Below are 53,464 nucleotides of genomic sequence, written 5' to 3'. Positions count from 1 at the left end.
CCCTCCAAAAGACAAATCCTCCTTCCCTACTGACGCTGAGGCGTGGCCGGGCAGTACCGAGCAGAGGATCAGGGGGACGTAAGACACCAAAGCAGGAATTAATGAGCATTATAGTATTAGGTAAGAATAAGTCCCACCTTAAATCCTCCAGGATTCCTAAACAACTCTAGCAACACCTGTTACATATGATGATGGGGGGAAGCAGAGGAGGGTGTATGACGAAGCATGACAAAAAGGTTTGATTTTAATTTAGGGAATATTTAAATAAACACAGTTTCCTACATTTGTCTGACAACAAACTACTACTCAAGCATTTTTCATCTGAGCGGTAGACACAAAAGGCTTCTTACATATAGTTTACCATCAAAGCTTTACTGAATATTGAGTTTAATAGACCCATAGGAGCAGCTGAAACTACTAAAAATGCAGATAATGAGTTACACATCTCCGATATCAGAAAGGGTTTTTGATTAAAATGTTCAATTCTGGTAGAAATGTAACAAAAACTACCAAGATTCAAACTACAGTGCCATCAATCAAAAATCAACATATGTTTATGTCGACTGTTGAACACATAGTTGACACATTGAGTGAGGTGGTGGCCCTTAAAGGTAGGGTAGGTAAGAATAGAGAAACCAGCTCGAGTGCGCTAGAATTTGAAAGTACACAACCGAAAAAAATCTGCCCCTTCCTTCAGACTTCCTTCCAGAGCCCCTCCTCCAACACACACGAACGCGCACATGACCAATGAGGGCACGAGATAAGTTTGTGCACGAGATGGAAGGCTGACAGGCAGGTAGGCCATCCAGTTATTTTAGCCGGGCCGGCTCAGATGATTGGTCGTGCTTTTTACAGCACCACGGCTTCCACAGATGACATTTTTTTATGTATTTATTGTCAAAGCATTTAATGTATTCATTGCTATCGGGATGTTAAGAGCATTCCATGGAATATAACAAAAAATGTTTCTGAAGTGAATTACCTACCCCACCTTTAAGCTTCTCTATTATTATTATTTTTTAAACTAGATTTACAAACAGTAAAAAGCGCAGTTTCTATAGATAAAAAAATAAATAATCCACACATAACAACACAACATGTTAGGGATAAAACATTTATTTTATTTTCCCTTCTTAATATTTTAAACAAACGTAATAAGGGTTATCTAACCTGGCAATTTTTCCTCTGGCTGTTCAATAATCTACTGAATGACCCAGACTACCAGCCCTCAGTTTCCTAACCGTGATAACAACAACCAGAGCAGGAAACGCATCATCCAGTGCGACCAGTGATTTGCCGGGCTATTTTTTAAAGGCTTAAATGAGCGTTTGCCAGCTAGCTGTGATCTGTGGTAAGCTGATCTTCAAACAGCAAACATGATACTGTCTGAGGGAGGTTCATTTTACCGGAGGGAACAACAACTCCATCTGATAGCTCACGATACCTGGAAGGATCTTCTAATTACACAAATAATCTCCAGACAGCTTTCACTTCACACCTGCTAGTGCGAAGGAGATTGATCTGACGCATTTATGAATTCACGCAGAGGGGATTTTCCCAGGAAACGCTATAATGTCACGAAAGCTGGCACCGTGACACATCGCCACATAAGTGAAGGAAATCAAGTCACATGACATAAGATAGGGGACTTTAAAGAATATACTTCTTAGTTGCTGAAGTTGACCTCTTTATATATGCCTGACTTATCCTAATTATTACCTGATCTACTATCAAAGCTATCAAAATGTCTAAAGAAATCCTGGATGGATTGACACATACAAATTGAGGTACAATGCATTGGTTTCGTTCACGGCATATTTGCTGTGAAGCTAGAGACTCACACTAACCTGTTCACAGAAAATTAAAACATTGTTTGAGCCTTGTTAAGAAGAACAAGGATATACTGAAGTCTATTTAATTAGGCATATTAGTAGTTAAAAATATAGACCAGTTTCAGGGCAGAGATCATTTAAACAGAAGTAATTGATTACTACAGTCATTCTTTTTGTAATAGAAAGAAAATGTATCTGCTTCAACAACTTTGAAAATCAATTGATAATTGAGGTCATTTTTAAGCCAAGACACCTTTTTTTATGCATTGATATTCTTTTCAATTTTAGTAATTTAATGTGTCTGGATTTTGGCTTTTCTTTTTCAGAAAACAAGAAATTTGAATATGATAACTTGTGCTGTGGACAAAACAATGAATTGAGACAAAAATAATCTCCTATCTAAATAATACATCCCAAAGGATCACTGAACGTTTTTGCAAGGTACAAAAAGTAATCCTACAGCTTTTGAGATATTCCCATTGGTAGAATATCTGTCCGTTTTACATATATTTAGATTCAAATATATCCATGAAATTCCGCCAGACCTCTATTTAGTTTCAACGTTTTAAATAAATCCCCCCTGCAGTATTTGCTACACTTACTTTACATCACCTGTGTCTATTGAACCAAGATATCTCCCTCCCTCTCTCCCCTCCTCTCACCCCACAGTGACGGACGGGGAAGCGATTTCTGTCGTTTGTTTGGCGAGTTCCCCGGCGTGGGCTAAGAGCTAAAGCTAACACTCAGAGTGCTGAGGACGAGAGAGGAGGGGGGGGGGGGGGGGGGGATAGACCTGTCTGAGAGGATACTGCTTTAGAGTTGCAAATGAGCTTGTAATTAGCCCTTACACATTTTCCTGGAGGGACTTAGTTTGTGTGTGTGTGTGTGTGTGTGTGTGTGGGTCTCATTGTTTGTTTTTCAACCCATTTTCCTTAGAATAGGGGTCGACGGTGATAAGCAGATAATACTAATTACTTCTCCTCCCAATTGCTTGTTAATTGTGCTTGGTGTGGATTTATACAGCAAGGTAATGCCCACCCATTCCACACACACACACACTCACACTCACACACACTCACACACACACAAATGCATGCCCCCCGCTTTGCCTGTTGGCAAAATCAACAGGTCATTCTTTTAAGAAGGGAGCTTCTGTTTAAGCCCCTAATTAATTATGCCAAGTGGGGTTCCACCATCTTTAGGTCCAGCCAATGAGGTAGAGAGTGTGTGTGTGTGTGTGTGTGTGTGTGTGTGTGTGTGTGTGTGTGTGTGTGTGTGTGTGTGTGTGTGTGTGTGTGTGTGTGTGTGCAATCATTTGTAGTTGCAAAGAAATGCAACATATTCTCCGGTTTGTTTCAAAATTAAACACAGTGTCCAAAGAAATACAATTCCACAAACACTACAGGTTTATTTCTAACAAAGTTAAGTATTAAGTGTTATGTATTGACAACAACCTACATAGGTTGCGAGAGTGCAAATTCCTGAAGAGGCTGAATATTCAGTGTCTAGAAATCCATTGTGTACATTTCTGTAAATATCTTGTGAACATGTCGTATTGACCAGGGGCCTCATTTATAAACGGTGCGTACGCTCAAAAGTTTCTACGCAATGTTTGTGATTCATAAAAAACAAACTTGACGGGAAAATGTGCGGTCCTCCACGCACACTCTGACCCATGCGTACGCACTACGCACAAAAACGGGAGAGACGAGAAACTGCGACACCGTTGGCAGAAGGAAGAATGGAGAGAAATATGTGGAAATAATACCATAAATAAAATGTTACCTCTCATTTATCAAATATGAAGAATTCATTTTCAAACATTGATTAAAGCCAATCTTAAAATGATTAAACAAACGCCTGTTTGAGACTCCTCAGTGCACACAAAAACATAACCTTGGAGAAATCAATAAATACGGATATGTTATTGATCACCCCTCGATTATGTTCTATTGTTATGAAATGTTTTCTCATAAATGATGCGGTAAGCAGGAGGACAGAATTACGTCTAAACTGACGCCGTTTTGCATTTCTATAGGTTGTAGATACGAGCATGGTTTTATATACTATCATGTTTAATCGTGTTTTATGCCATTCGCCAAGACTTGATAAGTCGCTCGTAAAACACAGGAGGTATGGAAACTAAGAACACCATATGTGGTAAATTGTACAGCTAATATAACACAACCCATTAGTTGTATTTCCTTTAACTGGTGGATATAGAGTTGCTGCAGTGGAGACGCTGCGCACAGCTGATTGACAGCTGGAACACAAACCACTGGATCTGAAAAATAATTCAGATCCAGTCGTCATGACTCCACTCCGGAGGGATTCCCCGATCATTTCTTACAGTTTCTCATCAAGGGGGGTCTCCTGTCCCCGGCACAAACACACTGCCTGAGGAAGGCTATGTGTATTTTCTTTGTCATTAACTTTTTTCGGACCACTTATTTATTTATTTTGGTGACGATCATGCTGCTACTCTGGTTCAAACTGCATCCACCAAACAATATGATTTATCTCCACCTTCACATAAGAACCAAAATCTGACACGGTGTGAAATGTCTTTTTTAGCTGTTCTGTCGTCATTTCCTGCGATCTTCTTCATGCAGTCAGTCAAAATGAATATTAATACGGGGCGTTTCTTTGACTATTTATAGGCAAATATGGGCGTTACGTGAAGCCCGCAAAAGCTGCGCCGCATTTCGAGTTGATTGTGATTTATAAAGGGAAACCGGTACGCAGTGTTTTATAAATCGGAAAATGTCTGTGCGTATTTATTTGCTTTGTCCTACGTAAGCAACCTTCCCACGTGAATCCTACGCAAGGTTTTATAAATGAGGCCCCAGGTGTTTTCATCCGGCGGACTACTGTTTGGGTTTTGTTTTGTTGACTTAAAAGTGGTTAAGGGGTGTTCTATTCAAACGTAAAATATAAAAAGAGTAAGCATAATACGCCTAGACTTGTCTGTTTGCTTCCTCTTAAATTAAATGGCGGATATTTCAATTCAGTGGAACAATTTGAGGTCAACTTCAGGGAGGAAGTAAACATGAAAAGCCTTTTACCTGTAAGTGGATGAGGAGCAGCGTCCAATGTGGGGTAAAGGCGTCAGCTCAGGCTGGCCTTCAGATCTGGTGTGTGTGATTCACCGCCTGAATTAGGAAACAGCAAGAGACACAAACACGACACCGCATGTCAGAAACAGGGGCAGGAATGTATGCAGAGATACAGTTGAAAATCCTGAGTGTTTCCTTTTGAAATTTCCCCTTTGCCTGATACTTTAATGAATGCATCCATGACACCTGCCTAATAACAACCGATTGTTGCTACACATTTCTAAATAAAGTAGCAGTCGTGACAAAAGCATGATGAATGATTTTCGTATTTTACCAAAATATAAAGTCTACACATATAATGAAGTACATTACAGTATATTATATATACAACCCCCCATCCTTATTCAAACACTTAATCTGGTCATCCCATCACCCATCTTATCATTCATCCTGTTCCACAACGCCTTGGGAGAGCTTAAGCTGATTTTGGTTCAGTCTGCTCTCAAAGATTTAAACAGATTGGGCCCGGGGGGGATACCTTGCAGTGTGTGTGTGTGTGTGTGTGGTGGTCAGTGGCACAAAGTGTCTGAAACTCGAGAGGTCAGATGAACTGTGAGCATGATCTTCACTGAGCCAATTTCACCCCTTCTGTGCCCAACACACACACACACACACACACACACACACACACACCTCTTGTATTAGTCCCACCAGGTATTTAGGATGTAACAGGTATCAAATGATAGCCTACTGCTATGAAGTAATTCTACACGCTCCCTATCTAAACTCCTCTGAAGAGCGTATTAGGAGAACTTCCTTCATGACTGGTGCATTAAGGATTGGTCGAATACTTTACTAACTTGTGTCAATTCATATAATTGATTTATTGCTTAGTAATTTATTTAGTACATCTACATTTCAGCTGCCCAGACGTGAGCATTCTCTGCTTTTCAATTTATTATGTTATTGTAGGTTTATATACTTGGGTGTAATTTATAGTAGATTGTACTGCTTGTCAGATAACATGGACAAAATAATTGGGTTAACAGTGAGCAAAAGTACTTTACAAAGGGATATATGTATTGGAAATAGTACGAGTTATATCCCTTTACCAGAAAATGATAATATAAATACAGATTATAGTGCAACTACTATACAAACCATCCTATTTGTAACTGTTAAGGGTCTTTTCTAAAACTGTTTGACAGTTGACATTGTATCTGTCATTGGCCTAATTGCTCGTCTCATAACTGCAACTATTTTGAAGGACTTTTTAAAAGTTTTCATACTCAGGTTTTATATCCATTGAGTAAAAAACTTGATATTTACCATGTTTTTGTGTATAATCAGTAAAGTAGAAAACACTGGTGTGAGTTAAGGTCTTAAGATGATTCCTGACAGTATTTCAATGTTATCTTTCCTATATCTTAACATTTGTCAGATTTCATACAGTTTAACAGTTAGTTTCAAATAAAACTTAATTTTCTGTTATTTCAATGTGCTTTAGTAGAGGATAATTTGCTTACAAAAAGTGTAACTAAAGCATACTTTACACTGAAAAAAGGCTGCTAAATAAAATGACATACAATTTTTGTATTGGAGGGATTAATTCTAATCTCTCTCTAATATAAAGCACAAACTGGCTCAGTGTATGGCAGGCATATATCTGTATTTGAGACAGATTTGTGGACATTTAAAGCCACTTCACCTTATTTGAAACCAGATGATACTTGACCTGACTGCAACCTTCATGCAAAGCCTCATATTCACGGCGGGGGCTAATCCCTGTCTGCCTTCAGAGCCCTATTGGAGGCTAATTTATTATTAATAAGCTAATAATCTTTATTCAAGCTCTGGTTCACTGTCATAAATTAATTTCCTCTAAGCTATGATGTGCAAATTAAGTGTAACATGTTTGTATTGTAGTTGACAGATGCTTATAGCAGACCCCTAACCTGATTAATAAGAAAAATTATCCTAAGACTGATTAATGAGCCAGTGAGATCAGAAGGATTGAGGCATGCGTCGATGTCTCGGGGGCATTTTCATTACATCTTGGCCTGGCAAGAGGTCACTGAGGATAACCTAGGTGCAACCATGTCTGTTTTGATTACATGGGTATTAGCTAGTCGGGGATCGCTACAGCTTTGTGTCCCGGCGTGTCCTCTCTGTTAATTGAGGCATATAATCAGTGGCGGCCGGTCCATAGGGGCGCTAGGGGCGCCGCCCCACCTCTTCCCATATTAAAAAATAAAAATAAAAATAAAAATAAAAATAAAAAATATATTTAAAAAAATATATATTTTTTTTTTTTTTTTTTTAATGAACAAGGTAAATATTATATAATTGGTATCAGTAAAATGTATAATCTACAATAAAATCTCGTTTAAAATGGTGTTACGATGTCTAAAGTTACTGATAAGTCACATGTTTCCTGCCTGGCCTTGCCCGTGTACCTTCTCTCGTCTGGGCGCTAAGAAAGGAGCCCTCAACCAGTGCAGCAGCAGCCACTAGCAGCTGACTGTTGCTATCTGTAACATGTAAACTATGCCGCGAAAACATAATTTCAGCCAATCAGCATCGTCAAATATGATGGTCACAGGGCTCCTACGTGAGCGCCCGGTGCAGTCTGTGAGTTGTTTGGACTCGTATCCAAGGAGACAAAACAGGAAGCTGTCATACACTCTGGAAGCTACAGCTAATGAAAACTCCGTTTTTGACATAAAAATTGAATTATGGATCATCAATCATTTTTTCAAAGTGACAGACACATTGGATTAACCTATGGATTAACGTTCAGCTGCGTTTTTCTCGTTTTTGATCAGAATTGTTATTCTGCAAAAGGTGAGCATATCTCCGTGTTTTGCTACCTAAAGCTACGTCGTGTGATGTCTGTATTTGCTTCCCCTGTCGCGAGTTCTGATCGCTCAGTGATGATACTTATATTTCTAGAATATGTGGAATCTCAGTTTGTAAGCTTGTTTGTGCATATCCGATAAGTATATCGATTGATTTATACCTAGAGTGCGTTAGCATTTTTTCGCTCAGGGCTCATTTAGACGCTTCTTGTGAGACTTGTGTTTTGTTTCGGTAAACATGGTTCATATCATCAGTTAGATGCGTTTCCTCTGAGTAGGACACATGAATAGTTTATTGCATTTTAAGAAGCCCTGAGACACAGTTTCGTGAGAAAAAAAACGGGGGAAAAAAGCCCCTTAACAGGTTAAATGGGAATTAAATCAGTGTTCCCAAAGCCCCGGTGTTCTGCAGTTTGTGTGGGCCTACTGTACTGTTGCACAGGTTATGCTGTAGAAACTATGTCCAGGACAAGGTGTTTGGAAGTTTCATAGCTAACCACACTGAAGTTATGGAGGTATTGATCAGTCTTCTCATATTTTTAAGCCTCAAATTGTCCCCCTCCCCCCCTCTAACATCACCAGAAGTCATGATTTAAGGGGTCTTTTCTCAAAAAAAATTAGCGGGGGAGCATCCCCCCGGACCCCTCTAGTATTGTTTGATCACCATTTCCACAGCCCTACCTAAAATATTTTCCACCAGCCGCCACTGCATATAATACAAATTTTCATGGCCATGGGCACTGCAATTTAATAATTTATGCTGGTAAAAGTGTGCCAAAGGCTGGTAGATGTGCATCATCAGCACAAAAACAATGGTACTCTATTGAGTAGCTGGTGGTAAAAAATAATAATTAAAAAAATGGAATTTTGCACCCTGGATTCGCTCATTTGTAATATATAAATTAACACTTTTTTGGCATATTATTGACATTTTCTTGTGTTTTGCCTGCTGTCAAAAGCCTCTCACTCCACATTATTTCTCCCCTCATCATCACCTCCTGAGGCCAGCCTCCATCCGTCCTATCAAATAACCTATCCTTGCTTGTTTGCTCACTGCAGTCATCCTGGCAGTCAATGTATCCTCAGGCTAAGCCAAACAAGCTGATCAGCCAGTCACCTCTGTACACACTACCCCCCACTAAGAGGCTAATGGCCGGGATGTATAATCCTTCTCAAAACAACTACAGAGATGCTAATTGTATCTAGCTATAAATACAGGTTGACTCCTCGTCCTCATTCTTTATTTGGCTCTACTCTGGAAACCTGGAGGCGCCAACACCACTATTGCGCACCGGCTTCTCTGAGACATTTGCCCAAATGCCAGGAGAGACTCGGTTGCATAAGAGAGGCTGCAGATAGAAGCTGCAAGTGTCAATACTTGCCATCATCTCAGGAAAGGAGGCAGAGAGCGCACGGAGCTTTACGCGCGGTTGGATACGTTTTGGAACATTTCACAGCTTCTTCGGTAAACTACTGAGAGACAGCAAACCGAGATGTTCCCACTTCCGATGTTCACCCCGGACCAGGTCGCCCGGGTGTGCGAGAACTTGGAGGAGACCGGGGACATCGAGCGCCTCGGCCGGTTCCTCTGGTCCCTGCCGGCCGCCGTCCCTGGCTCCGCCGGGGAGGCGCTGAACCGACACGAGTCCGTGATGCGAGCCAGAGCGCTGGTCGCTTTCCACGGGGGAAACTTCGAGGGTCTGTACCAGATCCTGCAGAGCCACCGCTTTACTCGCGAGTCGCACGCCAAGCTGCAGGACTTGTGGCTGGACGCGCACTACCGGGAGGCGGAGAGGCTCCGGGGTCGGCCGCTGGGCCCGGTGGAGAAGTACCGGATCCGCAAGAAGTTCCCCCTGCCCCGCACCATCTGGGACGGCGAGCAGAAGACGCATTGCTTTAAGGTAAACACCACCACGCGATATTACAATTGAACTCACATGTGCACAGGTGTGACCCACGCTTTCCCTCGTCTGTGGGGCTAAAATGTAATATATCAGGTTCTGGTCGGGACCTCGGTATCACACAATATAACATGCTTTTATATGATATGGACCTGCTACTTGACCGTCAGTTGCTCTCTCTTAAAAGTTGTACGGTACCCCATGTAACCTCACACAGCTTGCCCTTTGAGCTTTTAAGATGATCATGGTAAGAGCTGCGGTTAACCTCAGCCTTCGGCCGTAATACTTTAGACATGGTTACTTGTGCTTGATCAGAGATCTGGTTAGACAATGTTTATGACAAGAACATACTGTTAAAACAAATTAACTATAGTTCCTAAATACTCCACAACTAGTGTTTGATGTGTTTTCACCTGTGCATCATTTCCACTTCTGTTATCAGCTTTTCTCTTTTCTGTAACTTTGACTGTTCAGCTTCAAACTCCCATCCCCCCAGGGTTCAACTTTATTTCATCTGAATTATTAACGACACCTTTCAAATATGAACACAACTTTTATTGACATTGAGCACAGACCTAAGGGAGTCTAAATGATCCATCTTGGCATCCAAGAGCCAATATAAAGAAAAGTATTCCATGTGTGAAGAGCAATTCATCACATGCATACTGCTGGTACTTTTTAACACCTTGTTTATACAAATTTAAAATATATTTTCTTTTACCTAAAAGTTTTATGAGACAAATGACAGGATTCAGAAGCATGCACCTTGCCTCTTGGGTGTGTGTGATCTCCCTCATGTGGCAGGGTGAAGTATTGTTTCCTAAATATAGTTCATCTTCAGTTCACAACCTCGGGAGGGATAGTCTCTTTTACTGCCAATTAAGCCCCTTAACATGATCCAATAGAGTCGCTATGAATTTATACTTATCCTCTATTGTAGATTTTAATCATTGATTGTATTTAATAATCCAGTCTAATACTATTACAGTGAGCATCATGAGAGTGAGGAGATTATTGTGGCTTATTGGGATGATATCAAAACACCATATGGTGTCTTTGCAAGGTGCAATTCCACACTAATAAAGTGTACTTTGAATCGTCTACGACAGCATAAATATTGATTGTATTTCTGTGTGTTTTGCAGGAAAGAACCCGCAGTTTGTTGAGAGAGTGGTACCTCCAAGACCCCTACCCAAACCCATCCAGGAAGCGTCACCTGGCCCAGGCCACAGGGCTCACCCCCACACAGGTCGGCAACTGGTTCAAGAACCGCCGGCAGAGAGACCGAGCAGCGTCCGCAAAGAACAGGTATGTTAAGAACTACAAGCGATAACAATAGTTGTGAATATAAAGGAGAAAAAACAAAATTGGGCTCAGAGCTACTTCAAGTTTGCAGTAGACTTTGAAAAAGCCAGTCTGTAAAAAGGCACAATGCATATGACAACAAAGCTCTTTGAACTTTGCCACATTTACTATACAAAAAACTCCAATCTGGGACCCAAATCTCATCTCTCTCTTCTTTCCCTTCACCCAGAATGCAACAGGATCACTCACACCTGCCCTCAGGTAGCTCACCCAACGGCTCCCTCCAGGACCGCCGCCATCACTCCCACTTGTTGCCTCCCTCTCCTCGACACCTGGGCAGCCCGGAGGCCAGCGACTGCAGCACGGAGAACGAGCGCAGAGGAACGGGAGCCTCCACACCGGAGATCTCCGTCAGCAGCGACAGCGAGTTCGAGTCTTGAGATGACGGACGATTTTTGTGATAGACAGACTCTTGTTCTCTGCAATCATCAGACTCTACAGACATTTGAAACACTGGAGGTGTTCTCAGTGAGAGTGGACATTGTAAAGGAAAAACAACATGCACTTAAAAGAAGCACCATGGCACACAACCTCGACTGTTATATGAAGTAGTTTACTGCCGACCATGGTCTTTAGATCATTTGATATTTCAAGTTTTTATACGGGTTTCATTGAATATTTTTGGAGAAATAATTTTCTATAAGTCATTATCTAAGCTATAAAATAATTTGTATGGAATCTAAGACACGATGAAAAATGCCTTGAGTAGGCTGTTAATGTTACTATATTTACATGCACAATAATAACCTGATCAACTTCAGATTTTGGTGTCTTGTTTCAAACATTTAACATACATCCATTATCAGAAAAACCTTAATTTAGGTTCAATCATTCAATATTTTTGATAAGAAATTGGCATTTAGGTTAAAAAATACATTTTTTTTCTGGCACAATTCATATTATTAACTTTTAAATTGCATCCTAATTCCCATTAGATGTTAGAGTGATCATGTTACAATGTGCATGTAAACATAGTGACTGACCAATTAATCACATTTTACTGCCTTAAAAAGGATCTAAGGGCATCTCTCTTTTACAATGCAAAGACAAATAATCAGATGAGTTTAGGTAGACTTTATATATGTACCTTAGAAGGAAATATGCTGCTTAAAACCAGCTGTGTTTTACCTGTTCTCTTGTCTTTTGGTGACTGGTTGAACTGGTTGCTTTTTGTAAACGCTCCTGAGCTGCTCTGATGAATTCCCACAGGAGCTGAAACAGAAAAGATGAGTCAGCGAAAAATGTAAAGCGTTAATCGGTCTTAACTCAATGTGCCTATAACATTTGAGAACAGTGAGACCAAGTCGGATATGTTTGTGTCCTAATGTCAGAACGACACTCTCAGAGGCCTACTGTGTGCTGTCTTTCTCACAACCATGATTTCTCATAACACATTATTTCAATGAAAATATGTATTTTGTAAATGTTTTATGTAAATAAATGAGCCTATTTTTATCCAAAGTTACAGTATACTGACTCACTGTATTTATTAGTTCAGTAATGTAGTAAAGCAAGTGAAGTAAATGTAGTAATATGTTTTCTTTACTTTAACCAAGGCAGATGGACATACGTGTTTCTAAACAGGTTCAGAAACACAAACATGAATTTATCAAAAAATCTGATTTTTTTAATTAAAAACCTGAGCAGATGAAGCAGAAATGTTTAATATCTTATTTGGACAGGCTAGCTTTGCAAATGTCACAAACATAAAGTTCAAATAGGTGTTGTTTTTTGTTAAACACATTTCTGCCCTTGCAAAAAATACCCACAAATATTGTTCTGGATAAATAGTCCATTGGAATTAAAGAGCAACAACAAGGAAACACAATAGGTATTTTAACAAAAGTTCAAATTGGGAAACCCTCCTTTTTCACATAGGCTTCATATATTCCTTCAAGGTAGCCACTAATTAAAACAGTAGGCTATACATGTTACCATGTACTACTCCATTATACTAACAAAAGCAGAAAGACAAAAACAAGGCAATATTCCTACTCACCATAGTTCCCACATAAGAGTTTCACAAACTTTTATCACATTATATGTTGAATAGAAAAAGCACAGGTGTATTAACAACATTAATTAGGACTTAATTATATTAACTAATGCAATGCAATGCAGCAATTAATTATGCAATTAGTTTCACCTGTGTTGGCAAGTAAAACGGTGAAAGTCACTCCATGTTAGCCCCTGTTGTGTGCAAAACAAGCTAAAACTGAAGAATTTACATATAACTTAAGCAATGTTGTATTCATTTTATAGCAACCTTACAGGTGGAAGTCCAATATTAACACACCTCTAAGCTGTTTTTTTGTCTCCTGAGGAAAATATCTGCCTCTTTAGCTGCCTAATGCTAGCATATTATAGCTGCTAGCTAGATTTGTCAGTTGATGACTTTAGCACTAGTTTATTTCTTATTTAAACATGTTTTTCACATTTTAAACGTTTGCCCTGATAGTAGGCTAAGCATAACCTTAAAGTCACTTGAATGTTTTATGATGACATACAAGCCAAACTTTAGGGGTAAAAAAACACTTACCAATGTTTTGAGGACATTTCCAGGCCCCCAAAATATTAAGAGAAGAAAGATGGCGGACAAACGGTTTAATTCTTTTCCGTTTTGTACTCTAACGAGAGTTAGCAAACAAGGGGCCAGTTAGTATGCATTTTACCCAATAGCAATGTCTCTTAAAGGTGTCATGTGCAACCTGGAAAGCAATTAAAAACAAAATTGATTGTGAGAGATTTAATACAATAAGGGAAATCTGAATTGAAATAAAAATATCAAATTTTGTCTGCACATTTAATGCATAGCCCTTTTAAGTCTCATGGTATATAAGGTAAGGTAATATAAGTATTTTAAATCTGTTCGGATAGGCAGCAACGTTGGTACATCTCAGATTGATTTATCAAAAGTTTCACCTTTTTATTAATGCATAACTTTACCAAGATTTACAAAGGTTATTCATCATGATTTTGTTTTTTGAAATGTTGTATTTTTTGTTATGTCTTATCTTTATTACATTTGTTTGATTGAGCAAATCAAATCTGCAGAGTTGACATTGAAAAGTGTAAGGAAATGTCAACTTTAAAAATAATTTGTAAATGACTTGCTCAAAAAAACACTACCTGTTTCTCTATAAAAAAGGGGAAGTGTAGGTCCACCCCCGCAGCAAATGGGGCGTCCTCAAATGTAGTAATCCCGCCCATATATACTGGAAGTTGCAGCAAATACTTCTGCTTACCTGTCACTTGCCGTCTCTTCTAAATTCATGCGTAATAATCTTGAATTTGTCATTTGTTAGTTAGACCCCTGTCCTGACAGGAGGGAGCTACATTTGGATAAGCATGGACAGCCAGGGGAGAAAAGTGGTGGTCTGTGACAATGGGACAGGGGTAAGTCAAATATATTGTGTCACACACTACCTCAACATTTTCTTAACACTGCTTACTTCTCTTTCTTCTCTTTCAGTATACTTTACACTTGTTTTCAAAGTGTTATCAGAAATCTGTGACATTGTTTTTCATGCAAACCCACACCAGCTGTGTTTTATTGTAAAGTGGCTGCTCTAAAAAACGTTTAAAAGTTTGCTTCTGGATCATATGTAAAGGTTGACATCTGAAGGGTGTGAATCTGTGTGCAGCTTGATTCCTCACGTGTCTGAACTTGTCACTCTGCCTCTAATGTGCACACACAGCCATACATGGTTGTGATGTTTTTAACTGAGCTATGATTGGATGAAAATCAGGAAGTGAGACTTCAGCTATCACAACATCCTGAGTGGTTCTTCAATACTGATGGTGGCATGTTAATTTCAACATATATTAAGACAAACGTGTGTTATCTTTACCTGAAAATGGCCGTATCCTAGTTTTTCGCCTCTGCTTGGAATGCATTGTATCCCTCCAGGCTAAGGAATGTGTCTATGGCCACAAAGACAAGTTGAGACACTACAGTATGAGGTGAAGTCATGACAGGCAGAGAAACAGCAGGTCATTTAAAAGCAATGTAGCAACACGTATTGCTCTATGCTTGCCAAATGAATTACTACACATTTTAACACACTTGCATTGACTGATGAATAATCCAGTGAATGCATTGTGATAATAAACACTAGGACAGTTTCCTGCATGCAAAATAGGCCTAGTGATGGATTACACTGAATGTATCTATGAATAGTTATTATCCATTTCAGAAGGCTTTAATGCAGGAGTAAGATGATTAGTTTTCTCCTATTGTATTTGCACAAGCATAGATATAATTGTCATGAGAAGAACAAAACAAACCTAGCATTATTTTCGAAAAATAAAAGATATAAGAAGCACACAGAATGAGCAGAAAACACGTCAGTTAGACAGAAATTCTTTCAATAACTGAAAAACAATACAGATTAAACCTCTTCTGAGGATAACAAGCTCTTGATAACGTTCACAAAACAAGAACTTAATAGACACAAAAAACATCATGTTTCATTCTCACATCCCTTCGCAGTTTGTCAAGTGTGGCTTTGCTGGATCCAACTTCCCCGAACACATCTTCCCCGCCATGGTGGGTCGACCAATGTTACGATCAAACACCAAAGTGGGCAACATTGAGATAAAGGTGAGTCATTTTTTGGATTATTTCAAATTTTATTCAGAAAAGCGATACATAACAGGTGAGCCCAGGGACTACAAATCAGCCCGGGACTCTCGACCGGCCCACTTCGGTACAGCCGGACCACCTCGGTACCGCAAGTAATTACCGCTAGTAAATTATCAACGGGGGTACACCCGATGGCCAGTCCGCCCCTGGGTGAGCCTAGACAAGGCAACACTTTGTATATAAGGTGATATGTCAGGTGTATGCGAGTGAAAAGGTGCCAGATTGAGAGTGTTTTTTAAGACAGAAAAGAAGGAGACTTTAAAACAAAAATTGGGTTAGAGGAAGTACATTTTCTTTCTGGCTGGGGTGGCAAAAGAATCCCTTCGTCCTACTTTTTTTTATCGACTTCTTTTGCTTTTTGCCCCCCTCTTTTCCATTCTAAAATGTAGCTTTGCTTTGGTTACAATCCTTTGGCAGAATTGTCATCCTGGCTAGGAAACAGAGGAAGAAAAGAAGGGATATATAAATAAGTGTGGTGAGATTATTTTATATTGACTGTTTGTTATTTTATATTGACTGTTTGTTTTTATAGCATGTAACTGGTTTTAACTTGAGATAAACGACAACATGATAATAAAAGGGATACAAACGTTTGTCAGTAACACCTAACAAAAGCTGTTTCTAAATGTGGATTGTATTCTATTTAAAGCTAAGGGAATTCCTGTCTGGTAAGTCTGGACAGTAAGACTTGTTAAGCTAATTAAACAGCTGACCTTCTTCCTCTCCTCCATCTCTTCTTACCTTTCAGCTCATTTGTATCAAAGTGTCTTAGAACGGTACACCTGTTAGCTTCCTTAAGACACAGTTAAGTTCGTATTCTCGTAACCTGAGGTCAGATCATGCAGACCTTTAATCCTCGTAATCCTCACAGCTCTGAACAGAGACGTTTCATAAAGCAGAAGTGAAAAGTTCACTGCACACAAAATGTAAACTGAAGATTTGTGTTCACAATACTTTATAACCCTCTTTGGTTTCATTTTCCCTCCACAGTAAGCATGTATGCTCAATAATATTCAGCAGTAACCAAAATGTGAGCAAATGCTAAGTAAGCTTCTAAGTATTTATATTCTTTGATAAATAACCTGATTTAAATACTATATTTTGATAATGTCTTTGGCTGCTTGTGTAAATAAAATAACTATCCATGCATTACTAAAAACTATCATTGTGAAAAGTATAGCATTGGTATTGTATTGGCACTGAGATTTAATTATTATTCATTTGTTATACGTTAGCTTTATTGTATTTTTTTAATCGAATCACTCAAAGCTGTAGATACTAAAAAATAGTAAAAAAGACCAAAGAATGCAGACTCATTTGGATCCCCTCCATTCTTAAATATAATCGATTCTCTCTTAGCCCAGGCTACACCCTTCCACAAAATTTAGAAAAATTGGGCCAGTAGTTTTCCTGTGAGTCTTATTCTTTTACTCTGCACCTTATAAAGGCGGTCTCCTCGTGTTTCCTTCCCACCAGGACCTGATGGTGGGTGATGAAGCCAGCGAGTGCCGCTCCATGCTGGAGGTCAGCTACCCCATGGAGAACGGTATGGTGCGCTCCTGGGAGGACATGCTCCACCTGTGGGACTACACCTTCGGTTCCACCCGACTGGACATCAACCCGTCAGAGTGCAAGGTACAACACAGAGCCGACCTTTCAAAATAAAGCTCAGTGAGACAAGTATTGGAACAAGGCATGAAGAAAGAAAACAAGTGGTAAAATACTGAAGACATTTTAATGTTTTACACCTGGGGAAAACCCTATCAATAATAGGCTTTTAAACAGCTGTGAATGTATTTTTTGCTTCTTGAAGATCCTGCTGACGGAGCCGCCCATGAACCCCACCAAGAACAGAGAGAAAATTGCTGAGGTCATGTTTGAGAAGTACCAGTTCCAGGGCCTTTATGTGGCAATTCAGGCTGTGCTCACTCTGTATGCTCAGGGTAAGACTTCAAAATGTTATACCATTTTAAATGTGTTGTTCCTTAGGGCAAACTGGAATACTTGGGTGGGGTTTGTGCTTAAAGACACAAGAAAACCCATTTCTAACGTATTGTTTTTGCTCAGTCTGACCTCAAAGATTATTGGAATTGTTTGGTTACATTTTCTTTGGGTACTTAGCCGCGTTCACACCGGAGTACTTTTCCCCGTACCTTTCGCGTTTAGTTCCGTTAGTACCCCTTATGTCGCGTTCACACCAAAAAGAGTACTTAGTGCCGGGAACTTTTACCCCCATTTTTAGTGCCTGCTGAGAGATGGTACTTTCCTGGGGGAAAAAAGTGCCCCAGTTCTGATTGGCTGGGCGAATTGCAAACCACGCCCCGTAAAACTCTGAAATGTTTTGTAGAGCCGCCATTTTATTATCCTCGCATTAGCATTATTAGCATTAGCATTCGCCCAGCGCACAAACGCAGAGACTAACTTATGGCAACACAAAATAAAACATGGGAGCGGAGGAGGTGTCGGCGTTCTGGCGATTTACTCGGAAGGCTTCAGTAGAAGCTGCTGGGAGTCCCAGCAGCTTCTACTGAAGCCAGTCCCCAACTCCGGGGACTTCCGGCCGGGGACTCCGGGTGGCAGTATACACCGTGAAGTGGTTTGCGGCCTGCCAGTAAACCCAAAGCAGAAGAAGACGAAGTGACGTCAGCGGCTCATTTGCGTAATCTTCCCTCAGGGAACTTATTCCGGTGTGAACGCGATCTGTACTAAGTGCCCTGGGGTAATAAGTGCCGGGGCACTAAGTACGGCAAAGTACTTGGTGTGAACGCGGCTATTGATTGTGTCTACAGGTTTGCTGACTGGTGTGGTCCTGGACTCGGGGGATGGTGTCACCCACATCTGTCCCGTGTATGAGGGCTTCTCCTTACCCCACCTCACACGCAGGCTGGACATCGCAGGACGTGACATCACACGGTACCTCATTAAGGTGAGCCAGGAGATGCTCAGTCCTGTAGAAGGGAAAACAAGTCTAAACATTGCACAGAAAGAAATTAAGAAAATGCAAAACTGTGAAAACTGGTAAAAAGTTGTGACGTGAACAATGCACCTTTTCCCGCCATTAGCTCCTGCTTCTTCGCGGTTACGCCTTCAACCACACCGCCGACTTTGAGACTGTGCGCATGATGAAGGAGAAGCTGTGCTACGTGGGATACGACATCGAGCAGGAGCAGCGCCTGGCATTAGAGACCACCTTCCTGGTGGAGACTTTCACAGTACGTTAAAGAACAAAATCCCAGTAATGCTTAAAGTTTTAGTCTACTTAAAGGAACTGTTTGTATATAAAGGAAGTGTGTATTCACTTTCTTGTCGACTGTTACTTTAGAGGATCCCTGCCACTCTGTGTGCTGAATATGAAGCTAAAGCTAGCAGCCTGTTAGCCAAGCTTAGCATACATACATGAAAACAAGTTAAACTGCTTGAAAACAAATGAAATATTTAGCTCTAGTTTAAAGTAATAATTTCACCAATAAGACCAACAAAGTGAACTTCTAGATATGTACTTAAATATTTAGTAAGCATACAAACATCAGAGTGGTATCAAAATAAATGTTCAGTTCCCCAAACAACAAACAGTGCTTTTTGAAGACCAGTGTCTGGTATTTAGTGACATCTTGTGGTGAGGTATCAGATTGCAACCCTATTGTAGGATAACATATTATTATGACATGTTACTTGTTAGATGCTTTTATCTAAAGCGACTTACATACTCAATACTGTGGACAATCCCCACAGGAGCAATTTGGGGTGAAGTGTCTTGCCCAGGGACACATGCTGACTGCAGTGGGGTTTGAACCTGTGACCCCCTGATCCCAACACCAAGGCTCTATCCACTGCGCCACACGCGCATAAAAATGATTCTTAACTCAATGTGATTGTATAAAAAATAATAGCATATTTAAACATATTATATTCCATTTCTGCCAATAAGTTTACCCTTATTCTAGTTTGAGTCCTATTATGAGAGTGTTAAATGAAGGATTTCTCCAAAGCATGTCTTTTTGTGGCACCTTCCATCTTGCTGTATCACAAAAAAGACCCTGCAGTTATTGAAATGTTTTCCTTTGTGTGGTGCAGCTTCCCGACGGCCGGCAGGTGAAGGTGGGCGGCGAGAGGTTCGGGGCCCCTGAAGCTCTCTTCCAGCCTCACCTCATCAACGTGGAGGGAGCGGGGGTGGCCGAGCTGCTGTTCAACACCATCCAGGCTGCAGACATCGACCTCAGGTCTGCCTCCCCTCACTAATGCACCTACACAACATAAAAAGGGCATGTAGACAAACAAAACATGTTGTTTTGTTACATCCTGGTTGTTTTTTCTGTGCAGGTCAGACTTCTATAAGCACATCGTTCTCTCCGGAGGAAGCACCATGTACCCCGGACTCCCATCCAGACTAGAGAGGGAGATGAAGCAGCTGTACCTGGAGAGGGTGCTGGACGGAGACACTCAGAAACTATCTGTAAGAGTTTTACATCCAATAACAATATTTTTTAGCCTTTAAATGTTAATCATCTGTTTTTATTGAAATGCAGGAGCACCATGATGTTAGATAAGGTGTTATACAACTGCTGATCCTCTATAATACCTTTGCATAAATATTTAATCCGTAGCATAAGCCACAATGTAATACATTTTATATTAATTTAAAAAAGTTACATAGCATTTGTATAATAACCCATAATAATAATTGCACTAAACAAAACAGTGGACCTTGAGCTAAGATTGTTTTGTTACTGTGGTTTCAAAAGGCAAGAATACTATGTCAACAAAATGTAACACTATTTAATTTAATTGTATTAATGACAAAAAAGACGTCAGCCATTTCTATATATATTTGTATATATATATATTGAGCTATATACTACATTTGGAATATTGTATTGTGACTTATTGCAAATCCAATGTTGTATTTGTTGCAAAAAAGTTTTGAGAATATATTTTGTTATTTTTTACATTTATTCCAAAAGTTTTCCTACTCCCATTTGTAAAGTATAGGAGTACACACACACACACACACACACACACACACACACACACACACACACACACACACACACACACACACACACACACACACACACACACACACACACACACAGCCACTGTACAATGTACAATGTACAATGTGATTCAATACTTTCTTCTTCTTAACCTGTGTAGAAGTTCAAGATCCGCATCGAGGACCCCCCCCGGCGTAAGCACATGGTGTTCCTGGGTGGCGCGGTGCTCGCCAACATCATGAAGGACAAGGAGTCCTTCTGGCTGAGCAGGGCAGAGTACGAGGAGAAGGGAGCGGGGGCGCTGCAGAAACTGGGAGGGGGGGTCAGATAGAAATACAATGTGCAAAGACAACCTCACCCAGATAATCACATTCCACATTCCAATACCTATTACTCACCTCTCATAGCCTGGCATGCTGGGGGTTAACGCTGAACAGAAAACGTCACTTTCCTGCTAGTGATGGAGCAAGTGACAAAATATTGACAACAAGTTTGAATGTTAATTTTTCAAGCCTTTTGGGAGTTTTACACTATTTGGATTTACATTAAATAGACTGAACTGTTACTTGATTTAGCTCAAACATATTTCAAATATTAATTAATGAATTTAGTGTTAATCCCTGTGCAGGTAAAGATTTGATTGTTTGCTACATTATCATATTGCATTATTTTACCTAAAATACATCAGGGCACATTGAACAGTCTTTTATTAAATAAAATGTATATGCTGTGACTACTGAATCATTTTGTCAAGGTCCTTTCATTGGTCATTGTGTCTGTAAATGTCTCGAAGAAATACAAATTATTGTTTACATCTAATGAATAAAATCTAACCCCAAATAGTGCTTTTATAAAATGCTTATAGAAACAATGAGGAAGTCATGCTGTGACACTGACTGATATTGAAAATGTGACATTAAAATTACATTTCAAATGTTTAATAGTCATTAACCTGTAAAACTAAACTGTAGTAGTTTTCTCTTTATAATTTATCAAAAATATTATAAAAAGAATACAAACGGCCTTGATCTTTCAGTTTTTTTTGTATTTGGGCCATATAATGTATTAAGTCAGATTTGTGAGGGGTTTGCTTTTGAATACATTTGATCAAATAAAAATAAATCCCTTAGGATGTCAACATTAGAAACCACAAATCTTGAATACAGATACAATATTTGACGTGTTATTTATAAGTAGGAGTAAAATGTGTTTGTATTTGCTGCCCTCTGATGGTAGAGTTTGATAAAACATCCAATAATAGTGATGTGTCGCTCGCGAACGAGCCGGCTCTTTTAACGACGGGAGCCGGCTCGCGCCCGCGAACGTGTCGTTTTAATACAAGACAGAATGGGTGCTCCGTGCATGCATGCAGTGACATACTATCCAAGGATTAGAGACTGTTGGATGCTGCTGTTTTGACCATTGCAATATATTTATTTTCATTATGTTATTTATTTATGATTATTTTTAGGCTCAGCAAAGATTTGTTGTCAGTTTGTATAGGTGTTGCTATCTGCTTTTTTTTTTTTTAGCGTGGTTCTACAATCAGAGAGTTACAAGGATCTGTAAATGCAATGAAAACAATTGCCCACAGCAAATCATTTATATACAAAATGTAATTTTTACTTTTGAATACTTCAGTAGCCTACAAAGGATGTATTGAATAATGTAAGTGATATGTGTGTACACATATAAATCATTAGTCAAAACAGGGCTACATTTGATTGAATTATAAAAGGTATACCTATTTCGCAGATAAACCTATTAACCCCGCCCCCTTTAAAAAAACGGCTCTTTTGAACGGCTCTCGCAAAGGAACGGAGCCATAAGATCCGGCTCCCTTCAAAGAGCCATAATTCCCATCACTATTCAATAACCACTAAACAAAACTGGTTGTAACACTGTGAACAGATATTGCAATTTTTTATTGCGATACTGAGATACCTGACAAAATACAGTAATGTGTTTTCACACTGAGAAAATAAATAGTGAGCTCTCACAATGAACACATGCTTCACGCGCACACACGCCACATTCGCAGAACCTTCACGTTAAATGAAAAAAAAAAGCATGCAATAATGTTTCAGAAAACACATCATACTGTAGTTCTCCAAATGATCTCCAGATATGTCGCAAATCCATACTTAGGTTTGATATCTACCCAACAAATTGAACAATTCAAAAGTTTCAAATACATAATATGATAATCAGGGATGAACAGTCAGTGGATGGTGATGACTTGCAGCAGGAGTCGCCAGAAGCTGGTGACGTTTACATTTACATTCGACCGGTCACCCACAGGTTTATTGTTGTAACGTGGTGTGTCATCTTACAGTACGGCAAACAGAGAAAACTGAAGAAGCAGTGAACCGTAACACAGCTGTGATTAAGGATTAAAGTCCAACAAGGAAAGAAGATTTTGATACATTCGCAAGTCATTCAGTAAATATGTCGCAGGTTGCCTTTTTTCTCACATGGTTTAAAAACAGAGCTCTATCACTTCCCTCCTACTCGCCCATTACTCCAGCAGCCAAAAACACTTAATACGTGAGCAAGGAGAGTGAGCGCCTTTTCTCAAAAAAGCTAAAAATAATGTCGTCTCTGTGGGTGATCCTAAAAATAACCACTGATTTAAAGCTTCCTTAGAGCTTCTACACCTGATTCCTTTCAAAGTAAACACCTTTTTTGAATGACAAAATGTCCTACCTATGTGTTTTTTTCTCACTTTGGTATTGAGGTTTGGTCTTGGCTGTAACACTTCTCACCTTTTTTGAGTCAAACTGTATTCCAGGGGGCACAGACAGGTTTGCATCTCCAAACCCTTTAAACACTCCATCCGAGGATCTGCAGACTTTTACACACAAAAGTAATAAAACATCCAAGTGTCTTGTTTAGATTTCACCCAGAACTATACAGTGAGAGGGTTACATCACCACGGTGGACAATTTGCCATCTCTTGTACGTACAGGAAGTGAGTTTGTTTCCAGGCAACAGTAGTCTCACAGAATTTGTCTTTGGATTTGAGCCTCCTCACGTTTTTTAATGATGTAATCCCTTCACGGTATAACCCTGGGTTCATGTTTCAAAATAACAACCAAATCCATTTATTACACATTTTCCATGTCACAAAAATAGTAGTACACACTCCTTTACACCAGCAGCCACTCTGAGTGGTACGACTGTTGTCCTAACGTCGCTGCGCCGTTCCGTTCTGGAGGAAAGAGTTTACCGTTAAAGGTTCTGCTCCGAGTCTGACGGCTGAAGTTATTCACAACGAGTCGTGACCCACGACGAGACACCGCACACCGCCCGGAGAGAAAAGAGACAGAACGAGAGGGAGAAAGAGAGAGAAAAAGCGAGAGCAAGCATCCATCTCCATCTCCATCCTCCCCCTCCTCCTCCTCCCTCCTTCCCCTCCCACTCACTCCTCACACACCGACTCGCTCAGGTCCACGGCGCCACCTCTGGTGAGCCGCCGCATCTTGCTGAAGTCGTGGTCGGTCCTCAGGTAGGAGAGCGACGGCCCCCCCTCGCTGTGGCTGGCCAGGTCCTGGGGCTGCGCTTGGGGGGGCAGGGGCCTCATCTCCCCGCCGCTGCGCCAGTACAGGGTGTATTGCTGCGGGTCGGACACAGCGAAGGTGGAGGCGCACAGCTGGGCCAACGCCTGGCTGGTTTCCCCGGCGCTCCACTGCAACGTCCGCACGGCGCTCCGCTCCCCGTCCTGGAACAGTATCCGAACGCACCGCTACAGGAAGGGAAAAAAAAAAGAGTTAATATATACTGTGTTCATGCAAAACAGAGGTCAAGAGGCTTATGGAGAGAGGGCAAACGAGGGGGAGGAGAGAGATGGAGCCGGAGGAGGAGGTGCAGGTTTATAATCCACTGTGATAAATGAGCCGAAATCATGCTCATAAAAGAAATGCTCTCTGAAACAAAAGCTTCCCACACACACATAACCAGCGGGTCCAAGAGCTTTACAGGGAAATCATCTGTTCTCTGCTTCATTGACAAACTCCCAAATAAATCCACTCGTCCAAACTCACCGAATATAATCCATAAAGCCCGCTCTCTCCTCGTGTTCTGCTGAAGTTTTCCAGCGCAAACTTTTTGCCATTTAAAAACAGAAAGCGACACAACTAAAAGAAGTCTCAACCATCTTCAAACACTTAGCGGCAATAGTGCATTACCTGAGCCGTTACATAACGTCAGACACAGCCACCTACAGACGCCCTCACATCACACACACACACACACACACACACAGAATGACAACTTAATCCTATTTAACCAAACATTAAGAAACCAGTGAGAATCCTCTTCTCTGCCACACACACACACACACACACACACACAAACACACACACACACACACACACACACAGACAGATTCCCAAATACAACAAGCAATTAGAATCAACAGGTCTGCCGTGGTGAAAACTTACAGAGTCACTGAGCTCCTCGCCGTCCGTGTGCATATTGTGTTTGCCTGCTTCGATGGGTAGATGCAGCTCAATAAATTTCATGTTATCTGACCGCCCACTTCTTCATAGCACTTGGCTCACTGATCCCCGCCTGTGTCAGTGGAAAATCTGGCTGCCGGGTGAGTTAGATCGGCTATTTGAAGCCAGGAGAGGAACCACGTGACGAGACACAAACGCTGTGGATGACAATGCCCTTTTTTTCTCTCCCCGTGGCATCTGGTGGAACCTTTTTACCAATCTGACTGATCAGAGGAGAGTGTAGGGAAGTAGTGTGCGTATTATAGTGCATGTCATGTGGAAATCCGGCGCCAGATCAGCGGATTACCTCTAAAAATGACTAAAAACTAATCCCTGAAAATGAATTTGTGATTGCACGCCAAAGAAGGGAAATCCAGGTGTGTTGTCTGGTTTTTTTATTTTTATGAATGACCTACTGTTCCACTGGAAATATTCACCTCTGCATGACATCCAGAACATTTGGCCTTTGACTTTTCAAGCAGACTCTAAAAATCCAATATAGGTGGATTGTTCAACTCCACCTGCCATCGCTGCAGATGTAGGATAATCTGTTGATGATCAGTGCATCGCCATCAGTGTAATTTATGTAACGTCTGACCTCTTTGGGGGGGATTATCTCCATTTTTGTTACCATTTGTGTCTTTTTTGTCAATGGAAAGACAGGAAACGGGTGCATGTTTGGATCATGAAATGTACAAACAGTTTGTTGATGATTCTTAGTGTCTGTCGGATGTTTTTTCGAGTATTATAACCTGAAGTTCAGACATCAGGACAGATTTCAAAAAGGTACTTTGCAGCTAGGAACACAGCAAATCTTTAAAAATGCAAGCTGTAAAGACTCATCACAAAGCTACGAATCAAACTTCACAGATTACAGCGATAACTAGTTGCTCACTAACTAAAACGACAGGTTGAGGTTATATTTGTTTACATTTCAGAGTTTTTAAATATGGAAACAATCTTATTAAATGAAAACTTAAAGTGGACCTATCATGCTATATTTAAATGATATATTGTAGGGCCATACCTATATAAGGTATATTTATACGTTTCTGTTTTCAAAATACCAAACAGATCATGCATTTTAGCCATGCCTCATTTCGCTCTATGTGCTGTTTGCTGTCTACGGGTCTGATTCTGCTGACCACGCCCCCCTGCAGGAGAGGGGAGACGTGCTCTGATCAGCTGCTGGGCTGTCAGAAGAGGGGGAGAAAAAGAGATCTCCGTCCTCCGTGTTTTATTATATAGAGTCGTTATTCATTTGTTTTAAAGCTCAATAAATAACAAAGAAGACCTTTGACCGGCACTTTTCTAATTTTGTCCGGAAGATTTAAACTTTAACGGACATCTTGACCGGCGAAACAAACTGAAACTGAAACTCTGCCGCACGGTCCCCTCGTTCCTTGGAAGAGGCGGAGAGGTGGGTGTTTGTCATCTGCTGGTGGACTAACCGGAGAGAATTACAGTGCTTGCCTCGACGGGGAGGGATTGCATTGAATTAAAGCAGCGGGAGCAAACGCTTGCCTCTGGGAGGGAGAAAAAAAGCCACAGCGGAGAATAAACAGAAGGGTAACCATGGTAACTATGGGCGGGAAGTCTTCTTCGCTGCTTTTGTGGCAGACTACAGCGCCACTTACAGGCCTGGCATATGTACTACAGCGTCTCCAGCGCTTTCGAGCGGCAATGGCCGGCCGTGGCCCAACCCCACATTCCCCTGATAGGTGGAGAGTTGGCCCAATAGCCGTAGCGCCACCGTCCTGACGTCAGGACAGTGTTCAAATCTGGATCAGTTTTTATCAGATCCGTTGCAGCCCCTTTTTTAGAGATTTGGGTATGGAGGAAAATAGAGAGGGTTGTGTTTTCTGACACTTGGTGAGTTCCCTGGAACACCGGGGACACATATTCATGTATAAAAGACGTACAAAAGTGCATTTTGCATGATAGGTCCCCTTTAAGTAGAAACTCAGCTTTTATTTTCCTATCTGTAAAGACCTCTAACAAGTAGTTTATTGTTCAATTGTTTCTAGTTTAGGTACCTATTTCCAGTAAGTAAGTGATAGCACATTTCAAGCTTTCACAAAAATGTAAAAAAAAAATTGTAATATGGAGCGTCGTGGCTGTAAGGTAATGTTGTTGTCAAAGAAGGTTGGGGGTTAGATCCCAGCCCCTGCAGTCAACATGTATCCTTGAGCAAGATACTTTACCACAAGTGAGTGATGAGCAGGGGGCCCATTGCACAGCAGCCCCTGCCTGTATGGTGTGAATTATGGATCATGACTTGTGTATGTTAAGCACTTTGAGGGGTTGTAAAGACTGGAAAAGCGCTATTTAAATGCAGTCCATTTACCATTTAATATTTCACATAACAAAGTCTTACTTCTTCATTTTTTCTTCATGTTTTAAAGCTTCGACATGGTGCATTGGATAATATCCCAGAGAATTGTTTCAGTACATACTAGGAGGAGTTCCTAAACTGCACATCAATCAGCTTTACAAAGACCTGTGACAAAGCAGCTTACTGTGCAAACCCACACACACCGTAACAGTGTTTCCATGGTGTGCTACTATGATAATATAATAACAGGAATGTCTGGAAGAGTACCTGGCTCTGCTGGCTCTCCTTCTGCCTCTGGGCGTCCCGGCTCCTCCTGCAGCTCCACTCCTTCAGAGCGTCCTGGGCCTCCGCTGTCAGGCAGCCGGAGAACGGGTGGTCCCGCTCCAGACTCTGGATCAGACACAGGCTGGCATACACACTGGTCAGGTAGTACCCACCTGCAAACAACAAGTATACGACTAAGCCTCATGTAGGTATGAAGAGTCGACTAATGTGTAGGATACTGAATACATACTTTGCTTTCTTATTAAGAATTCAAAAAGGGACGGGAAAAACAAAGATGGAGTTATAAGTAGTAAGAGATGTGACAACCAAAATCTGATTAGTCACTAGTCGAGGTGAGCCAACATCTCCAGGCCTAGCAGAGGCGTGTACAGGCGCAAAGAGAGGACAGAAGTTCAATTTAATTGGACCAATCTGTTGTGTCCTGTCAAAAGTGTTGAGTTTAGTCTTGTTTCATGTTTTTGTTTGGTTCATTTTCGTATTGTCTCCCACTTCCTGTTTTATTTTGACACTCACCTGTTATGCTTCATTGCAGGTTCCTTCACTCCCTACCCTTGTGTGTGTCTCCCGCGCTCATCAGCACCAGCCCCGCCCCTGATTGTTTCCACCTGTGCCCAGTTACCTCTTGTTTGAACTCCCCAGTCTCCCCTTGTTCTGTGTCAGTTGGTCTTGTCCCGATGCAGGTAGTCAGCGTGCCTGCGATTACTCACCTTGTTTCAAGCCTGATTTATGCTGCTCAGTTATTTTGTAAGTTTTGTTCCTCTCTTAGTGAGCGATTTTCTTTGTGCCTTTTTTAAGCCTTTTTGTCACCTCGTTTAGAGTGTCGATCCTTATTTATTATCCTGTTTTTTGGAAATAAAGTATCTTACTCATACTTTACCTCTGTCTCCTGGGTCGTGCATTTGAGTTCAATACCTTGTGTTTCCAAGTTCGTGACACAATCTGTCCCCAGAACAGTCTATAAAAAGGCCCTTATCTATCTAGTCTGTCAGATTGCAGAGCTGTATTAATATATTTAATTTGCTGGTTGATGGAAAGAAAATCTCAATGAAGATAATAAATGTATTAAAATTAAATATGGCAACAAGATTAGTATGTGAGTTTGTTCCAAAATTAAAGAAAATATAGAAAAATCATGTTGAGATGTATTATGACTAAAAGGAGATGGTAATCCTTTCTTTTCGACAGACAGACAGAATGATTGTTACTGGTTTAACCAATCAAAGCACAGCACAGCTTTGGGACTACAGCATTCAGAGCTCAGGTCGTACCCTCTCCTCCCAGCCAGGAGGGCTCCAGCAGCTCCATCATGTACTCCACCTCTATCAGGATGTGGGGCTTGTTACACTCCACAATCACGTAAGACAGCGACGGCAGGAAGTCATCCCAGCTCACTTCCTGTCCTGGAAAAAAACAGGAAAATTGACTTAAAGGTGGGGTAGGTAAGTTTGAGAAACCGGCTCGAGATACACTTTTTGTTATATTCCATGGAATGCTCTTAACATCCCGACAGCAATGAATATCTGAAGTGCTTTGACAAAAAATCCATAAAAATATGTCATCTGTGGAAGCCGTAATACTGTAAAAAGCACGACCAATCATTTTAGCCGGCCCGGCTAAAATAACTGGATGGCCTACCTGCCTGTCAGCCTTCCTTCTGTGCACAAACTTATCTCGTGCCCTCATTGGTCATGTGCGCGTTCCTGTGTGTTGGAGGAGGGGCTCTGTAAGGAAGTGGCAGATTTTTTCCGGCTGTGTATTTTCAAATTCTAGCGCACTCGAGCTGGTTTCTCCAAAATTACCTACCCCACCTTTAAGCACAGTTTAAACGTAGGCTGTTTTTTTTGTTTTTTATTGTTGCAGGTTGCTAAAAATGTCAGCAGGGGAAAAAAAGTGTGTTTTTCTCAACTTTAATTTAGTTGGTTATCCATTTAATCAGATTTTGAGAATGTCAGATTTGTAAGTTACAAAACCTTGAATATTCTACTGACACGATTTAGCTTTTTCTGTTCAGCAGGTCGTGCTGAAAAGCAGACAGGCCGTGCCTCAGCTCACACTTATACAGTGCGTCTGAAGTGTGGAGCTTTTAAAAGTGACCAGACTCTCAACTTTGCCCAGATAGTTGACCTTCATTCCTTCAACAGGGAAACTTTCAAGCAGCAAACCTAGCATTTCTAAATAGAAAAATGTCAGTTGACTATTTACAAGTGAATACAGGAACTTGACTAGAGCACCAGTCCATCATGAAGTCCTGAAAACATTTTTGTTAGTGACTGTAATCTTTTGTTAACCCTTACATGGTGTTTAGGTCGAATTGACGTGTTTTAAATATGACTTTTCTAAAGAATCTTTTTTTGGAAATCAGCATATATGTATCTTATAAATAAAATAGAACTATATCACAAAACCAAATGACACTCCCACTGTTAAATGTGATCTAGCAGAGAGTATTTGCAAACATGAATCATATGTTGTCTATATTGTGGTGAATTGAGGTAAAGACAATATTTGTAACGTTTTCTATATTGTGTTTAAATGAGCCCAGTCTGCTCTGATTGTTTAGATCTCTGTTGTGATTGGTCAACCGCTCAGAGATATCCCGCCCCTTAGCCTATCACGTACAATGTGTCGGAGCGCTAGCCAATAGGAGCGTTATATAGGGATGTCACTATGTTCAGGAAGTAAACAAAGAGTCCAATGGAGGCGTTTCAGGCGGGGAAAGAAAAGTCCCTCTGATGTGAAGTTCTGGGATTTTATCCTTGCAGGCCATTTACATGCACACAAACCTTTATAACACACAACAGGAAAGAGACAAATCCAAAAAGCAGAATAGGGCCTCTTTAATATGTGTCCTTGTTTATGTTGTCGTAAAAAACCGATGCATGTGGTCTCACCATGTAGGGATCCCATGGCCTTGTGGACACACTTGCAGACCTGCAGCAGCAGCAGCACCTTGTCGATGGGCGAGTGCGTCCTCTGCATCAGGTGCAGCTTCTGCTTCACCCGCTCCACCTCGCGACTGTCGGGGACGCCCGTCCGCACGCCCAGCCGCTCCATGGCCACGTCCCCCTTCAGGCGGATCATGTTCTGGGCGAGCCGCTGGCTGCTGCTGTCCTGGGTGTGCAACGCAACCAGAGCCTTCTCCAGGTGGGACCTGAGGGGCCGCAGCACACAGGAGAACATGGCCCGCTCCAGAGCCAGGTCTGAGGACAGAGGGGGAGGGCATTGTTGGGTTAAAACTAAAAACATTACTGCCGTGTGGCTTTTTTTGTATTTCACTTCTGTAGTGATTTGCAGGTAGAGAAATGTGTCTACATATCTTGAGGCACTGGCAAGAGGCCCAGAAAGGTATGTGGCTTTTGAATTATTGTGATAAATGAATAATGAAAATGGAATTGTATTTTGTCTGACGAGACACCAAACCCCACCTCTATTATCAATACAGGAACAAAGCATGCAAATAGAAAATACTATATATTGACTTATTATTGGTACTTTTATAACCATAAAGTGGGTTTACAGTATGTATGATTTGAGCATCACTTTATTCTTAGGACTTTTATTTCTAAAAAGGCATCACCATCACACTTAACATTCATTTATGAAATTAATTGAGCTTGTTACTCGAAACCTGCAGCTCAACCTGACATTTTTTTGCAATTTCAAAACAATAACAAAAAATGTATGGCGTTAAAAAGTTGAATTAACAAAGTAAGAAAAGTCATAATTTTTGTTTTTGCTATCCAAGTAAAGTAAATCTTTTTCTCCACTTTGGGTTTGCAGTCTGTTTATGCTAAGCTATTCTCCTTCTGGCTCCTGCCACACAGTGTGTATGTCAATCTATTCCCTCTCGGAGAGTAAGCAATTAACCGTATTTCCTCAAAATGTTAAACTACTCCTTTAAATCCTCGTTGCTTACGTTCAGAAATGCACCGCCAGGCTAAAACACAAAGTTATTTTTTCCTTCCACCCGAGAGACTAACAATCCGGAGATACCATTTTATTTCTGGCCTGACAACAGTGAGACGTAATAGACAAAGCTTGTGGACATGTTACACATGCATGCTCACCCACGTGGAAACACACACGCACACGCACGCACACGCACACGCACACACACACACACACACACACACACACACACACACACACACACACACACACACACACACACACACACACACACACACACACACACACACACACACACACACACACACACACACACACACACACACACACACACACTGATATTCCTGCAGATAGTGGGCAGTCCTGACTAAGTGGGTAACAAATCTCCAGTGCTCGCTGTTTTCCACTCATCATCAACATCCTCCTCTCCTGCCCTCCATCCCTCATGTTTCCCTCCTGGATAATCCCCAACACCCCCCCCCCCCCCCCCCCGCCCCCATCTACCTCACTATTTCACCCCTCCTGTGATTAATCATTCACACCCTCCATAATCTGTTTCTCTACCTCCCAGCATCTCTCTCTCTTAGTAACAGATTACATGTAATGTGATTGTGTGAGTGCTCATAGATGTGTAACTGATTACAAAGTATCCTGCCTATTTCCATCCCTCCCTCCATCCCTCCCTCACTCCCTCCCTCCCCTGAATCGTGCTGCTCTTCAAGTGAGCGTGGGACTGTGATATCTTTTTATGATAAACGAGGGGGAGAAAAAAAAAATGCAAATGCCTCCCACCGACGCAGTGCGAGATAAATCAGAATCAGAGCGCAGGAAGGAAGGAAGGAAGGAAGGAAGGAAGGAGGGAAGGAGGGAAGGCAGCGGCCGAGCCCTCTCCCCCTGAAGCCTCTGCACTGCAAAGCAAGCATCACACATTCACACACCTGCGAACACACACAAAGAGCTCCAAAAGAGAGAAACCCACCCACGAGTGTGTCAAAAGATCTAACTGGAATCCTTCCTGTAGCGCGGCGCCATGTCTTTACAGTAAAGGGGAAGAAGCACACTAGTGATGTGATGTGATGGATGCGTGGCTTTCCTAACGCTGTTTTCTAGATATCAGAGACAATATGAGCTCTAGTGAATGAGGCTCTACCCCCCCTTCCCACGAGAAAACTACTTTGTGTTGACAGTGCCTTTCACTGGAGCCTGGGCTGCCCACCATTTATGAGAGAAAAGGCTGTCTGTCTGTTTCCATAGACCTGCGTCCTCTGGCACCGCGCTCTATTGAATCAGTGTTTCTCTAATAGTACCGTTTTTTTTTTGTCACATTTTTTCAACCTCCTCCGTCTACAAAAACAACTTGTTATTTAAAGATGTTCAAATGCCATATGAACCAATCGGGTTGTCACAAGGCAAGTATTTGTTGATATGTGGTGGGCCATCTCTTCTTGATCTAATTTGTGCAATAATGTGGACATTCTGTGTAAATACTGCACTGCCTCACAAGGATATTTATTTACAGGCGGAAAAGAAAAAAGCCATTTAAAACTAATGAGTCAAATAAAATGTGTTTTTCCTTGATTTAGCAATATTTGCATTCTCACATTTCCCAGGTGAGTGTGTTCACCTTTCTCGTTCTCCGGCACCAGGGTTTCGATAGGCGGCTCCAGTTCTCCGCTGTCCAGCAGGCAGCACTTAGCCTGGGACAGGAAGAGGCGCAGACCCTGCAGCATCTGCACGGAGGTCACACGGGCAGAGGAAGTGGCCGAAGGAGAGGAAGCCAGGGATTTGAGCACTTCTCTCTGCGCCAGGAGGAAGTCCTGCACCATGCCCCCGAAGGTGGAGCGCCGGTCTCTGGACAGCTCCTCCACCAGGCGCGTCAGCCGCTTATCTGGAGCGAAGAAACACACGAACGCCTCGCTCATGCGGTGCAGCCCGCCGCGGCCTCGAGAGCGAACGAGCGGCGGCCGATGGTAGACGTCAGTTTGGGCTCGGGCCATGCTTTCAGGATCTGAATCCGAGTCATTGTCCTCGTCCATGCTGCTGAAGGAGCTGCTGCTGTCCAGCTCGGCCAGGCACGGAGCCGGGCGGCGCTCCAGAGCCAGAACCGCCACCTCGATGCCTGGCTCCTGGGCTTCGGCCGGCTGCAGAGGATCCTCCACCTTCGCAGACGTCTGGACCAGGACAGAAACGATCATTTAACAGCATCATGGAACGGGAATTGTTGGATTAAAGGTGTGAGATGTAACCATTGAGAAAAGTAATCCTTAGGTGTTGTAATCCTTGATAAAAAGATGTTTTAATACTGCAAGTTTAATGTGAGTGGGAGAGATAGAAACTGACCTTGGGACGTCAGGTCACCCTCTGGTGGAAATCCCCTTCAGTTTGTAGAGCTTGTGTTTTAATGTGTGTTAATGTTTCACCAGGTGGCATTTGACGACATGTATGTGATTTATTGTAAACATTTTTGTGCCACCTTTAAAGGTTCTGTGTTTATCACTGTAGGATGCTTACTTGTTAGAAGGAGCCTGCTTGCAAGCATTCAAGATCTTTAGGAGGATTATCATGGGAATATTGTGTTTTGTGCAGTTATTGCCTTACTCATCAATCTCTAGACAGAAACGGATTTTAAGTTGCAACGACAATATAATGGGATTTTGTGGTGGGTTATTTCTAGCTCTTTGCACTAATAGACTTTAGATGAGTTGAGAAAATGGGTAAACATGCTAAAGTTGGGACTTGTTTACATTATTAAAAAACATGAGACTGTAATATGATTATCCAAACTTAAACACGTAAAACTCAAGATGCTAACACGTATTACTTTTGGCACGTAGACAGATATCACGTCCTCTTCCTCTGCAGACCCCGTGGATACGGCGGGGGTTCTCCTCAGGACTCCTGCCCCCAGATGGACTTTTCTCTGCGGGTTGGCTCCGGCCTTCTGCAGCCTCTCCGAGCCGCCGGGCAGCTCCAGGGACGAGGGAGGCGAGTAGGAGCCGACCCCCTCCAGGGACAGATTCATGGAGGACTCGGAGAGCCGGAGACGCATGCTGCGCTTGAAGCGGTGCCGTTTATTGGAGGCACTGTGCTTAATGAGTTGTGGCTGCTGTAGAAGAGAACAATTTATTTATATAACACGAGCCAGCGGTTTATTTATCGAGGAGTTAAAGTGAAGTGCAAGGTAAACGGTAGCAGTCACATAGGAAGATGGATTAGATCCCTTGTAATGGATTTACAAAGAGTTACTAACCTTGCTAAGCTCCAGCTGCAGGAAGAGAGGGTTGATGAAGCAGAGTTTCCCGGGCCTCCCGTGGGTCAGCAGGGTGAAGCGGTCCTGCTGACTCTGGCTGCCGCTGGTTGCTGCACCCGACTCCACCGGTCCGTTTTGGATCTCTGAAGCAGACGGGGGGCTCCAGAAGTCTAGTCAGGGAAAAGATGGGTTTAGTACATTTAAAAAGTGCAGAAATACCAACAAAAAAACCCAATCATTTTGTATTTGTTGAAGCAATTGTGTAAATATCTACTAAATTAGGCTTCTAATTATTCACTTGTGTTGAAATGGTACACATAGAATCTCTATATCTCTCGTTAATGCTACTTAACCTCGTCTCAGATTACTTTTGGATTTATGTTTTCATTTTCCACCTTTTATTTTGAAATGTTTTCCTCCTTGTGTCTTGTCTGATCCTACTTCCTGTGTTTGCCTTCCTGTCGTTAGTTTCCCTGGTGTGTCTGATTGTCCTTGTGTTTCTGCCTCCCCTGCCCAGCTGTGCCTTGTCCTGTGATTACCCTTCTGTGTATTTAGTCTTGTCTTCCCCTGTGCTCCATGTCTGTTCGTCGTCTTTCCATGTCCATGCTACCTTGTCTCTTCATGTCCTTGTTCCCTGCCTCGCTTATGGTCGTCTTTGCTAGTCCATGTCTCCTGCCTGTTCCCGCCTGTAAGTTTGTTCCTGTCTGTCATTTTGGAATAAAGCTCACTTTTTGTTACCTTACCTTTAAACTGCACTTGGTCAAACGAACCACAAATAAGCACTTACATATGTGCAATGTAGGTTTATCTGACTACAGCAGACTGAACCTGCAGAACCACGGCGAGAAAAAGGGTTTTATCTCCGAGCTGCAGTCGGGGACACATACTGTGTCTAACTGGTGTCAATTTTAGCCAAACCGAAGTCACGCCTCGCTCACTGCTGCTGCTCAGTACATGTTTCCATGTTAAAATAGATGCAAGCTGGCAGTCAGTTCTTGCACTCATTCCTTTAGGAGGAGCTGTTACAGAGGACTTTCACTGTATCCTCACGATCAAATGCTGCAAGGTGGACATTTTAAAATGATGTCTTGCCTCATAAGTAATCTACAGGAAGAATGTATACACTGTAAACACATTTGGAACAGTCTCGTCTTGGTAGTTGGTAGGCCATGTGATAGTAGCAATTTGAGCTAAATGTTAAAACTAAACATCAACATGACTGTGATTTTTAGCAAGTATGTTGACTTCACCACCTTCAACCCGCAATGCTAGCATAAAGCTCTTATGCAAGCACAGTTAAAAGGATAATCTAGTAAAGTATCTATTGTTTTTTAGAGCAAATGACAAAGTAAAGTAGTTAAGCTTTAAAACAATAGTAAGCAATGTGAAAGTAACACAAAGATTAGTGAAATGTGGGACTAGCATTTGATTGCTTTGAACTAAATGCTAAAAACTGAACATCAAAGTTAAGTATTTAATACGTTTGGTTTAAAAGAATGAGAGGTCTTCATCTCTGTACCTTGTCCCATGTGTGAGATGTTCTCCAGCTGCCTGTGTGTCGTTGCTTTAGCGATGGCCTCTGGTAGCTGCAGCGGGAAGGGCAACACATCTCTGGAAATGATAGAAATAATAGAAACTCTCAGTATGTGTGTGGCCATGAATTTTCCAGAACGTGCACACTGAATGGCAAAAATGATTTGGACACATACTTTTATAATGCTGCGACTTATTTTTTACCTAGGATGTGTACATATTTGAACGTTTGCTTGCCTCTTAATTTAATATTTTGGTCTACTGATTGTATTTCCCTTTTTAATCTGCACTGTCCCCTTTGCTCTAACAATGTATATTTACCTGCTGTGGGACAAATAAGGATTTCTGATTGGCTGCTTTGAGCTGTTTTCAAATGTGAAAGCACGATGTTGACTGATATATCATTATGTGCTGCCGTGAAAAGGGGTGAAACAAAGCAATAAGTCACATTCTTTTGACCATGCTGGGTTTTAGTTCAAATAAAACATCACCTGCTGATACAGTAGAAGGCCACCAGGCGACACAGGTCAGGGAAGGTGAGCGCTGAGCTCTCCAAAGCGAATGCTGGTTATAGAAGAGACAGAGTTTGATTGACAGCTGTGGAGGTAGTGGGAGACTTTAAATCTAACAGGAAATTTGGCAATTGCAAATTATTTGAAGTACCTATCCCCTGTGTCCCGCACTACTTCACCCAGTGAGTGAATGAGCTGTGCTAAAACAAAATTGACGAGCAGAGAAATGTAGCGTTTTGTGCGCCGCTCACAGGTGGATAATTCATGCTAATGTAGCTTGTTTTATACTCACTGGAGTCCTCCTCACAGATGAAGCACTCCTTAACAGAGGAGGCACTTTTGTCCCCCGTCGCTCTCAAACACAGCACCTTCCTCTGGCTGAAGCTGCATTTACGCACCAAAAAGGTCTGTAAGCACAGCAGAAACAAAACGGAAAGCACAGGGAGGTTAAAAAATGTCTTTTGTTATGACAGGTTTTTTTCTGGAGGAGGCACAGAGGGTGAACAGCAATGTAGAGTCAGAATAAAAGCAAAGGGAAAACAATGAATATGAGCTATGGTGTAATGTCAAAACCTCAAAGAAGCTTTAGTTCGTGACAAATTAGAATAAAATAGTTTTTTCGACAAAATGTTAAACTATTCAATTTTAAGTGTCTTTAATTAACATGAACTTTGAGTTTGAGGAAATTACAACCCTAAGATAAGTATCTCAACTCTTCAATACCACAGTTTTATGATTTCCCCCAGGATAAATAAAGTATTCTGATTCTGACTCTAATTCAAATGTCTTAATGTGTGTAAAAATGTATTCCTTTACTCTTATTATATAACATTAAAATAATTGACGTACCCCCACAGGCTCTCTGAGCAGGATGTAGAGGGCGGAGTCCTGGTTGAGTGACAGCTGCAGCCACACAGGGTGTGTGAGCAGCAGACGGTCCAGGACACTGAACGCCCTCTGAGAGCTGCGATGGGAACCGCCCGTCTCCTGCATCTGAAACACATCCACAAGGTTATCACTCAACAATAACATTAGTATTTTTGGTCAGTTTCGACATCCATTCCCACAAAAACAACACATTTTATTCAGTGTTGTTAAGAAGATAAACTCTGCAATGTGTGCATTTCACACTGAATACATTGTCCTCCACAAGCTCATAGTCACGCTTTCTTTTTGTCAATGGGTTGTCTTTAGGCGGCAATCAGTAATGCATATACAGTCTGACGTTAAGTATGTAAGTGCAGTTTGCCCAGATTAGGAGTTGTTCCCAGAGCGTGGCCCCTAAAGTTGAAGTGAATCCTACGCACTACACAAGTGTACTTAAGAGTAAGAAAGTGTGTGTTCACAATAGACTGGTGCTTTCAGGTGCCTACACACACACACACACACACACACACACACACACACACACACGCTCACACTGCAGGCATTTGTATCGAGATCAATTCTTAGCCCCAGTTCTATTATAGTGGTGGATGGAGAAGCAGACAAGGACATAGTGGGATCACTCACAGACTTTAGAGTTGTTTAGTTTCTCTTTTGTTATTGTTTGTGTGTCTTTGTAGTCGTTACACATCTGTCTTTAGTTGAGTATGTGGAGGAGGCATCCATTAAGCCCCCTTATCTGAATGGTTAAGACGCATACCATATCATTGCGTCATCTAGAGTTCTTTTGTATATGAAATCCTATCAGACCGTGACTGCATTACTACAAATCTGACTTGTCAGATTCAGTTTCATTAAAAATGTCTTGATTTAACGTTGTTCTTCTCAGTTAAAAGGCAGATATTGTGTTTCGTATCATAAACAAATGCAGATTTATGGCTTTTTATTATTATTAAGCTGCAGTATGGGAAAAGCTAAAGATGACACAGTAGAGGCACAAATATGAACCTGAAAATGAGCCGAATAAGGCCCCTTTAAACAAGGAAGTTGTGGTTAACTTTGTACCTGCTCTCTAAAAGTGGTTTCAACTTACTTATCCTTTACCAAACTTGTGTTCCAACACATTTGAAAGCAGCTTTACATCCTTCTGTTCAGTCTATTATGGAAGTGTGTTGTATGGTCCACCTTCTGTCTTTACTATAACGGCAGGAAACTCAACAGAGTCCTGAAAGAATTTGATATTCTGGATAAAATGCACCTTTGCTTGTGCTCCTCCAACCACTCAGTTTGAACTGTGTCCTTATTATTCCTGGCCCTTTCGTGTTAACATTCAATCACAGATTTACTTTCTCTCTCAGATTGGCTTGCTGCTGGATGTCACACTGTGTGGGCTGCCGACGAACGCTTGTGAGCGTAGCAGCAGATGGTTGCCATAGAAACCCGGGCCTACACATCCTACCAGGCATTCCCACTCAGTGAAACACCCTTTCTCTGACAGGTTGGATACAGTATCTAAAAAAGGTGACCAGGGTGTAGAGGTGTTTTTATTAATAGGATTTTCTTATTTATTAAAAATAAATAATAAAATTATGCCATTAATAATGTGTGCGCTTCCTCCGAGTTAATTTCTGAGCAACACCTGCTAAAAATCAGATGCAGCAGCTTTTTTCTGAGGCTTGAGAGGAAGCCTTTTGAATAGTGTTTACTCTCAATAACACATTTGAATATTTCACATTTTATCACCTCCTGCCACTTATTACATAACTCTCCCCCCCCTCGAGGGGAAGCGGGTTATCTGTGTGCCAATCTGCACTCTGAAGGGGCCATTAGCAGTTAGCGGTAAATAGCATTAGAGGGGTTAGGATTCAAGTACAGCAGACATCAATCAAAATAACAGGTTTGTTCCTGCAGCTGGAGGGCTTTGGAGGAAACTCTGGGAGAACTTTTTTAATCAGTTTAAAAATGAGCAGAATTGACAGTGAGCTAAATCCCACAAGAGTAAAGTCTGATAGTTTAGCAACTGTAACCACACAGGACGGGCGATTCAAACTCTGAGTTTCTCCTCATGTAGACACAGTGAGCATGGGACTAATATGACAGAAACACCTGGTTAGGAAAGAGCTTACAAGTCAAAACGTAAACTACAAATCTAGCATAAGCTACAAACGTAAGCATGCCTGCCTGGCTAACTTCCTCTAATAACTTTGCCCCAGTTTGTGCTTCTCCCAGATTAGCATAAATCTGGGGTTTTCAACAATAGCCAGTTATTATTCTTTTCATAAACTCATAGTTCAGCTGAGTGTAATGCATAAGAAGCAGCACTGGGTGTCACGATACATACATTACGAAATGTATGCAGTCTCCGTGCATATTGAGCACCCTTTTATAGGTTTTGGTTTCAAAATGAGTCGGTTAAAAATATTATTTTGCATTAGCATTCATTAACACTTATTAGCCACAGTTAATCAAATGGGAGTGACTCAATGTTAGCCGTCAAAATCCACCATCCTCAACTTAAAATAAGTAAAACTTCAGTAAATATTGAAGCAAACATTTTTTATTTATTCAGGCAAATAAACAGACTTGAGTGTTTGACCTGTATCACGTTAGACTTCAAAAGAGACTCATAATCACAACATGTCAACATGTATCACCATTTTCATATTAGGAGTCAAATATGATTCATTTCAAGGTGTGTGTGTAAAAAAATATATATTTCCGTGCGAGTGGGCCTGCAGAATCACCCTATTGTGTTATCTGGAGCCAACCACCACGCAGAGCCACAGTCCGATGACCCAACCCCACACACACACACACACACACACACACGGCTATAAGACCGGCAGAGAGCGAGAGAGAGGCAGAAAGAACACAGAGCGAGACCCTTGTGTTATCGCTAGCCATTTCCATGTCCGCCTTACATAAAACGCAACGCTGCCCACACACACAGAGAAAAGACTTATGCAATTCCCTCAGAAAGAGAGCCACACACAGCGAGAAAACCAGATAAAAGCTATAATGATGAAAAGAGACGGAAAATGTAAGCTGGGTAAGGAAATCTTCATAACTTCAGTGGGCCTGCAGCGCTGGAGTTCAAGCAGGCAGACTGGAGATGTAATAAGCAAGAGGAGACGTACACTGTATATCTAACACGGTGTTTCTGCACCTGAGGGCAGCAGCAGCATAAACCAGAAAGTTTGATGCTTCTGGAGGAGTTAAGCCGATGAAAAGAGTTTCGGAAAACCCTAAATTACGTCTGGGAGAAAGGCTACGTAGAGTGGGAATGGGCTGGTGCCGGCACATCTGGAGTGAGCATTTACACTGCCAAAAATCAGCAGAGTGCTAATGGGTATTTTGGAAAGGCAACATCAGATTCTATTGTGCAAATGATGACTGACTGCTAGAGAAAAACAGAATATATTTGAGCTGGAAAGAGATGCTTAACTGGACAGAAGGACTGACCAAAACGCTGGCTGAGCGAGTGATGACGGATTTCATGCAGTGACTCAAACACAGAATATTTGTTTTTTTAGCAGATCTGAGAAAACATAGCAGGTGCTATAGGTATCAGTGTTGCCTACCAGTTTCCTGTAGATTTTATACGGTATTTATGCAGCCCAAGAATACTAAGGATTTACGTAGAAGACCTCACCAGCATAGATGTATTACTGAAAGGGGTCTATTGGGAACAGTGGCCCTAAACGTCAGGGGTGGGCCCTAGGTTCCTAGAGAGGGACTCAATTCCTACAAAGAAATATAAAACAACGACATAGAGAAACAAAATGACCACACAGAGAAACAAGGTAACTACAAAGGGAGGCTAAATGACCACAAAGAGACTCAAAATGACTAGAAAGAGACACACACATTCACATAACAACTACATAGGACTCAAAATGACCTCAAAGAGAGTGAAACTACTCAAAAAAAAAAGGTAAAACTCCCAAACAATTTAACAAATATCAAAATCCACATCAGTCTTCCTCAGACCAGTGTCATGCATCTGTTAATTTGATATATACACAATTGTTCTTGACTTTTTCTTGACAACAATTCCTTGACTTGAAGCTATTTAAGACAAAAAAAGTAGTCTTTTAGGGCTGGAGGTGAAGCTGAAGTTGAATTGACCTGAAGAAGCTGAAGAGGAGGATGACAAAAACACACGATTTGTAGGAGAACCGTGTAGGATGAAAGACATCACTGACGGTGAGCAGCTGCTCAGCCTGGTGCATCATGACGTCCAGATTCATCCACCTCCAGACCAGTTCCCCATCTGGTTCGGGTAAGAACAGTGAGACACCCAAGGGAACAATGGTTTCAATCTCAACGCTTTGTGCCACATTCAGATGTTCCCTAATGACAGCTTTGTCGTGGGAAGCAGAGGAAAGGAGCAGGAATTCACCTTTAACCTGAAAACGAGTTAGCATTTCCAAGCTCCTGTGTTTTTGGTTGGATTCCCAAAATAAGGTCTGTGACTAAAACAATCTTACGAGATTTTTCCGTTTTGCCGTACAACATAAAACAAGTCACTACATACCCTAATGTTAAACGTCTGAAGCGTTTACATGTTGTATTAATGGCAGGTTGCTAACAAGTGGCTAATGACGAGACTAAATGTCATCACTCTGAATAATAGCCGCATTTAGCTTAGCACTGGTGCTGGGACTGCACCACTCTATGAGGGGAGGACATGAGTTTGGTGATTAGTTTTGTCTGATGTTGTAAGGAGAACCACCTACAGCTCAGAAGAACTCTCTTATCCAGAGTGAGGCGGTGTGTGGAGTGGAGGGTTCTCATGCAACTTCACACCCTTGCAAAGTGCATGGGAAAGGAAAATTGGTCTTAAAGAGTCTCAATGGGTTAAACGTTTATTCAAGTAAGAATTCCAACACTATGGTCTATCGGTATGAAATGCAATGGACGACAACAGAGTACTATAATGTCCCTTTGACATAAATAAATAGGTCAGTTTTGAGTCCTTGAAAGAATACAATAGACAACTTTGAGGAATAAAACTATCAAATGAACTTTAATAAGTTGCTAGATTTAACGGAGGTGAAACTAAATATACATTTGAAGTTAAATTATAACAATAAAATGCATGGAAATGTAATATTTGTATCAGTCTTTCTAAAAGGCTCAAAAATCAGTTAGTTATAGTGATTTTGCATGAGCGATTTCTTACGTTTCCCATAATTAATTTCAGTAGCCTCTACATGCACATGAACTTGTATTCGGCTAAGTATATTGTGTAGGCGTATGAAGCCATATGGTAGCGATAGTAAGAGCAAAAGAGAGCAGGGTTCAAGGGAAGAAAACAATGCCCTTTACAACTAAACCAACATCTCGCTGCAATGCATTGTGGTCTCTCGAGGATACAGCCAGAGTACCTCTGCCTCTTCAAGGAATATTTCTGATCATTAATCCAACAATATTGAGTCTAAAGATGTTTATGGTTGATGTGTTCTCATAAACTCAATTCCAGCTGCAATAAAACACGTCAGTGATAAATCACCTGTAGTGTTCATTACATTTGGACGGTTATCCACAGCACACAACACCTAACTAAATAAGTCCAGAGACACTTAGAGGCTCTTGAGACGGCAGCGGAGGGAGGAAGAGGAGGAAACTGAATCTTGAAACATCTCACACCCCCACCCAATGAGCTGATCCCGCCACACACACACACAGAAACACACACATCTCCTCATCATCCAAGGTGCATCACAGTCTTCACAACATTTTTCTCCACCAATGTTACCTCCAGCCACAAAAATGTAATGACTGATAGCGATGTGGTGCTCTTTGCTCCCTGTCACATCCCACATACGGTATTTCCATCTGGGAATTATGATAAGCAGGCAGGCAGCTAGCAGAGAAGATACCCAGCCAATATAAATTAATACATGTTTTTTCTTGTTTTGATATTCTTATATTGTCAGAAATGTATTATATCACCTGAGTCAGGATAATTATGACACTTTCATCTTACCTTGATATTGTGTCATGTCTACAGTAATATTTAGCCCGGACAAATCCACAATATCCCTACTTTTCAATGGTTTTTCTTTACTTTCAGGGTGTATTTTCCTAATTTGACTTTTGTGACTACATCAAATTGTTACTACTCATACAAGTATGTCACAATTAAATACCATACTGTCTGAAAACCTTTCAAACTAAAACTAGGCAAAGAGATTTCACTCCTAATGATGACAAACAGGGACAACAGAAATCTTCAGTGGGAAGTAATAATGCAAACTTTACTAAAACTTTTTCAGCCCATGACAAAATAAAATGTCTACACTGTCAACAATGCTGGAGACGGTAACTTTGTGCAAACGTTTACTCTCTGCACAGGCAAGAGAGAGCAGGAGATCTTTTTCCAGCATTCGCGTTGACATTAAAGGTGGGGTAGGTAATTTTGGAGAAACCAGCTCGAGTGCGCGAGAATTTGAAAATACACAGCCGGAAAAGATCTGCCACTTCCTTACAGAGCCCCTCCTCCAACACACACGAACGCGCACATGACCAATGAGGGCACGAGATAAGTTTGTGCACAGATGGAAGGCTGACAGGCAGGTAGGCCATCCAGTTACTTTAGCCGGGCCGGCTTAAATGATTGGTCGTGCTTTTTACAGCGCTATGGCTCCCACAGATGAAATTCTTTTATGGATTTTTTGTCAAAGTATTTAAGATATTTATTGCTATCGGGATGTTAAGAGCATTCCATGGAATATAACAAAAAGTGTTTCTGAAATAAATTACATACCACCTTTAAGTCATGTGTGATTACTTTGTAGCCTAGCGCTAACTATTATCTTCTAGAAATTGACTTATGCTTCAACCTTAAGAAAAGCTGTGTTTATATCTGGAGATTATCCTGCTGAACGTGACATTTAAGACATAATAGATGTGTGTATACCGCAGAGCAGTGTTTCCACCAGACCAGGGCTGAGAGGGCATCCACCCGCGGGGGGGTGTGTGTGCCGTCACGTTGTGTCATGTGTAGAGATGTCCCGATCCGATCACGTGATCGGGGATCGGAGCCGATCACGTGATTTTCAAAAGATCGGAATCGGGAGAAAAAAATCGGGGATCGGGAATTTTTTTTTTTTTTTTTTTTTTTATAACATTTTTTTTTTTTATTTAATGTTACAAAACAAAAATGACCATGTTCACGTCTTAAAGTCATCCTGAGGCCTTAGTTTTGGTTTAAAATTACACAACATCATGTATGTGTTGCTTCTTTTGGGCTTGTTTTCATAGACCTGGTTGTTTATTTCTCTCAAATCTGGCAACAGAGTGGGCGCCGTGTCTAATAGTAGCAGTAAGCTAACGAGAGGCTACGTTCAGCTGGTGCCTCGGGAGTCGGGACAGAGAAAATGTCAGGAGTTTGGAAGTATTATAAAATTGAAAGCGAAGGCAGTGTAACAGCCAGATGCAATGTTTGCAAGGCGGAGGTTCCGCGTGGTGGAAAGAACAGAGCTACGTTCAACACGACCAATCTAATACAAACACCAACAACAACACGACGAGTACACAGCGCCCACTCAGGTAACGGCACTGAAACAACCAACACTTTCAGAGACTTTTAAAAGGAAAGAGAAACTGCCCCAGAACAGTGAAAAGGCCAAAAAAATAACAGCCAAGATAGCTGAAGTCATCGCGTTGGATGACCAGCCGTTATCTGTTACCTTTTTTTTCTCTTAATGCATTGCATAAAGATCGGAAAAATCGGTATCGGCAGATTGTCAAAATCAAATGATCGGAATCGGATCGGGAGCAAAAAAAGGTGATCGGGACATCCCTAGTCATGTGACTTGAATTTTGAATTGAGCCGTCCCTTAAGTTATAGATACTATCTCTTTACGTATTAGTGATGGGAATTCCGGCTCTTTTTAGTGAGCCGGATCATTTGGCTCGGCTCACTAAAAAGAGCCGGCTCTTTCGGCTCCTAAACAGCTCTTCATTTTACCACAGTTTACCAAGGAGCCTCAGTTTTGCGGCGCTCTCGCAGCTCGCGTGCTCCACTAGCACCCCCCGTCAAGGCTCGCCGGCAGTACACTTTCCGTCACAGGAACACGCTTTGCTGGCGGCGAAAATAATCCCACCAGACTCCTTTGCCCCTCCAACAGACGGATGTCCTTGTCCTTTTTCCTTTTCGTCATTTCAAGCGATAAAAACTTGATCTTCTCTCGAATTATAATTTTTTTTTGGACGCCCTCGGCTCGAGTTCAGGGCGTTCCAAGCTGAATAAGGGCATCAAATGACGGCAAGACGCCCCCCTGGTGGAAACGCTGCCGCAGAGCTTATTCTCCAAAATCCAATGAAGAAATCCCATTGCTATGCTAGCTTCCGGTCTACAAAAATCTCCACCACTCTATACAGAAACGTAGATGCCAGCTTGACGTTATAGAGCACGTTTCTCTAACATACCAACATTCTAAATATAAGTTGACCACACAATGAGCAGTGCTTGTTTCCTCATAAACACAGCGTCCACAAAAGGCAACAAAGCAACAACGGTGTACTTATTATTCATCTCATCTTCATGCATCAGACTGTTAAATCTCCCATTTTCATAAGAGTGACCATGACGTTGTCTAAGTATAGCCAGCAGCCCATCAGTGCATGCGTAGGATGACTAATGGAACGGCATAATTGCAGTGGGCTATAAGTATCCGCAGGGGGCAACAGTGGGCACCGAGGGCCTGCTGACTGATGACAGGTGTCCGTTTTGATGCCTGCTGTAAAAGTGCCGTAGTGATGGCATTCGAGAACAGTGACAAGGAAGTGAGAGCTGTGTGTTTCTGAGTGTGTTTGTGTGTGTTTCTGATGAAGTCGTACAAAGGCATCAGCGTGAGTCACAAGTAACACTGGGACCGTAGGAGAGAAGATGGCCTGTTAGCATAACTGTGAATATTCATAATTTTAGAAGCATTTCAGTTAAATGGTGCGCTGATTCAGAAGGGGGCATTATCACAAATAGTTCTGTCAGACCAGCATGTGTTTTTGTGTAAAAGAGAGAGGGCGTATTCTTCATGATGTCATACAATCTTATATTTCTCCGTGAATGGGTTACACAGTGTCTTCAACACTTCAACATATTTTCACATTCAGTTTAAACAACATCGAGAAAGGATTTTGATGAGAAATAATATTGAGTGATTGCAAAGCCCTATAGTAATGTTGTATTATTGCATATTATTCCTAAACTTCGCTTATCAAAAACTTTACAGCATTAAAGACATCATTTTTTTAACAAATTATTTTATACATTTTTCATTGTACATTTCTATTTTCTATATATATATGATTCTTTACTTTTGCAGTTTTTTGTTTTGCACCAAAATAGAAACATTCCATGTAACCTACTTGGCAAAACAAATGTTTCTATTGAACATTATCTTTATTTAAAATGTTTAAAAAAGGAACTAAATAAAATAAAACGTAGAATTTAAAATAAATCTGTATTTGGCGCCACCTAGTGAAAGCATCAACACTTTGACAGGGATTTTCCCACTTTGCTGCAAACAATATCATGTGCCTTTAGAATTATTTGAAAGGTACAGACATGTAATCATATGAATATTATCAATTTTCTTTATTAATTATATATTAAATCACGTACAAAGGGATACTCATAGAGAGAAATATCACCTGATGCAGTTAGCTAGCATCTTTTAACATGCTTGCTGCTAACATATTGGTCATCCGTCCCATAACTTCACTCTGTTTAGTTATTATTACCAACTTTGTTGACGGTTATTTTCAGCAACAAAGCTTTTAAAACCCACAGCTAGCATTACCTGCGCCGTATGAAAAGTTAGCATCATGCTAGCGAAAACAATGGCTACTTTAGCGGTTAAAGGAGCTTGTATGTATCTCCCTCAGGAGTTATTGAAAACCGAACACATATAGACAAGTGAGAGGGAATATTTGACTTACATTCATCAGGTGAAAACACACCAGACTCCATTAGAAGGATGTTGTTGCTCGGTAAATGCTGGACTTGTAAAAAAAAAAAGCGACTGTTGTTGACAGTTAACCGTTTCAACTTGACGGCAAGTGACGTCACGTTCCTGCTGAAAGTGGCCAAACAAAAATAATTACTAAATGATATCAAATAGACATTGACTTTAAATGTAATCCCATTTAAATGTTGTCATGCTTGATATTAAAACTAGGGGCATTAAAACAGGAAGGGGGAAAAGAGTGGTTTTCAGGCTCTAGCTCCAAACCGGCCCTGGAACTGCATTGGTGTGAAAGCCCCATTAAAGGGAGGCGTGTGGCGCAGTGGGTTAGTGCGTTGGTTTTCGGATCAGGGCAGCACAGGTTCAAACCCCACTGCAGTCAGCATGTCGTTGTGTCCCTGGGCAAGACACTTCACCCCAAATTGCTCCTGTGGGGATTGTCCGCAGTATTGAGTATGTAAGTCGCTTTGGATAAAAGCGTCTAACAAGTAACATGTAATGTACTGTAATGTAATTAAAGGGCCAGTGTGTAGTACTTTGGGAGATCCACTGGAGGAAATATTATACAATTTACATATAGTTGTGTTCCAATATATACCTTCATAACTACATAAGGAGCGGATATATTTCACAGAGTCGGTTATGTTGCACCACCATGTATCTACAATAGCATATAACTGATAAACCTAATACTGAATGTATTTCACCTGAAGGAAACCAAGGTGAAGGTATTGAAAGGGAGGGATGAGTGGAGGGCCATTTGTTTGTTTGTACAAAACCAACTAAATAATAACTTGTATGAATTGTCTTGCATACAGGTGCAGAAACTGTCAGTCAATCACAGCATGTACTTAATAGTTTTAAAGGACCTTGATTATCTTAAATAACTTAAGTAATGACTTGTGAATATTTATCACTGAGGCTTGTTTTTCTCACCATGTTTATGAGTTTTTATGTGAAGGCTTGGCTTACAAAGCAAAATCCGTCCATCTGAAGAGGTCATTTAATCAAGCAATGAGTTCTGAAATCAAATTCATTTTGCATAATAAGCCTGGGAAACTTTCCAGAATAACAATCTAGTTCCAATCCATCCACTTGTCTACTGTGAAAACTGAAAGGAAAACAACAACTTTTTCCAAGATCCTGTCACTGGTTACTGTCACTTCTCAAAAGATAAAACAACTGCAAAAGTCTCACCATGCTGTCAGCTTTCACACTTATTTTAATAAAAACAAGAGTGGATGATGAATTCCAGCTCAACTCTTGCAAACACATGCATGGTTTTTGATTTTTTTTTACAGAGGAATTAACATATTTCCTGGTTCTCAAGTTAAAGCTTGAAAACCTTTAATTTATGCAATTAAATTACTTTTTTAACATCTCATATACCGCCTTTCCTGATGTATTTTAACCTTTGGAGAACTGTGTGATTCACAGCGTGACTAATGACTGGTCAGCATGAACAGCACTTCATACCAAATGTTATTTTTGTAAAGGACTGTTAGGTAATGTCAGAGGTTTTCTATAAGTGAGTGTGAATAATATCTTTTTCAAAAGTGCTTTTTAAAGTTTTTTTAGGGATAGATATCTGACTAAATCAGGTGCAGTACAGGAATTTGTATTCATTTACAGACTAACTAACTGTCTTTTGAGAACCATGTGTACGGTCAATCATTGATTTTTTCTAACTCACATAAGATCACTTCAAAACCAAAGATATGTCTTCCAAAGATAAACCAAAACCATAATGATAACTAATGACAGGACAGCTGGTATTACACATATTTGGCTTTTTTGTGTGTAAAAACTCTTATTTTGCGCATAGGACTTCGACTTTTTTGTGGATCGTTAATAATACAATCACTACAGCCTTTTATAAATCTCCTGATCATAGTCTTGACAATGACAATGAGGGATCACTTTCATCAACAATTGTCAGATTGTGTTAGAGTGACCACAAGAGGACAAAAGCCTGCATTAACAAATTACTCTTTGTTGAGTCTCAGAAGGGAGGGGGCCCAACAAGCTTTAATAATTCTGCACTTTTATTGACTCTTTTGAATGTTTAAACCTTTCTCCAATGTTTTCAGAAAGCTATAACTGACCCCAATCACCACCCCAGTCACAACAAGGTGAAAGTGGTTGGGTTAGCTCAATGTAGTGTGTGTTATTGTACTTAATTCTGCTGAGGAAGCACTCCTATAATATGTAGTATTATAAAATAACAGACGCATTTCATACTTTGTGATATAATACTGCTGCATTATTGAGTCATTGTAGCTAGGCTCGAAACATCTTAGCTGTATATAATGGAGCATTTATCTACAACACTTGCCTAAGAAATAAAGCCTCAGAAAAATATTGATATATATATCACATAGTATGCTTTTTGGTCTCTGATAAGTTACAAAACATTGGCAGCGAGATGAAAGAAAATGTAGGCACACTAATGGGTGCGCTATAACCAAATCAGTGATGAACTTTCTGCTTAAACGTGATTAAAATGTATAGTAGTGATATTGTGTCTTATCCGCGTTAAAGTTTTGTTGTAGATTTTTTACATTACTCTCTGTGTGGGGGAGGGTAAGGGATGGTGTGGATTATGAAGGAGGTTTAAAAAAACAGTCAGACATGCAGTACCTTTAATTTCATACTCGCCGAAAGTTTCCCTATTTGTACTATGTCACTTTTAATTAATAGGACATTTTGTATTCAACATGTATTCATATAGAGTAGTCGAATGGGAGCATGGGGTAATAAAAGCAAAGCCAGAATCAAGTGGTGAAATGGAGATAGGTCCACTTTGTCGTGTTAGCATATCACGATTTTCACTTTTATACCAGTAGTTATACCACCAGAACAATATCCCACGTTGGCTAATAGCAAATTGCATATTTTTTAGGATGTGTCTTTAGTTATTAAAAAAAAAGTAAAATCAGTTTTTTTCACGTCATGTCATAAAATATGATGTTTCATAATGGTATTCAAACATTATAATGACTAATAATAATAATAATAATTATAATAAAAAAACAATTAAAATAAAATAATAAAACTCATAAACTAAGAATAATAATAATCAGATAATAATAGAACTAATAATAATACAATAATACAAATAAAATAATAATAATCATAATAATAAAACTATGAAACTAAGAATAAAATAATAATAATACAGAATAAACTAATAATAGTCATATGTTGACGTGTGGATTTAATTTTTTATCATACTCAAGACAGTCTTCAGACCTCAGATACTACTACTGACGTAGAAAGGACAGTTTGAATAATTGCAGTGTTTTTCTTTCTCAATTTGCCAGCAATAATTTTACACAAGTAGGTGCTAGATTTTTCAAAATGGTGCACACTTACTGCAGGACATATTTACATGTATGGTTTCCTGTGTGTTGTGCATGATGATGACACAACTCCTGATCAGTGATGGGGAAGCCGGCCTTATACATGAGTCAGGTTACTGTGAGGTGTGTGTCTTCGCACCACTTCCAGCAGCTCTGAGGACAGACTGCTCAGGGAAAAAAAAGGAGTGAACTGTGTCCAACAAACTCTGAGCGTCATGCTCGGGCACACTGCGATCACACCCCTCCTACACAACACAGGGCAGAATGCAGCCCCCCTACACACACACATAAATACACACACACACACACACACATTTGGTCATGCAACCCATGGAAATTCGACATTCGACATTCACAGAATCAGTGTAGGTAGGCAGCATAATCACAGCGAGGACTTGTAAAGCAATCAGAGCTTCTCATAAAAAAACATAAAAATCATCATGTTAAGTCACAAAACGCCACTTACAGTAATGTGCCTCTCAGAATTAACGAGCAAAACAACAGCAAGGAAGTGGGAACATCACATCCACTCCCACGCAGGCAGGATGGCACTTCAGTTTTTAAAGTTATGTAACAGTCCAATGGTTTGAGATTACATTCACTTTGCCCTCAGAGGGGAGACAGGAGATCAAGAGATTCAAAAAATAAAAGTCTGAGTGGCTAATTGAACATTGTTCTGGCTATAAAGGAAACACAGGTGCATAAATGACATTAGTTTGGAAATAAATGTAAACATGATTTCTGTTCTCATCGGTCCTGGATTTAGGGTTAAACAGCTCAGGAACTTATGCTTGAGAATTAAAATGTAATTGTCTAGAAAAACATGCATCAAGGTGGTAAAATATTTCAAAAAGACATGCCTTAAATCAAAAATAAAACCAGTTGTCAGTCCACATATTGAAAGATGACAACCTGTCTCATGCTTCAATGCCAGTCTGAACAATTAGAATAACAAACATTTTCCTTTTTAAATACTGAAATCTTCTCCTATCATTAAATGAAGTCACTACTGGCTTTGGCGAGGCTGCACTGAGCATCATGACTCACTGCCATATCTCAGCAACACATCACAATGTCCCGATCACTAATTGATTAATTGGCAGGGTATCAAAGGGACACTATGCATGAATCACTGAGCAGCATTGTTTACCAAGACGTCCCGACCGGAAGCTACGTTAAACAACACACGCCGACGCGCTTTGAACTTGAGAACAGACCTTCAAAGGGAGGAGAAACATATTAATACAGATAGCCTGCAGCCAGGATGCATGTGCCAACTCTGCAGGAAACTCACCGTGTCTATTTTTTTCTCCAAAGCATGGCAAGCAGTCCAAAAAAATCTCCCTCTCCTCAGAAATAACTTACCTTCTCTGTGAAGGTGGGAACAGGTGCTGCAGAGCTGTGCGTGGTCTGCTGTCTAATTAGGCGTCCGACAGAGTTTTAATGGATTGTGTGTGTCAAGACAGTGCTGAGCCTCTGAGTCCGAGCAACATGCTGTGGGAACTCGTCAAGAAAATGCGCACACCACCAGTGACAAGGCGGAGGAGCGCATTTTTAATTCTGTCTGAGCATCTGAAGTGATACACAGTCACAGCAGAGACACCGTGTGTGTGTGTGTGTGTGTGTGTGTGTGTGTGTGTGCGCCCCCCCTTTACTCCTCCCTGACTCTGACACACACACCAAATCATATCATGCAACTGGGGAAAAAAAGCATTGTTTTGTGAGTAAAAAGCACCTTTGTCGTTGAAAAACAATACTAAGGTGCTATAAACCCATTATACAATATTTCTTGTGATACCCTAGAGAATAACAACTCTTAATGCTAACAATATGAGAAAGATAGCATTTACATATTTATAAAAATATTACGTAACACAGGGCAGAATGCAGCCCCACCTACCCACACATAACTATACACACATTTGCGCATGCCACTTTTAAAGTGAACATGGATAACAAATGTATGCACACATAGAATTTTAAAGAATTTTCAAAATCTTAATATGATAGAACATCTCCTAATAACCTCTAAATGATACCTTTAAAAAGGTTTCTTAAGTTATAAAAATCATCCTTTTTTATCCTAATTGACATAGAATACCGATACAGCTTGCAGCACTGTGTTAATGGTGGGAGAAAACAGCTTAAAATGCTAATTCAATCATTTGTATTCATCTACTGAGGTATTTTAATTATCAATATCACAACCATCTCACACTTTGACCATGGTAAAGCTGTCGTACGCAACCGGAACAGGACTTTGACG

General features: G+C 40.9%; 3 protein-coding genes and 1 long non-coding RNA gene across 4 annotated transcripts; 3 read left to right on the top strand and 1 right to left on the bottom strand.

Annotated features, from left to right (window-relative positions):
* The first annotated feature begins 9,239 nt into the window (after positions 1 to 9,239).
* six7 (SIX homeobox 7) lies at positions 9,240 to 12,448 on the top strand. The gene is made up of 3 exons (XM_034150139.1): positions 9,240 to 9,647; positions 10,792 to 10,955; positions 11,182 to 12,448. Exons 1-3 carry the CDS (start codon positions 9,240 to 9,242, stop codon positions 11,390 to 11,392), a joined length of 783 nt encoding a protein of 260 aa, XP_034006030.1. The 3' UTR covers positions 11,393 to 12,448.
* A 1,750-nt stretch (positions 12,449 to 14,198) lies between these two features.
* zgc:101810 (uncharacterized protein LOC493612 homolog) lies at positions 14,199 to 21,392 on the top strand. The gene is made up of 9 exons (XM_034150138.1): positions 14,199 to 14,408; positions 15,505 to 15,615; positions 17,134 to 17,292; positions 17,471 to 17,600; positions 18,447 to 18,583; positions 18,720 to 18,869; positions 19,732 to 19,877; positions 19,978 to 20,110; positions 20,812 to 21,392. The coding sequence occupies exons 1-9, from the start codon at positions 14,361 to 14,363 to the stop codon at positions 20,980 to 20,982; spliced, it is 1,185 nt and encodes a 394-aa protein (XP_034006029.1). The 5' UTR covers positions 14,199 to 14,360; the 3' UTR covers positions 20,983 to 21,392.
* Positions 21,393 to 22,557: 1,165 nt separating this feature from the next.
* si:ch211-168d1.3 (ras and Rab interactor 3) lies at positions 22,558 to 52,709 on the bottom strand. The gene is made up of 12 exons (XM_034150013.1): positions 52,564 to 52,709; positions 37,824 to 37,967; positions 37,267 to 37,381; positions 36,954 to 37,026; positions 36,449 to 36,540; positions 34,930 to 35,099; positions 34,501 to 34,785; positions 33,304 to 33,850; positions 30,662 to 30,970; positions 29,039 to 29,170; positions 27,753 to 27,922; positions 22,558 to 24,396 (listed from the first exon to the last, which is right to left on the bottom strand). Exons 2-12 carry the CDS (start codon positions 37,965 to 37,967, stop codon positions 24,073 to 24,075), a joined length of 2,361 nt encoding a protein of 786 aa, XP_034005904.1. The 5' UTR covers positions 52,564 to 52,709; the 3' UTR covers positions 22,558 to 24,072.
* Positions 35,521 to 39,439, top strand: LOC117497972. Its single transcript, XR_004557518.1, has 3 exons — positions 35,521 to 35,617; positions 37,832 to 37,985; positions 39,218 to 39,439. It is a non-coding gene; the product is annotated as an uncharacterized LOC117497972 (long non-coding RNA).
* Positions 52,710 to 53,464: the final 755 nt, after the last annotated feature.

The sequence above is a fragment of the Trematomus bernacchii genome, unplaced genomic scaffold (assembly GCF_902827165.1).
Source record: "Trematomus bernacchii unplaced genomic scaffold, fTreBer1.1, whole genome shotgun sequence".
In the NCBI taxonomy this organism is placed as follows: domain Eukaryota; kingdom Metazoa; phylum Chordata; class Actinopteri; order Perciformes; family Nototheniidae; genus Trematomus; species Trematomus bernacchii.
The sequence above is the reverse complement of the archived record's forward strand: the minus strand, read 5'-3'. Positions and strand labels throughout refer to the sequence as shown.

Coding starts and splice junctions, on each gene's coding strand:
- six7 (XM_034150139.1), top strand. CDS start 9,240: ATGTTCCCACTTCCGATGTTCACCCCGGACCAGGTCGCCCGGGTGTGC. Junction 9,648..10,791: donor AGAAGACGCATTGCTTTAAG/GTAAACACCACC, acceptor TGTGTTTTGCAG/GAAAGAACCCGCAGTTTGTT. Junction 10,956..11,181: donor GCAGCGTCCGCAAAGAACAG/GTATGTTAAGAA, acceptor CCCTTCACCCAG/AATGCAACAGGATCACTCAC.
- zgc:101810 (XM_034150138.1), top strand. CDS start 14,361: ATGGACAGCCAGGGGAGAAAAGTGGTGGTCTGTGACAATGGGACAGGG. Junction 18,870..19,731: donor TCCTGGTGGAGACTTTCACA/GTACGTTAAAGA, acceptor TGTGTGGTGCAG/CTTCCCGACGGCCGGCAGGT. Junction 20,111..20,811: donor GAGACACTCAGAAACTATCT/GTAAGAGTTTTA, acceptor TAACCTGTGTAG/AAGTTCAAGATCCGCATCGA.
- si:ch211-168d1.3 (XM_034150013.1), bottom strand. CDS start 37,967: ATGCAGGAGACGGGCGGTTCCCATCGCAGCTCTCAGAGGGCGTTCAGT. Junction 35,100..36,448: donor CATCTCACACATGGGACAAG/GTACAGAGATGA, acceptor TTCCCTGACTAG/ACTTCTGGAGCCCCCCGTCT. Junction 24,397..27,752: donor AGGAGAGCCAGCAGAGCCAG/GTACTCTTCCAG, acceptor CCCTTCCTGTAG/CGGTGCGTTCGGATACTGTT.